This window comes from Camellia sinensis, chromosome 6, assembly GCF_055761805.1.
Source record: "Camellia sinensis isolate YWXY chromosome 6, ASM5576180v1, whole genome shotgun sequence".
In the NCBI taxonomy this organism is placed as follows: Eukaryota; Viridiplantae; Streptophyta; class Magnoliopsida; order Ericales; family Theaceae; genus Camellia; species Camellia sinensis.
This window is the reverse complement of record NC_138966.1, coordinates 105,657,833-105,729,921: the sequence shown is the minus strand read 5'-3', so window position 1 is coordinate 105,729,921 and position 72,089 is coordinate 105,657,833. Positions and strand designations below refer to the sequence as shown.

General features: G+C 40.5%; 2 protein-coding genes across 3 annotated transcripts; both read right to left on the bottom strand.

Moving 5' to 3' along the window:
* Positions 1-13,128: 13,128 nt before the first annotated feature.
* LOC145793469 (uncharacterized) lies at positions 13,129-13,659 on the bottom strand. The gene has a single exon (XM_082876301.1). The coding sequence runs from the start codon at positions 13,657-13,659 to the stop codon at positions 13,129-13,131; it is 531 nt and encodes a 176-aa protein (XP_082732427.1).
* Positions 13,660-38,908: 25,249 nt separating this feature from the next.
* Positions 38,909-46,072, bottom strand: LOC114291672 (laccase-21-like). Of its 2 annotated transcripts, XM_082874370.1 has the most exons (5): positions 45,521-46,072; positions 44,122-44,247; positions 41,154-41,739; positions 40,346-40,704; positions 38,909-39,369 (listed from the first exon to the last, which is right to left on the bottom strand). In XM_082874370.1, exons 1-5 carry the CDS (start codon positions 45,735-45,737, stop codon positions 39,170-39,172), a joined length of 1,488 nt encoding a protein of 495 aa, XP_082730496.1. In that variant the 5' UTR covers positions 45,738-46,072; the 3' UTR covers positions 38,909-39,169. The 2 variants fall into 2 exon arrangements, with proteins under 2 accessions (XP_082730496.1, XP_082730497.1); XM_082874371.1 differs by lacking the exon at positions 44,122-44,247 and having other exon boundaries at positions 45,521-46,005.
* Positions 46,073-72,089: the final 26,017 nt, after the last annotated feature.

Genomic DNA, 72,089 nt, shown 5'->3' with positions numbered 1-72,089 from the left:
ATCTCATATATATGTCTACTATGGAAGTCATTAAATTGGAAACAAGATCTTGTTGTTGAAAAATGTTGAGTTTTCTTATGTTAATTACTTTGGGGCATTACAATCATTATTAATAAAATATGCAGTGATACATTGATATTCTAAACTATTATTTGATCACAGATCAGATGTTAAACAAACTCTTCCATTCAAAATTTTAAAAATATCAAATAATTCACTTTTAATATTCTCAAATTTCTTTAAAATCCTGTTTCTAATAGTATTTTATAAAAAAATCTTGATATTGCAGTGCAAAACCTCTATAAATCATTTCTAAAAAATCAGGACATTCACTAGTAGTAAAAGGCTGTTCATTTTTTTTATAATATAATCAACTATAGAATTCTGTGCACGTATAAAATCATATGAAAATGTTTACAAATTACCAGTTGATGAATCCCTTAATTGCATTTGAGTTCTAATATCTGGTGGTTAATTTTGTAAATGTTTGTTGGCATGTCTTTTTAGATGACTATTATCTCCTGCAGATGCAATATTAAATAAATGTGCACAATATTTACATTTTGTTTTAATTATAGTTGTACCATCAAGATTATTTATACTCTTTTAAAATGTTCCCAAACACTACTAGTCGTACCCCTAAATGATGATGTTGCTTTTGGAAGAGGGGTATTAGGTACATTAGAAGGAGAATCAACAAATTCATGTTGTGCAGATGCATCAATATTGACATAAATATTAGAAATATTAAGATCCATATTAATGTTAGTGAAATAATATATATGAACTAACAATTAATTAAAAATAATGTGTAAACAATAATGAGTAAACAATAACAAATAATATATGTTAAGAAATAATAAACGTAAAAAAAATGAGTAGCTAATAAATATTAATTCAAATAATTAATGTTATCAACTGGCGAATGCGATACAAAAATTAATTTCTTCTACTAAAAGTTTCTTCTTACACAATTGCGATTGCCACCTAGGGATGAGATTGAGTAAATTACAAATATAACCCCTGAGGTTTGATTAAAATACAAGTCGTCCCTTATGATTCTGAAAATTACATTCCACCCTCTGAGATTTCTAATTTCATAACAAATCGCCATTTTTATTAATAAATCATAAAGTCAATTAATAGTTTTTAATGATATTATAAACATGTTTCAATTAATAATTTAGGTAATTTTATTATTGTATAGGAGAGCAATTATGAATTTCTTTTTTTTAGTTAATTCTGTTAAATAAAAAAATTTAACAAGGAGGTGTTTATAATTTTTTAAATTACGGGGGGTAATCTGTACTTTAAGAAAACCTCAGGGGGTGTATTTGTAATTTATCCAGATTTGAAAATTAATTGAGAGAATTGAAAGTTGGGAGAGAATGAGAGTTTAATACAGAAATTTGTTTGTGAAAAATAAAATGAGAGGTGATGGTATTTATAAGAGTTGAGAGAAGGGGTCAAATAATAATAATAATAATAATATGAAGGAGAAGAAGAAGAAGAAGAAGAAGAAGAAGAAGAAGAAGAAGAAGAAGAAGAAGAAGAAGAAGGAGGAGGCTGTTGGGTATTTAATGGTCAAATGACCCCTTTTTTTGTTCAAATTTCAAAATGTGATTATGGAGGTGGGGGGTGGGGGTGGGGTAAAATCAGGATCATCTCCTTGACTTTTTTCCTTAACTTCCTACTTGTTGGGCTATTGGGCCCACTTTTAGGCCCAATTTTGATGTGTCGAACCATTCACATTTTAAGATTTGTTAAGTATATCATACTTGTAAAAAATCAAATTGATTGAATATCAGAAACTACGTGTTTGAATCATCGAACTAAAAATTATTTTTTTTTTAAATTTAATAAACAGTTTTCCGAACATATGCTTTTTGATATCCGATCAACTTGATTTTTTACAGGTATGATATACTTAACAAATATTAAAATGTGAACGATTCGGATCATCGAAATTGGGCTTAAAAGTAGGCCCAATGGCCCAGCAAGTAGGAAGTCAATGAGAGAAGTCAATGAGAAGATCCTGATTCGGGTAGGATGGGGCGAGGCGGGGCGGGGCGGGCCCACGAAAGGCGAAATTTTCATGCTGGATCAAGCCACATGCATGGGTTGGGTTGGGCCAGACTGGATTGCAAAAAATACAACTCAAGTCTAGGGTCTTGGACTAGGCTTAGACCCGAGCCTGACCGGGTCTAATTGGGTTGAGCCTACCTAGGTTGCGGCCAGATTTCAGGTGGATCACAAGCTCATGGGCCAATTTTACACCCTACCATAGGCAATGAATAATGACCGACAATACTTGCTCGAATCCAATCACTATGAGGAGCCCAACATTGGGTTGGACAAATTTTTAGTGGGGTTTAAGAAGATATATATTATTTTAAGTTGAGTTTGACTTAGCATTGAGCTTAATCTAATCATTTCATGTTTGTTTTTAAAGAAAAATTCCAATATCAAGCCTCTTCATTTAACCAATAGATATGAATTATTAATTTTTTATTTTTTTATCTTAAATGGATATTAAATTATTTAGATTTTTTATTTATTATTTGAATTTAAAACGTTAACAAAATTTAATGGCAAAACAAACATATTTTTAAGAAATATTTTAATTTAAGCTTTAGAAAGAAATATATATTTGACTAAAAAAAAACAAAACAAGAACTATATGTACATTTTTTTTATCTTCTATATTTTTTCTATTTTAGTTTATGACTAAAATAATATAAAATTATAATTAATACTTTGTAAATAGGCTAGGCTAGGTTAGAACTCTTCATGCCAAGCCTAACTCAAATATTAAATGGTTACAAAATCTCAACCTATCTTAACTATCAAACTCTAAAAATATCATATTAGGCGGGCATCAGGCTGATGGCAACCCCCATGCCAACACTAGGTTAGTGTATGCATGGCGTAATTTGATTTGATTTCAAAATAATAATTAAAAATCAAATCGCTGTCTATGGTTTTATAAAAGGCAAATTATATGTCCACACATTTTATATGTTTTATCATTTTCATCTATACAATTTTAATAGATTTAATGTTAACTCTTAATTTTAAATTGTATGTAAATAGTTTAATTGATAATGTCATTAGTAATTTTGATGAAAAATTATTACTAAATTGATTGAAGTTAACTCATTTAGTAGAGTAAGTTTATAATTGTAGTTTTAAAAATATAACACATGTCAGTTATATGCATATTTTCCATTAAAAAAAAATTAAGAGCTTCAATTGGATCAAATTAAGATAAAATTATAAAATTAAGATAAAAATTGAGTCAAATTAAGACACAATAAACAAAGTATAGTGATTACCACTATAATTTATCCTTTTACAAAATTAAAATCCAAACCAAATCATTGAAACACTGTTCATTTTGATTTGAAACCATGGTTTTTAAGAATATGTAAACATTCGCAATTTTCTCATAAAAATATTGTTCAACACATCAAACATTAAGCAAAATACACATCATTTTTCAAAAAAAGGTTGATAAGATTTTTTTGGTCCAAAGTATAAGCTTTGTCTCGTTTTCGTATCTAATTTTAAATTATGTCAATTTAATCCCTAATGTATAAATAAAAAATATTTAGGTAGCATTTGGTTGTGTTTTGCAATTGTGATTCCAATCAAAAAATTTCAAAACTTATAACTAAACAAATTTTCTTAAAACTCAAAACTCAATTCAAAAATTATTTTCAAAACTCATAACCAAGCACACAACTCAAAATTCTTCTCAAAACTCTATTTAAAAAAATAATAATAAAAATATATTTTTTTATTTTGTTTTTTAAAATTATTTTTTAGAATCGTGATTTGAGTATGGAGTCGTGTTTTAAGTTATGAGTTCTGAGTTGAGTTTTAAAAAGAGAAAATTTATTTGGTTAAGAGTTTTGAAAAGAGTTTTAAGTTGTATTTTGAATTTTTTTGAATTTATTTATTTTAAATATTTAAATAATTTCTTGATTTTATTTTTTTGGGGTAAATATTCTATATTTTAAATATTTTTTATTTATTTTAATGTGCACTATATTTCATACATTTGTGTGCTGTATTTTTTAAAAAATATATATATTTTTTAAATATAAAATTTTTATTTGAAATATTTTTATGTTTTTTTCTTTTAAATATTTTATATTATTTTATAAATATATTTATAAATATTTTAATTTTTTGTTTTGTGTTTGATTACAATTTGAGTGTGAAGTTTTGAAAGCAGTGTGGAGTTTTGAGTTATGTGTTTGGTTATGAGTTTTGAAAATAATTTTTTAATTGAGTTTTAAGTTATGTGTTTGGTTACGATTTGAGTGTGAAATTGTGTTTTAAGTTTAAAATATTAAAATACTTACAAAATAAAATAAAATATTAAAATAAAAAAATAAAATATTCTTAAACATTTTTTAATTTAAAAAAAAATAAATTCAAAAAATTTCAAAATACAATTCCAAATTCAAAAACTCTAAACTCAAAATACAACTCAAAACTTTTTTTAAAATTCAAAATTGAGATTTCAAAAACTTTTTTCAAAACACTTTCATAATTCTTTTTAAACTCATAACCAAACAAATTTTCCCTTTTCAAAACTCAACTCACCATTCCACACTTAAACCATAAATTCACACTCAAACTATAATTTCAAAACTAAACCAAGAAGAGCGTTAAATTTGATTCGCCATAATTAAATTGTGTCAATTTAATCTTCAATATATACAAATGTATTTCAATTAACCGGTTCTCGAATAAAATTTTGTCAATAAATGTTATTAAAATCAAGGGTAATTCTTGTAATTTGGGATTAGATTTTGAGTTTTGAGTCTCAATTTTAAATAAAATATTATTGTGTCATGTGCCTTCCAACATGGCATTTTTGTCTAAAATTGGACATTATTTTTAGAGTAAATTTAAGGGATATGGTGTCAGATACTGGTCAGGGTAAGGGCTCAGGGGGCGTGTCTGTGCCAACTGACAAGGTTGCAGGGTGAACAAAAGTTTATCCCACCTGAGGGCAATGGACAATATTTTGTTGTATACCGAGGCCTCTAAGGCTACTCCACCGGGTAAGGTTGTTTTATCCTCAGCCCAATTGTCTGGTGGGCTTGGGCCAAGATATTTTGTTACTGAGCCCACAGATAATAACCTTGATGATGCTTTTAGCTCTTGATAGAACGGGTCGGGTTGATCTACGCCTCCCAAGCCGTTGTCCGATTGCTGGGCTTACGGAGAAACTTGCACAAGAGTTCAACGGGAAACGGGAGTCCCTCATCGAACCCTCCGACGAGCAAGTTAGAGGAGAGAGTGATGAAATGTAGAGATAGGATAGTGATCAAGAACTTAAGCTTTTTTTTGTTTTAGAAGCCTGCTTATATCATTTGCTCATCATTTCCTTGTCCACTCTCACCTGTCATGTTGGCCGAAAGCCTACGTTTTAGCTTGCCTTGTTCATGGTAAAGCCGTTTTGCCTCAACGTGAAGGGGTTATCGTATTAAATGCTGCAGGAGAGCTCAATAATAGCTGATGCATGGTGCAATAACTCTGTAGGATCTTTGTCTACCTACGTGGCGGGTTCTTCTGTTGGTAAGGGTTTAAGTATCATTGGTCTTTGGTGCAACGTTGGGTTCCAGCAATGTTGGCTGTAGTGTTTGAGTTATGCATTGGGCTCTAAGTGGTGGGCCAAAAGCTCCTATGGGCCCACCTATGTCAATAGTCCCCCATTCCTAAGTGCAACTTTAGTCTAACGAATGGAATAAGAAAGAATATGGGGGTTGCGAGGGATCGATGGAGAGAAAAGCGACTGTGAGGTGGGCCGACGGCGAAGGCCAACTAGAATAAGGGTCGATTGAGAGGTGGGCCGATTGCGAAGATGGCCGACCGTGAATGGTGACCGAGTGGGAAGACCGACTGCGAGGAGGCCCGACCATGAAGGGTGGCCGAGTGAAAGGGTCAACTGAGGGCCGACCGCGAAGGGTGACCGGATGGAAAGACCGACTGCGATGAGGGCTGACCGTGAAGGGTGGCCGAGTGAAAGGGTCGACTGAGAGGTAGGCCGACCGCGGAGGGTGACCAGGTAGAAAGACTGACTGTGAGGAGGGCCGATCGTAAAGGGTGGCCGAGTGAAAGGGTCGAGTGAGAGGTGGGCTGACCGCGAAGGGTGACCGAGTGGGAAGACCGATTGCGAGGAAGGCCGATCTTGAAGGGTGGCCGAGTGGGAAGACCGTCTGCGATGAGGGCCAACCGTGAAGGGTGACCGAGTGAAAAGGGGAATGGCGGCGCACGGGGCTCGAGGCACGGTGTGGCACGTGATGATATGAAGTGGAATAGACAAGGAAGGGGAAAAGAGTAGTGGATTGTGGTCGTACACGTGGCACAATCTCGTAATAAGGGAAGTGATGCGTTAGCAGGAAATGAAGGGGTAGGCTAATATAGGGTGTTGAAGAGGCGGGGCAAAAATTTTCAAAAAATTTTAAGCTGGCGAAATTTAATCTTGACACCTTGGAATATAGGCAAACCGTGGGCATTTGGAGTTATTCCCTTTACCTACCTTATTGCAAAAAACCAACACATCCTTGAAGTGAACTCATTTGTCTCGTGTGACACATCTCTACAACACTTTACGAATTTTATTGTGCCTCCGAAACAATACGTAGACATGTAGGAGGGATGACTCGAGATGAAATGCCAGCCGCAAGGCTTGACTCGTTGGGAGACGACGACACGGTGGAATTGGTGAAACAATATCAAGTGGAGCGAAGGGAGGAGAGGGGAGCTGGTCAAGCAGCGCGGGGTCGTCCGATGACGATGTTTGTAGTTGTTAAGCCAAGTAGCCAAGTGGAGCCGAACCACTGGCATACCAAGGCCGATAAGTCTACATTTACACGGAGGAGTTGGAGGAGGTACAAATGAAGTACCAAATCTTCGCGGAGATAGAGCTGATGATGCCCACATTGAATGAGAGGGCATTGGATGCACGACCGACGGGGTTCACGCTATGAGGAGGCGCTGCGTGCGGGGAGGGGAGGGGGGCAGAGGCTACCACTCCCCTAAGTAGTGGTGGACGTTCTTAACAAGTTAGAGGTGGCGCCACGGCAGTTGATGCCGAACGCTTGGAAAATACTAATGGCCTGTGCGAGAGCCTGGCTGCAAGCTACCGAAAGACAAAAATGACGGTGGAGGAATTCTTCTCCTACTACAAGGCCTCGGGTCAACAGGAGACGTGGGTGATCTTGCAGGCAGTGGCGGGCCGGGGTCTAGTGGCAAGCTTGCCGTCTTCAGTGAAAGGGTGGAGACCGAGATGGTTTTTTGTATTAGCAAACGATGGGAGGGAAGTTCGCACAAAATGGAAAGTTCCTACAAAATCGATGGAGCCAAAGTTAGATGTGGCAGCCAAAAACAAGGTGAAGGAGTGGAGGGAGGAGAAGGGGGTGAAGTGGGTTGTGCTGATCCTTCCTTCAACCTTGTTTGCCCTGAGACTGGGGCCACAGCTGACGGAGGAGGATCCGGCGAGAGAGGAATTGGAGGCGCGGAGGAAGGCGGAGGAGGCAGAGGACAGGAGATTGTTCGCCAGAGCGGACAAGTATAAGGAGACACAATTGGGGCCAGCCCCTAAACTGGTGATGAGGGAGCGAGTCTGACCACATCCCAAACTGCTGGGCGACAGAGACTTAACTGGCTTTGCCCCACTGCCGCCCCCAATAGACCCGCTGAAGAAGAAGGGTAAACAGGAGGTGGAGGCAGTGTTGAAGAAGTCAAGGAAGAAGAGGGCGGTTGGTGAGGGGGGAAAAGACGCCCCTGCCTTGAAAAAGATGAAGGTTAGGGAGGAGGATGCCTCTATGGTGGGGAATATGAAGGAGGTAAGGGTGGAGGCAGCTCCAGAAGAGGCGAAGGAGACCACCAAAGTGGCGAAAGAAAACAAGGGTTCAAGGGCCCAAGTACTGAAAGAGCCCTTGGGCCTAAGTGCCCTTATGGTGCCAATGGTGATACCTATACCAAAAGTAACCTCAAGTCCCAGCGAAGAGAAGACTGGGATCAGCAAGCCAGAAACGAGTGTTGCGCTGGCAACCGCATTATACCACGCGCGCCCTGGCAGGTTGCTCGGCAGAAAGGGGGAAGCTAGGGTCGTAGCCGACCGCCTTGTTGGGGTGGTGGAGGATGCGGTTGTGCTGTTGATGGCATAGTTGACGGAGGCCGACCTCGTGAGAGGGTTCTGCTCCACCCAGATAGAAGCAGCGACCCTGGCAACTGCCTTGATGAATAAGGCCGCGTGCACTAAGGTGAAAGTAGGGCCGTTGAGGACCCAGTTGGAAGAGGCAAAATTGCAGGTACAGAACCTAAAGGTTGAGGCAACGGGGTAGAGGAAGGCTGCTTGGAGTGCATGCGCCAAAGGGTTGGAGTATACGCAAAGGGAAAAAAACATGGAGGTATTGGCACTGGTGCAGAGCTACTCAGTGGAGCGAGCTATTGCCGAGCTCCTCGCAACCAAATCAAAGCTGGAAGTGAAGCGTCACAAGGCGATATCGCTAGAGTTTGAGTTGGTGGGTGAGAAGAGGAAACTAGAGGAGGTCCAACAAGCCTGGCCAAAGAGAGATGGAAGGAGGCCATGACTAGCAATGAAGATCTGCGGGACCAGGCGGTCAAGGACAAAGAAGAGGCCGATGGTCGGATCGCAACATTAGAGAAGGCCCTGGCGGAGGAGAGGGAGAAATTGGCATCTGAGAGGGCGGCGTACCCCGACCTGTGTATGGCGGCCGTAGAACAATTCATGGGATCAGCCGACTTCCAGATGGCCATAGATGCCGCTGTCGCCAGCAGCTTGGGAAATGAGGAGAATAGGGGGGTTGGGCCGTCACGAGCGGCCGCTGGAGGTAGGAGTGAAAAGGAAGTGATCTAGAGCTTCCAGCAGTCTGACTTCTACAAACATGAAATGAGCGAGTTTTAGGACAGCAACTGGATGACCTTCAAGCATAAGGTGTAGGAGCTATTCCCAAACGTAGACTTCAGCCTCGTGAAGGTAGGCGAAGACGACATCACCCAGACCCCTTTAGACAAGGGCATTGAAAAGGAAGATCTTGCCTCCAGTGAGGAAGAGTGATCTGTGTTAGTGTAAAAAATTTACTTTGGTTATTTTGTTTGTTTGTTTTTTTGTTTTTTTTTTATGTAACTTCTGTAGCGAATTGTATGAAAGCATAAGTTTGTGAATAAAACAATGAGTTTTCTTTTGTATTATTGTTGTCGTTATTTCTTTTGAGTTGTAAATTTGAAATAATGAAAATAGCTGAGCAGAATTCAATGAAAAATGGGTGTGAAAGTAAGACTTGTGCGTGAATTGTGAAACTTGCTAGTAAATTGTGATGTAAAAAGTTTAAAAATGGGCAACCAAGCTAACTTGTGAGAAAAGCGTGATGTAAGAATTGTTAAATTATGAACTTGGATTTTAACTAAGTATGACAACCATGCCGTAATATTAAATAATGAAAATGGACCAGCCGAATTCTTCATTCGAGTTCTGACTAAGACTGGGAAGGCTCTACCATGTTAAAGCTTTAATCGACTTGGTCTGGCCGAGCTGTTCGTGCTCAGTCTGGCTAAGGCTCGAGTTAACCCAGTCTGGCTGAGCTCTTCATACTCAGTCTAGCTGAGGCTTCAATTAACTCAGTCTGGCTGAGGCTTGAGTTAACAAGTCGTTATTGAAACACAACGCAGATAATGGGAATATATGGTCATTTGCATTTAAGGCGTAGCCTATTGATCACAAGTTTACACCACGTATATAAAGGACCAAAACGAACAAGCGTGTAGATCCTCAAAAAGAACATACAACAATTGATCAGTACAAAAATAGGAGACGCCGTTTTACTGGAAATAACGCTTCAAGTGCTCGGCATTCTACGGATGGGGGAGGTCTCCGCCTTCTACGTCTTAGAGTCGGTAAGTACATAGGTGAGGTCTGGCTTTAACGACGTAAGGCCCTTCCTATTTGGCTGCTGGCTTGCCCTCAGCGGGATTTTTGGTAGCAAGAGTTGCCTCGCGCAAGACTAGGTCCCCAACTGCGAACTCCCTAGGTCGAACTTTGAGGTTGTAGTGTGTTTTTATTTTTTGTTGATATGAGGCCTGTCTGACAGCAGTGGTCTCTCGGAGCTCTTCAATCAAGTCTAAGTCAGCTCGACGCAAGTCTTCGGTTAGTTCTGGATCCAGGTGCAAAACCCTTAGGGTCGGCAGGCCTATTTCCACTGGGATGACCGCCTCAGCGCCGTATGTTAAGCGAAAGGGGGTCTCCCCAGTAAGGGTTCGGGTAGTAGTGTGATAGGCCCAGAGTACATTTGGTAATTACTCAACCCAGAGTCCCTTAGCGACTTTTAACTTGGTTTTGATGATCTTGAGGAGAGAGCGGTTGGTGACCTCGACTTGCCCATTGGCTTAGGGATGACCTGGGAAAAAGAAACATGGCTGAATGTGGAGCTCTGCACAAAATTTCCTGAACTTGGCATTGTCGAATTGCTTGCCGTTGTCTGAGACGATGGCTTGAGGGATCCCAAATCGGCATATGATCGACTGCCAGATAAATCTGACCGTGTTCCGTTCAGCGATTGTGGAAAAGGGTTCTACTTCCACCCATTTAGTGAAGTAATCAATGGCGACCACAACAAACTTGGTTTGGCCCCTACCAGTGGGCAATGGACCAACTAGGTCGATGCCCCACTTGGTGAATGGATAGGGATTGCTGAGTGTAATCAGTTCTGTAGGTGGAGCATAGGGGATGTTGGCAAAGCGCTGGTATTTATCACACTAAAGCACAAATTTCGTGGCATCTTGGTTGAGAGTAGGCCAAAAGTAGCCGGTGCGAAGGATTTTATGTGCCAGCGACTTGGCACCCGAATGATTGCTATATACACCCTCGTGGACTTCCCTCGTCACATAAATCGCTTCAGCGGGACTGAGGCACCTGAGGTATGGGCGTGAAAACCCACGTTTGTACAGTAGGCCGCTGACGAGGATGTAATTGGATAACAGGGCTCTGACTTTGGCAGCCTGCTGTTTGTCGTCTGGCAACTCCCCACTTGTCAAGAACAAAAGGATGTCGGTCGCCCATGGGATAGGTTCGTTTTGGAGGAAGTTGACCTCCTGCTGGGTTGGCGAAGTAGCGGGGTGGGCCAGGTATTCAAGACGGACGCCATGGCTGAGGTCTGACTAGTCAACTGAGGCTAATTGGGCCATGTCATCTGCCTTGGAGTTTTCTGACTGAGGGATGTGTTTGATGTGGAAGGTGTTGAAAATGCGAATGAGGATGAGTTCAATATCCCTGTAGGCTCGCATTGTGTCTTCCTTTGCGTCGAATTCCCCTGTAATCTGTCCGACAATCAGTTGGAAATCACTTAACATTTGGATATGGCTTATGCTAATGTCTCTGGCTAGGCGCAGACCTGCTATCAAGGCCTCATATTCAGCCTTTTTATTGCTGGCGTCGAACAAGAAGCGGAGAGCACACTTGAAATAACAGCCCTCGGGGGCGGTGAGGATGAGACCAGCCCCACTACCTTCTTTGCGGGATGATCCATTGACATTGAGGGTCCAGGAGTGGGGATCTTCTGCCTCAGTATTGAATTGCCTGGGTGGAGGGAGCGTGGTTGGGGTGGGATTGGTGAATTCCAAGATAACATTGGCGACAGCCTATCCTTGATCGCTATTCGAGGCCGGTAAGAGATATCAAATTGGCTGAGCTTGACAGACCAATGCATAAGTCTGCCGGATAACTCTGGTTGTTGCATTACCTTCTTCAAAGGTTGGTCAGTGAGGACTACTATGGAGTGAGCTTGGAAATAACGTCGTCTTGAGGCTATGACTAAGGCAAGGGCCATTTTTTCTAGTAGAGGGTAGTTTTGTTCTGCCCCCTTGAGAGCTCGGCTAATGTAATAAACCGGATATTGTACTGAGTCGTCCTCCCTGATGAGGGCCGCACTGACTGCAGTGCTCGACACGGCTAAGTAGAGAAAAAGGGTCTCACCTAAGAGCGCCTGGGAGAGTAATAGGGGGTTAGCCATGCACTGCTTCAATTGTTGAATGGCCTCTTCGGATTCGGTGGTCCACTCAAAGGCCTATCAAAGGACTTTGAAAAAGGAGAGGCACTTGTTTGTTGCATGGGAAATAAAACGGTTGAGGGCGGCAACTCTGCCGGTAAGCCGTTAAACCTCTTTGACAGTTCTGGGAGACTGCACTTCTATCAGGGCCCTGATTTTTTCAGGGTTGGCCTCGATACCCCGCTGACTAACCATACAACCTAAAAATTTCCCAGATCCTACACCGAAGGTGCATTTCTCTGAATTCAGCTTCATTTGATACTTGCGTAGGGTGTCAAAAGTCTCCCATAGGTCTGTCAGATGATCAGAGGAGAGTTTGCTCTTGACAAGCATATTATCGGCATACACTTCCATGTTCCGACCTAGCTGGTGATGAAATACGGCATTAACTAACCGTTGGTAAGTTGCTCTGGCATTTTTTAACCCAAATGGCATAACACGATAATGGTAAGTTCCCCGGTCAGTGATAAAGGAGATGTATTCCTGGTCAGCTGGGTGCATTAGAATTTGATTGTAGCCAAAGAAGGCGTCCATGAAACTAAGCATCTGATGGCCGGTAGTGACGTCGACAAGCAGATCTATGCGCGGAGAAGATAACTATCTTTGGAGCAAGCTCGGTTAAGGTCGGAGTAGTCGACGCAGAGTCGCCATTTTCTGTTGTTTTTACGGACTAGGACCACATTTGACAGCCATCTGGGGTAGCCCACGTTCTTGACAAATCGTGCCTTCAATAGTTGGTTGACCTTAAAGGCGATAAGGGCGTTGCGTTCTGGGTGAAAGACACGCTGCTTCTGGCAGAAAGGTCGGAAGCAGGGCTCAATACTGAGACGATGCATGATGAAGAGGGATCGATACTCGGCATGTCAGAATGGGTCTAGGAAAATACATCATTGTGCTCGGTTAGGAGGGCTGTGAGGCCGGCCTTGGCTTGGGAGGATAGTTGGCTGCCGATCTTGGCTGTTTTTGTTGGGTTGGTGTGGTCGATGAGGACTTTAACAAGTTCTTTCACTGGTTCCCCTCTGACTAATTCATCTTCGTCTTAGACGTCAAGTCCTTCGATGATCATAGCCTCCTTCAGCTTGACCTCTTTGAGTGAAGCGACATAGCATTCTCTAGCCACAATCTGCTCTCCCCTCACAATGCCAATCCCGAGGTCGGTAGAAAACTTCATGGCCAGATGATATGTGGACATAACAGCTTGAAAAGCGTTAAGGGCTGTGCAGCCGAAGATGATGTTATAAGCGGAAGGACAGTCGATGACAACGAAAATGAGTAACTTGGTGGTCTGCCGTGGATACTCTCTGATGGTAATGTGAAGATCGATGGAACCTATGGAGGTCACCCGATCCCCCGTGAAGCCGACCAACGGGGTTTGGAGAGGGGATAATCTTTCCTCTCCGACCTTGAGTTGGCGATAGACGTTCAGGAAGATGATATCTGAAGAGCTACCATTGTCGACAAGCGCTCGTCTAACTTTGTAATTAGACAAGAGAGCAGAGATGACGAGGGGGTCATCATGAGGGTAGCGGATGCCTGTGCAATCGGCCTCCGTAAAGGTGATGGGTTCCATCCACTGTTTGGGTGAAAGGGCGGTCTAATGTTGCGACTTCTTTATCGGAGCCCTGCCTAATTTTTCTAAGTTCTGCTCGTTGGGCCGAATGGGATGGTCCTCTGCATGCGAGCCCGCTGGAAATGACTCTGATCTCTCCAACCGGAGAGACAGGGTTGCCTTGTGCTCGGGGTTATGGTGGGGGTCGATCATTGCCTTGGCTAGGTTGTGCGGGTTGTCGGGAAGGGGTGTGTCGGTGGTTACCTCTGGTATGTTCGGTCCTTGGCCGTTGTTGGGGATGGGCTGCCGTGAACCGACTAAGACGCCCTTGGCATATCAAGCTCTCGACCTGGTCTTTAAGGTTAATACACTCCTCGATATTGTGGCCATGGTCTTGATGGAAACGGCAGTATTTGGACTGGTCTCGCCGGTTAGAAGGAGACATCGATGGTTGTGGCCATTTCAGGGGATAATCTCGTTGGATCTGGTTAAAGACTTGTTCGATGGGGGAATTGAGGGGAGTGTACCATTCAAACCGGCCAGGCGGTCAGGTAAGTGTCGACCGGTCGGCTCGAGCAGGTCGGTTGGTATACTAAGGTGTTTGCTGTGTGTACTGGGTGGTTCTAGTTTCAGATTCCTTTCTCTTTTCTCTGAGGGTTGGGTTTTTGGTTGTAGAATCATGTCGGGCGGCTAGAGAATTTTCGGCATTCATATATTTTTGGGCTTTAGAGAGGAGGGTTGCCATGGAGGTTGGAGGGTTTTTGGAGAGGGAGAAAAGGAAGCCGGATGATCGTAGACTAGCCATGAAAGCCGTGAGAATGACCTTGCCATCATTTTCCGCCACCTGCAAGGCCTCGGTGTCGAAACGAGTGACAAAGCTACGCAACGATTCCCTTTCCGTCTGACAGACGGTGAGGAGCTAAGTGATCAGGTGTCGTTAGCGCTGGGCACCAATGAAATGGCTAAGAAAAGAATCACTTAGGTGTTGGAAAGTAGAGACGGAGTCCATCAGCAGCTGACTGAACCAGAGTTGAGCCGACTCCTTGCGCGTTACGAGAAAAGCCCAACACATAATCTTATCAAGAAAAGCATGGAGGATCATTAAGGTCCTGTAAGTCTCCGAGTGGTCGACGGGGTCCGTTGTACCGTTGAAAGAGTCGATTGAGGGCATTTTGAACTTTGGAGGTAAGGGTTTGTCTCTAATGGAGGCGACAAATGGTGAGTTGGCTGTTGTGGAGGGTTTATTCTGTATGTTCTGCATGACTCCTTAAAGCTGGAGTTTCATGGCTCAGAGCTCCGCATCCCAGACAAGGACGTTGTCATCCCTAAAATGCAATGAGGGTTGGATACTATTGGCCTCTCCCTCAAGAGCAGGTGCTTGGACCAGCGGACGTAGACCCCGAAGTGGTGGATTCATATCTTGGGGTAGGGGTCGCAAACCCTCCAAGTTTGAGGGGTGGGCCTGTTGGGAGAGATGGCTCAGAGTTCATTCTCAGTTATGTGGGATATCTTGTGGTGGTGGAGGAGGCACAGGGAGGTCTGTTGAAGCAAAACGTTGATCAGGGCTTGGTTTTGTTCGACTAGGTGGTTGATGCTGTTGGTGAGTTCTGTGAAATACTCGGGGGGTTGTTTGGGTTAGGAGGGTCGGCTTGGGGGTCGGCAACGTTGTGTTGAGAAGCCATGGATCTTATTGTGACCATCTACCCCGGTGAGTGGCAAGGACGAATTATCAAGAGTAGGTCTCCGGCAACAATGCACGATTGTCACACGGAGTAGAAGCTTCCCACAGACGGTGCCAACTAATAATGCTTTTAGCTCTTGATAGAATGGGTTGGGTTGATCCAAGCCTCCTAAACCATTGTCCGATTGCTGGGCCCACAGAGAAATCTGCACAAGAGTTCAGCGAACCCTCCGATGAGCAAGTTAGAGGAGAGAGTGATGGAATGCAAAGATAGGATGGTGATCAAGAACTTAACGTTCTTTTTGTCTTAGAAGCTTGCTTATATCCATTGCTCATCATTTCCTTGTCCACTCTGACCTGTCATATTGGCCAAAAGCCTACGTTTTAGCTTGCCTTGTTCATGGTGAAGCCATTTTGCCTCGACATGAAGGGGTTATCACATTAAATGCTACAGAGGAGCTCATTAATAGCTGATGCGTGGTGTAATAAATCTGCAGGATCTTTGTCTACCTACGTGACTGGTTCTTCTGTTGGCTAGTGTTTAAGTATCATTGGTCCTTGGTGCAACATTGGGTTCCAACAATGTTGGGCTGTAGTGTTTGAGTTATGCATTAGGCTCTAAGTGGTGGGCCAAAAGCCCCTATGGGCCCACCTATGTCAAACCTCATTGTAAGACATTCACATAGTTGTGGAAGTGGTACTAGTCCAATCCCTGAGATAAGTATTGAGGAAATTAGCCCAAGCTCTAGCCCCACTAGCCTTTCTTTTATGGATCAAGCTCTTGACAAGAGCATGGCCTCCTTTTTCCAAGACTTATCCATTAAAAGAAAGGCCCATGATCAGCTATGAGAAGAAGGACCACCCAAAAGGATCAAAACGACTACCATATGTGATGAACGTGAGCTTCTCGTAGTGGTTTCAGACAAAAAAGGGAAAATGTCTCGGACTGATAGGGGACGGAAATACTCCAAGCTTAGAAAATTTGGATGAGGCCTGTAACAAGAGTTGGATGCTAGTCTTGGGGCCAATTTGGAGAGGGAGATTACTGATGGAGCTCTAGTGCAGGTTCCTATTTCTTAGAGCCAAGAACACAGGGAAACTTGGTGTTCTCAAGTCCCCAGCAGCTTTTTGACTGAAACTCAGAATGCTACGGCAAGGGTTCTGGTGGCTGACCCTCAACAGCCACGAACTCTATGTTGATGCTCAACTAGAACTGTCAGGGGATAGGGCGACCTCTGACAGTCCAGATCCTCAAAGGGTTGTTCGCAACCCATCGCTTATCTATGGTATTCTTGATGGAAACAAAGAATAAAACCTCCAAACTGGAGAAGATTCGTCGAAGGCTTCAATTTCTGAACAGTTGTTATGTTAATCCTGATGGGGTATCTGGTAGACTTGCTCTCTGGTGGGTAGATGATATTAATCTGGATGTTCGTTTTAAGTCCAAACATCTCATGCGGTGCATTGTTGGGAATGGCTTTCCAAATAGGGCGTAAGTGATCTCTTTTGTCTATGCTCCCCAAATAGGTTGCAACGTAAGGAGTTTTAGAACCTCTTGATTAATCAAGCCAAAAGCAATAGTTATCCATGATTGTGTATGGGCGATTTCAACCAAGTTGGCTCTATGTGGGAAAAACTAGGTGGTATGGAGTGTAGTAGATCTCAAATTGACATGTTTCAATTTATGCTCTCGGAATGTGCACTAATGGATTTGGGTTTCAAAGGTACTGCTTACAACTAGACAAATAACCAAATTGGGGATGCCAATATTCGCGAGAGGTTAGACAAAGCTTTTGCCTCGGTGGCATAGAGGGATCGTTTTCCTTATGCACAAGTGTTCCATGAGAGCATCATTGGCTTCGATCATTGTCCGCTTGTTGTTAAATGTTGTGTCCCACCAAAAAGAGTTCCTTGAGTGTTTAAATTGGAATCAATGTGGGTGTCCAATCCAGATTGTGGGGAAGTCATCAAGCGTGCTTGGGCATCACCAAATTTTGATTCCCCTATGTTCCGATAGGTCCACCGTTTGGAGTCATGTCACAAGGAATTATTATCTTAGAGCCGGCACAAATTTGGCAATAACAAGAAGTAGATTGCAAAGTGTAAAATTCAACTGGCTTATCTCCAGACTTGCTCCCACACCTCAGAATTGTCAGGACCAAATTTCTATCCCGTCCCAACTGCAGGATTACCTGTTAAGAGAGGAGATGTTTATCTATCAATGGTCTCAGGTTAATTGGCTATCTTACAGGGATAAGAACACGACATTTTTTCATGCAACGCTCAACTAGTGCAGATAAAGAAACCAATTAGTTCGCCTCAAGGATGCCCATGGGGTATGGTTAGACTCAGATGAGCAAATTAACATCCATTTGTATGACCATTTTACCAACTTGTTTTCTTCTACGGCAAATCGTGACATGGAGGAAGCTTTAAGTGTGGTGGACCGTGTTATCACTACCGAAATGAATTTGTAGTTAACCAAGGCAGTGACGGACAATGACATTAAATCTGTAGTGTTTCAATTGGGTTCTGTTAAAGCACCTGGACCAGATGGGTACCCTGGTTTCTTTTACCATTAGTATTGGGGTGTGATTGGGAAGGATGTGTGTACAGCAGTTCGGAATTTTTTTGAGACTGGGTTGCTGTTGAACGAGTTAAACCAAACTAACTTGGTTTTAATCCCAAAGGTTACGGCACCTGAGATGTTTTTCATTCCCGACCAATCAGTTTATGCAACTTTACACTCAAAATCATTACCAAAGTTCTAGTGATTCACTTGAAGAAAGTTTTGGGGATGATTGTTTCTCCAACCTAGTAGGCGTTTGTTCCTAGATGCATGATCAAAGACAACATTTTGGTGGCCCATGAAGCTTTTCATTATCTTAAATTGCACAAAAGGGGCACACAGTCGGACATGACTGCCAAGCTTGATTTCAACAAAGCCTATAATAGGGTCCAATGAGATTTTTTGGAAGAGGTTTTGCACAAGATGGGATTTCATGAAATGTGGAATAATTGGGTGATGCAATGTGTATCCACGGTTACTTTTTCCATGATTGTTAATGGGGTTGAGCGAACAACCTTTACACTTTCTAGAGGCATCCAGCAAGGGGACCTTTTTTCTCCTTACCTATTTCTCCTTGTGGCAGAGGTTTTATCCAAACTCCTCCAACAGAGCTTGGAAGAAAAAAGATTCTCTGGCATTAAAATTAGTAGAGGTTACCCAATGCTATCACATCTTTTCTTTGCCGACGATGTTCTCTTGTTTCTCAAAGTGGATGCGGTTTAATGTCAAGAAATTCTCAGAATTTTAGATGTTTACGGTTGCGCTTCGAGCCAACAAATTAACTTTGAAAAGTCAGGAATCCAGTTCTCAGCTAACACTAGTGCAGAGCTTCAAAGAGAAGTCTGTGATGTCATGCGCATTGCCCCTGTTAAACTAGATTCAAGATATTTGGGTTTACCAGCTTGTTGGGAAAGATCCAAACGTGAGACCTACAATTTCATTATAGAGAAGGTGCGTGACAAGCTTCAAGGCTGGAAGCTTAAATTATTATCATCAGCGGGTCGGGAAATTCTTCTCAAATCGGTTGCCCAAGCTATTCCCTCCTACGCAATGGCTTGCTTCCTTTTTCCAAAACAGATATGTGCTGAATTAAATTCACTATTGAGCAACTTCTGGTGGAAAAGTGACCCCAAGAGCAAAGGCATTCATTGGGCCGTGTGGGAGAAGATGACCATGCCCAAGCTCCAAGGAGGAATGGGATTCTGGGATTTTCGATCTTTCAATAAAGTCTTGTTGGCCCGTTAAGGTTGGCGGTTGTGCAAATATCCCAATTCCTTTTGTGCAAAATTTTTTAAAGGCAGGTATTATCCTAATTCATATTTTTGGAATGCCAAAAAAGGTCCTCGAGCATCGTGGGCTTGGACTAGTATTTTGGAAGGTCATAAGGTACTAAACCGGGGGGTTAGATGGCAGGTCTACAGTGGGAAATCCATCAAGTTCTGGGACGACGAATGGGTCAGAGCATCTTAAGACTTCCGCGTGAAATCTCGAAAACCCACGGGATGCCCTTTAGTTACTGTTAGCGATGCTATCAACCCCAATTCCAAATGTTGGCAGAAAGATGTGCTGTAATAGGTGGTCTCACCGGAGGAGGTTAGTCAAACCTGTATCATCCCCATTGCGATTGAAGAACAAGTTGATCGTTTGATTTGGCATCATGATCCGAAAGGTATCTATTTAGTTAAGTCCAGGTACCGTACGGAAATTACATATCAACAGAGTCTAAGTGAGGACAGGCCATCTCTTTGTTTCAAATACCAGATTTGTTTTGGAAATTCTTATGGACTTTACCGATTCCTTCTAAACTTTGACATTTTTGGTGGCTGGTATGCAATAATCTGCTGGCCTCCAAAGCTAACATATTCCGACGTCATTGTGCAAAGGATGAGGTATGTCCCATATGCCATTTGGAATCTGAAACAATGGAGCATTTGTTGTGCGGCTGTGATTGGACGAGGGCTGTGTGGTTTAGGAGCAATTTAAACATCAATCTCAGCTCTGGGCCCATTGTTTCAATCCAACATTGGACCTGCGATTTGTTCCACGATATTCAGAACAAGTCTAATAGACGGGAGTATTTTTGTAAGCTGTTGTGGCTGGCTTGGCATATTTGGAAATGTCGGAATGACTCTGTCTTCAACCACCATCCCATTGACCTTTGCTCTGTGACCTTTAAAGCTGAAAAGAACTTTTGCGAACATGCGACGGTGCTACAACCCAATCAGCCTAATTCCAATCGTTGGAGAACTCCGCAAACTATTGCAAGAACGTAGACTCCCCTTCAGTAGGGAAAGTTGAAAGCTAACTGTGACATGGCCCTCAGACCTGGTTCATCAAGAGCCTCAATGGCTGTGATTATCTGAGATAGCAGAGGCTCACTTGTGGACGGAGCTGTTCGCTTTGAGGAAGTGGGTTCAATCATGTAGGGTGAAGCTATAGCAATTTGTTGGGCGTGTCTAATGGCCCGGTCCCTCAATTTATCTCAGGTGGAAATTGCAGGAATAACAAAGTTGTGATCTGTTTGTGTGTCTCAAAGGATGATGCTCCTTAGGACTGTGCTCCTATCATTGAAGATACTCACAGTGTAAGATAAATTGATAGAGGGAGAATTACAGAGAGAATAAATTGTATGTATTATGATTGATATATGTTGTGTCTTTAACAATGTTAGAAGCTCCTTATATAGGAGAGGATTACAAACCTGAATAGGAAAGTGGCCGAAAGTAGCCGAACACTAACTTAAAGTAATGTTTAATAAAGACAAGTACTAACCTACTAACATCATTACAAGCACTAATATACACTAACAGCCCCCCTCAAACTCAAGGAGGATTAACCAACTTGAGTTTGGAGAGAGTAACAAAACAAGAAAACAAACTAAAAAATAAAATAGGATAGGAGACAATGTATGGTCGTGTCAGAACCGTTGGTGAAGACACTGTATGGTTGTGTCAGACCGTTGTAGGAGCTAACCGGAATCAATGTTGGGACAGTTTACGGGGTCATGCCAGACCGTTGTAGAAGCTAAACGGAATCAATGTCAGGACAGTTTATGGGGTCATGCCGAACCGTTGTAGAAGCTAACCGGAATCAATGTCGGGACAGTTTACAGGGTCATGTCGGACCGTTGTAGAAGATTGTGGTGGTGCACCAAGGGGGCGACATAGGGAGTGCGCCATGGGGTGGCTTGGGTGGTTCCCATGGTATATAACCATGCTCATTAGCTTGGGTGGTTTGCATGGTGTGTAACCATGCTCACCATGATATATGTATAACCCCCCCTCAAACTCAAATAGGTGTGAAGATAGAAACCTATTTGAGGTTGAAATAAAGGGATTGATAAAGTGGAGCAAAACAGCTCAACACAAAGTGAAGATGTTAAAAAAAAAAAAAATGAGAGAAAGGTTTTTTTGTTTTTGTTTTTGTTTTTGTTTTTGTTTGTTTGTTTGTTTGTTTTTTTTTTTATTACGAAAAAAGTAAGATAAAATAAAATAAATAAAAGGAAAGTGGAGGTAATGTGAATCAGCAAGAGTTTTTGAAAAAAAAAAAGGATGGTGAAAAATGAGACAGCTCATGGTATTAAAGTATAGAATAAATTAAGTAATGAAAAAAAAAGTGTTGTTGGTTGCTGGAATATATATATATATATATATATGAAAAAGGAAAAGGATAAATACGAGAATAAGAGGAAGGAAAAGAAAAATAGTTTGTCAAAAGCAAAGGGACATGCCCATGTGGGTGTCATGATAAGAAAAGCAAAAAGAAAGAAAGAGAAGAGAATGCAGAAAGTATCCATGTCTTTAAAACTTGTAAGGATTTTGTTTTTTTTTTTTTTTTGTTATGTTACGTTTATTCTTTGATTGGTAGCTTTGTCTTCGGGAAAAGGGTATGCGTGAAGGAGAGATTAAAGGACCCACATATGATAAAGAAAGAAATAAAATAAAATAAAAAAGAAGAAGAATGGGTTTGTGGAGGAGCTGAAAAATGGTGGAAGATGAGACACACCCAGAGAGAGAGAGAGAGAGAGCTTCGTGAAGATTCTGCGCTCATCATGCTTTAGCTTGGACGGTGGTTCATCTGGAAACTGAGAGAGAGAGAGAGAGCTGGTGGTGGCTCGGTGCAGAGGTGGTTCCCATGGCTGTTGCTACTGCGATGTGGTGACTGGAACAGAAGAAACACGGGCGTTGCTGCTGCTGCAGCTGCAGCTGCAGATACTTGGCCACCCCACCACTGATATATGCGATTAACACCACCAAGATTTGTAGAGATAGAACGGTTTGAGTGTGGGGAGAAGTTGTGTTGCTGTGTTGTGTAGCTCCGTTCCTTTTTTCTACATCAACAACCACCAACCCAGTCTTGAACCCCGAAAAAGAGGGAGAGATCAGGTTGAGAGAGAGTGCAGTATCGAGTGGGTGTGTTCTGTGTGTGTGTATCTCTCTTGCTCAGATCTGAAAGAGAACGACTGTGCTTCCATTTCTACCGGGCATTGATAGTATGCGGAGCTGTTGAACGACTGTGTGTGTGTTCCATGCTAGAGAAAGAGAAAGGTGGAGCTTGTGTGTGTGGCTGTTAGCGGCGATGAGTCCAACGCCTTGGTTGTTTTGTAAACCGATGAAAGCAAGGAAGAGTCCGATTCCAGCGATGGAGGAGATTCGGACTGGTTTTGAAATAAGTTGAGCAAGTGTTGTGCGCAACCCAAATGATGAAATGAAGAGGAAGATCAACCCTTCAGTGAACACAACCCTTCGGTGAACACGGCTGCAAGAGCTCCATTATAGGAGAGATGGCCGGAGCCATGGACACCCACTAGAGTGTAAGCAAAGTAAACATTGCTCCCCCTGAAATTTTGATGCAAATGAAGGGCCCTGATTTGCTGCAGGCCTTCTTGAAGAAATCCACATCGGGCATACGAAAGACTATCGAGACAGCAGGCGGTATCAGCCATCGGATCAACGACAAGAGAGAGCAAGGGGCTCTAGCAGATTGCCTGGAGTTGATGGAACTGTCAATGGATAGAGTGATGGACTCTGTGGTGGCAATTGAGAAAAGGATAGCCGAGTATGCCCATTCATGGCTCAATAGTGTTCTCACCAACCATGTTACTTGCCTAGACGGGTTAACCGGATCGGCCCGGTCCATGATGGAGCCTGAGCTCGAAGACATGGTGGTAAGATCTAGAGCTTGTCTGGCCTGTGTTGGGCTTAACCCTGAAACCATAGAAGGTGGACTATGAGCAGAATTTGTGGCAGCGGAGTGAAGGTATGTGTAGAGGTCCGGCGGGCGGCCAAGGCGAGGATGCCGTCCGCCGGTGAAGCGGAATTACTAAGTTGTTAACCTAGCTCTGATACCATGTAAGATAAATTGATAGAGAGAGAATTACAGAGAGAATAAATTGTATCTATTATGATTGATATATGTTGTGTCTTTAGCAATGTTAGAAGCTCCTTATATAGGAGAGGATTACAAACCTGAATAGGAAAGTGGTCGAAAGTAGCCAAACACTAACTTAAAGTAATGTTTAATAAAGACAAGTACTAACCTACTAACATCATTACAAGCACTAATATACACTAACACGCAGTATGGCTATCCAATGTAATTTTTCCTTTTTATGGACTTCTTGCGAGGCTAATTATGCTGCCCATTGGACAGCGAGGGCCTTTCTTAACGGAGTTCTCCCCCCCAATTGGGTTTGTAAGCCCCCTGTTGGGTTTTGTTAGGCTTTTAGCCTTGATCTAGTTATACAACTTTCGTCGTTCAAAAAAAAAAAAGTATAATTTCCCACTACAACTACTTTTTTATGTATTTTATTTCTCTTTTTTTTTTTTCTTCTGTATTTTTCTTTGTTGATGATGAATATTTTAAAGTAGGATCACATTGAACCCACTTTTGCAAAATAGATTTTGAATACTCATAATCACTTGCAAATCATCTACAAATTACATATATTAATTAAAATTGAACTAAAAGATTTACTATTCATCTTAAAAATAAGGATTGTTTTGAGAGAATTGGCTATTTTAATTATTTTTTATTTTTTATAAAAAGAAATGAAAAAAAAATAAAAGAATAAATTAATTTTTTTTATAATTTTTTGGATAAATTACAAATATATCTCTTGAAGTTTGCTTAAAATACAGATTGCGCCCTTGTGGTTTGTAAAATTACAAATACCTCTTTGTTAGTATTTTTTTATTAACAGAATTAACTAAAAAAATGAAATTCATAATTGCTCTCCTATACAATAATAAAATTACCTAAATTATTAATCGAAACATATTTCTAACATCATTAAAAACTGTTAATTGACTTGATAATTTATTAATAAAATGAGCAATTTGTTATGAAATTAGAAATCTTAGGAGTGAATTGTAATTTTTAAAACTACTGAGAGTAATTTGTATTTTAATCAAACTTTAAAAGGTATGTTTGTAATTTATCCTAATTTTAAAAAATCTTTTGAATTATTTAACCCATTATAAAACAAGCCCAAGCCCTATTGATAAATGAGGTAGTTGGCAAGTCAAGTAATTCATACAATTGAAGAATTGCACAGTTTTTGCAAATCATAGAAGAGTTATGCTAGGGACCCAAACAAATTATCAAATTTTTTACCAAATTTCTCACATGGGTGTGGGACCCACACACATTTGATTTGTGTGGATCTCACACCCATGTGAGAGGTTTGGTAGAAAATTTGGTAATTTGTTTGGGATCCATAGCATTTTCCATCATAGAAATCAATCGTATGAAAACAATAATGGGACCCGTGCATGTAATCAACAACTTTATTATTAGATAATGTTAGGAATGTCAATTTTTTTATCAAATAAATGACCAAATGTCTCTTATGAGTATGGGTTCGCAATTTTGTAAACTGTAATTTTGTAAACCTTACATCTATGTCAGACATTTAATCATTTATTTGATAAAAAATTTAGAATTTATAACATTTTCTTTATTATTAATCTAGGAAAACACTTAAAAAGGTGTGTGGCATAATTAAATGCGTATATCATAAGGGGGTATGCATTATAAAATTCTTCTATGTATATAAATGTATAAATATATTCAAATTGCATGCAACATTTGGTAGTACCATATGGTCAATGCAGTGAATCAAATATGGTCTGAATGTCAAACCCTTACCATAAGTTCATAAGTACAGGTCCATTTGACTGTCGAGTTAATTAACAATATCACATTCATGCATGCTCCATATGTTGATAATCTATGCAATATTATTATAATATTGTGTGGGTGAAATCTGACCACACTGCCCGTTTAACGATCAGCTGGAGAGCACAGGCTGAATAGATGGCTTTAGCAACCTGTAACAGAAGGAAAAAGCTCCGGCGGTGGTTCTTCCACCCGGGGGCACTCCGACGATCAAGTCAGTATATCTCTCAAAGATAAATCAAGTGCTAAACTGAATACTCAAAACATAAATTGCATATCTTAGACCCATGGGGGTGCCTCTCTTTTATAATATACTCAATCCAAGTCCGACTTGAAGTATGACTTCTATGAACTTCATATCAATGTTTACTTTGGATTCTTTAAGAGATAAAGATAAACTCCCTGAGAGCTTTATCCTTATCTAGGTTAAGTCCCCTCTTCGTCTTAGGACTCTTGTCTCTCATCTCGGATTCCGATATCTTCGGAGATAACCTCGGCTTCTACGAGATTATCTCGGCTTAACTACCAGGACACGTGGCACCTCGGCTGACACGTCGGCGTCACCATGCCACGTGTTGGTATTCAGAAAATACATCCCCACAACTGCCCCCTAGGTTCTATTACCTCGACATTCTGAGGTGATGGAACCTATTCCGATATTTTGTCACTTCTTTTCTGAGTAATGGCTCAAAAACTGATTAGCCAAGATTATCCACTTTTAGCCGATATGTTCTCTTCGGAGAACAAGGCTTCGATCGTACTCTCCCACGCGCATGAGCTGTCATGCATATCTAATCGTTCCTTTCACGTGTTTTGTCTTCATTGGAGCGTGTCGGTGACGCGCCTGAAAGCTGTCTGTTCATTCGTCTGCGCCGTCTGACGCGTGCGTTGCTCTAGGCGTAATAATTGCCCTATTTTTGCCGCCGTTTCACGTTTTTGACAAAACTTTTCCTTTGCCTCTATTTTTTCTTTCACTTTTTCATTCTGTCTTCTTGCTCTTTCTCTCTCTGAAAGTTATTTCCTCTTCAGTTCTGCCATTGCTTCGATCTCTCTTCTGGAACTGCTCTTAATCCCTCATTCTTGCGAAGCCTTCTTCGCTGTTGCAACCGGTTTCTGAGCTCGGCAAACATTGCCCCAGCTTCATTTGTTCTGGTAAGACCCTTTCTTTTAATTCTTCTATTCTCTTTATGTGTATTTACCATTACTGCTTTGTTGCTCAATTTCTCCCATACTCTGAACACTTGTACTGTTTCAATACTTTTCTTGCCATAATTCTTGACCTTTATCCCTTTGTATTCTTCGTTGTTTCTGATAGTCCATCTTTGTTCTTGAATCTGAAACTTCGTCTTTGTTTTCTCTTTTTTGTATCTGTCCCAGATCTGTGCCTTCAATCTTGATCTTTATAGTGCTTTGGTTTGAGATTTGTGCGTAGAACCTTCAAATTTAGGGAAAACTGAAATAAGCCTTATCAGCCATTTCTTAGATCTTTACCGAGGTTCTTGTAACCCTTCCTAAAAACGCCCATATTCTAAAACATATTTAAAATTGACATAATGGGTATGTGGAGGCATAGGGTAAATACCCCAACAAAACTTGAATACTTTAGGCATGAATTCTCTATCCCAGCCGATGTTCACCTTAAGCTGGCTGGGGATAATGATACCATCATGCCCACAGATCATACAATGCCTTTTCCTATAGTAGCTTTTACCGAATGTGGACTTCGGCTTCCACTTCATCCCCTCTTTCGTGAAGTTCTTTATTTCTACAGGCTGAACCCTATGCAACTTACTATCAACTCATATAGGGTGATTAACGGTATTATAGCTTTAGCTAGGCAGGAAAATCTTAGAATCACTCTGGCCGACCTTCAATATTGTTATACCATGTGCCCTCTCGACCTGAAGGATAGGGGTTTTGTCTATTACCTTAAGCCGAGATCTACTCAGTACAAAATTGTAGCCGACCTCCCAGACTCCAACAAGGGGGCTGGAGATGATTTTCTCATTGCTTCTGGAAATTGGGAATTTGGCCCAGATGAAGATGTCCACCTCTACCCTCTTCCTCGAACAATTACAGAGGGCAAGAGTAAGAGCCCTGAGTCAACACTTAGTTGTTTTTATTTAAGTCTTTAATACTTTTTGTTTCTAACGTCTGTTTCTTTGTCCTGCAGATCTTCATCAGCCACCGAAAAATTTTCGTCAATCCTTCTTCCCAGGAACAGATCTGAAAACACTTCTTAACCTTCCAATCCATAAACGAAAAGCCCCACTGTTACTAAACTTTATCCCTACATACAAATCCACTTTACCCGACGTCCCAAGAAAAAGGAAGAAGAGCCTTTCTCCACCCACGGCCACAACTTTAACTGCTTCTACATCCCGAACAGATCAAGAGTCTACATCTGACCCAGCCGATCTTCCATCAACTTCGGCCCCCTACTTAATACCAATTCCTGAACGTAAACGTCGACGAAGGCTTGTAAAGACTGCCGAGATGGTTCGTCCAAGGCCTGTTGTTCAAGACCTTCTCGCCGATCTTCCAACTGACGCCGAAGCTGCACCAACGCAATCAATGCTCCCACCAAAACCAAAGAGAAAAAAGGCTCAGCCTAAGGCCAAGGCTACAGATGCCGAAGCTGAGGATGCTGTGCCTATTTCAAAGCTGGCAGAAAGCAGAAAATCAACCTCTGCTTCAACCAAGAGGTCAGCTGAGGGTCAACCCTCAGGGTCTACATAATCAAAGAGGCCAAGGTCATCGTCTGCGACGACCTCAGCGTCAAAGAAGCCCGATGTTCCATGGGCTCCTGAACTAACTCTGGAGGATAGGCCTATCATGGCCAGTGAAAGTGCCGACGATATTAACGTTGGTGTCGCCCTTAGCACTGCTTTTCTGCTTCCAAATGATTTAGAGCGGAATGCTAAGCTTAATGAGTATGAGAATTATGCTCTCATGCTCCAACATTCTGTTCAGGTAAGCATTTCTATTTGCATTTGTGATTTTTCCTTCTGTTTTCTACTGAAAATATTTTCTAACACTTCTGTTTTTCCTTAGGCCATTCAGCACGCCCATTCATTCTCAATGCAATCTTTTGAAAACCGGCAAAGATTGGTTGATATGAAGAGGGAAGCATCTTCCATGAAGAAGGAGATCAGATCTCTTGAATCAAGGATGAAGAAATTGGAAGATCAGGCCGAGGCGGCTACTAAGGCCCAAACTTTAGCTCTTGAGAAGGCCGAATCTGCCGAGGCCGTGAAAAAAGTTGCTGAGGCCGAGAAAAGAGATGTTGAGGCTAAGAAGGCCCAGGCGGAGAAAGAACTTCAGCAAGCTCTGGCCACCAAAGAGGCCGAAGTCAAAGAGGCCGACAAAAAGGCCTATGCCCAGGGCATGGCTGACGTCGCAGAGGACTACAAACTTCAAGTCAGGCAGGCATGCAACAGGGGATTTTCTCTTGGTTGGATGTCCCTGATAAATAAGCTTGATCTTCCTGCTGACTCGCCATTGCGCCAGGCAGACACTATTCCTTTACCATTTCCTCCACCTCCACCTGAAGGCGAATCAAAGTCTGAGGCTGATGCCGAGGATGAAGATAAGGAAACCAATGAAGAAGCCTTGGTGAGAAAACCCAAGGATGCCGTCGAAGCCAAGTCCCCTCCTCCTACTGAGCAGGTTATGGACTTAACCTTGGATGAGGAGGGTGATGAGGTTGAGGGGGCAACCAAGGAAATTGTCACTGGGCAGCTGTCGTCCGATCTTCTCTTGATAGAAAGAAGCGTTGAGTCAACAATCGCAGAGATTGATGCCGAGATACAAGCGGAAAAAGTGGCCGACGAGGTACCATCAGAGTCGTCCGAGGTCCCAGTCCCTGCAGTGGCTAACACTGAAGAATCTTGAAAAAAATGCCTTTTGTACCTTTTTCCTTCTTTTTCTGTTTTTTGCATTTTGTACTCTTTTACTTTCTGGATAATGCAAAACTCCTTCTTTTGGCCGACGTGGTTTTTTCAATATGTAACTGCAACTGTTCTTCCTTTGGATGTTTTAATCTTGTGATGTTCTGTTGACTGCTTCTGCATAGTCTTGTACTTAGAAATTTTTCGCATGCTTCTGCATGTTGCTTCCTTTGTGCAATCTTCTCGGGGTTACATACCTCGGGTATAACTACAAAACTTTTACTTCGGCAAGATACTGACCTGCAAACTTTTCATAAATTTTAACAAGTATAAAACATATATTTCTGAGTGTAAACTTTGCAAGTTTCTTCCCAAATAAGTATCAAACAGTGATCTCGATCTATCCTACTTGTAAATTGCTACAAATTTCAACAAGTAGTAAACAATATACTTAGCCTTTATTTTAACCTGTAAATTTCTGTATACCTCAGCGGGTGATCATATGTCGGCTTAACATAAACTTGTGAATTGCTACAAATTTCAACAAGTGTTAAGTTTTTTCCTTAGGGTTAAGTAACCCACATATTGCTATGAGAACTTAAGCAATAATATCGGTTTAACTTCAACTTGTAAATTGTTACAAATTTCAACAAGTGAATTAAGGAATAATCTCGGCTTAACTTCAACTTGTAAATTGCTACAAATTTCAACAAGTGAAGATAAGGAATCAGCTTAATTCCAACTTGTAAATTGCTACAAATTTCAACAAGTGAATTAAGGAACAATCTCGGCTTAACTTCAACTTGTAAATTGCTACAAATTTCAACAAGTGAAGATAAGGAATCAGCTTAATTCCAACTTGTAAATTGCTACAAATTTCAACAAGTGAATTAAGAAATAATCTCGGCTTAACTTCAACTTGTAAATTGCTACAAATTTCAACAAGTGAAGATAAGGAATCAGCTTAATTCCAACTTGTAAATTGCTACAAATTTCAACAAGTGAATTAAGAAATAATCTCGGTTTAACTTTGACTTGTAAATTGCTACAAATTTCAACAAGTGAAGATAAGGAATCAGCTTAATTCCAACTTGTAAATTGCTACAAATTTCAACAAGTGAATTAAGAAATAATGTCGGCTTAACTTCAACTTGTAAATTGCTACAAATTTCAACAAGTGAAGATAAGGAATCAACTTAATTCAAACTTGTAAATTGCTACAAATTTCAACAAGTGAATTAAGGAACAATCTCGGCTTAGCTTCAACTTGTAAATTGCTACAAATTTCAACAAGTGAATTAGGAATCATCTCGGTTTATTCTTTGCCCCCAATGTGAACTTGAGTTTGACTTGGGTTCACATTAATTACGTTTTCAATAAACAACAATGTATAACTTTATCAATCATATGTGTTGAAAGAATTCTGAAGAGACTTTATTAATGATATCGGCCAAACAATGATGTATATCTAATGATAGAAAAATTTCAAATTACAAGTATTCCAAGGTCTGGGCAATGCTTTGCCCTCGTTGTCCTCAAGCTGATAAGCTCCATTGCCTAATACTTAAGTAATTCTGTAGGGTCCTTCCCAGTTTGGGCCAAGCTTGCCTTCCCTGGGATCCTTCTTGTTCCCAACGACTTTTCTTAGGACTAGGTCGCCGACTTGAAAACCTCTTGGATTAACCTTTTTGTTGTAAGCTCTGGCAAGCTGTTGCTGGTATACTGCAAGCTGAATTGCAGCTTTCTCTCTTCGTTCTTCCAACAAATCCAGATCTCGGGCTAAGAGTATGTCATTGGTGCCATTTTCTACTCCCTGGGTTCGGATCCCTGGGATGCCGATTTCTAATGGGATGACTGCTTCTATACCATAAGCCATGGCAAAGGGGGATTCTCCCGTTGATCTTCTCGGCGTAGTCCGATATGCCCAAAGTACGTTGGGCAATTCGTCTACCCACTTTCCTTTTGCTGCCTGCAGCCTCTTCTTTATTCCGTCCAGGATTACTTTGTTGGATGCCTCTGCTTGCCCATTGCTTTGAGGAAAACTAGGTGTCGAGAAATAATTCTTGATCTTGAATTTTGCACAAAAGTTTTTGATAAGTTTGCTGTCGAACTGTGTTCCGTTGTCGGCGACTATTGCTCTTGGAATCCCAAATCTGGTGATAATGTTTCTCCATATAAAATTCTTGACGTCCACATCTCGGATTTTGGCAAGAGGTTCTGCCTCTATCCATTTTGTAAAGTAGTCTGTTGCTACCAGCAAGTATTTTCTCTGCCCAGTTGCCTGGGGAAGTTGTCCAACCAGATCCATGCCCCATTGGGCAAACGGCCAAGGGCTGGATACTGGATTCAGGTCGGCAGCTGGCTGATGTATCAAAGGTGCAAACCTTTGACATTGTTCACACTTCTTTACGTAGGCTTCGGCATCCTTTTGCATGTAGGGCCACCAATACCCCTGGGTAATGGCCCTGTGGACTAACGATCTGCCCCCAGCATGGCTTCCACAAATTCCTTCATGAATCTCGTAAAGAAAATCTTCAACCTGCAAAGGGTGTACGCACCTTAAAAGTGGTCCAGTGAAGGACCTCCTGTAGAGATGGCCTTCTGCTGTTAGGCTGAATCTGGCCGATTTCAGTCTAATTTTATGTGCTTCTTTATGGTCTTCTGGCAGCTTCCCCTCTTTTAGGAATGCAATGATTGCATCCATCCAGCTTGGTCCCAAGCCCACGCACATTGCTTCTTGTTCGGTGCTCTGTTTATCTATGCTCGGGGCCGACATGTAGTCGATCATAATTGTCCTTGGTTTTCCAGTTTGAATTGAACTGGCCAGGTTAGCTAACGCGTCGGCGTGGGTGTTGTCATCTCGGCTAACTTGGAGTAATCTATAGTTCTGGAATAGGGCTGCCAATCTGATGACTTCCTTTGCATATGCCGACATTCTTTCGTCCCTGGCTCTAAATTCTCCTGTTGACTGGTTAACAATGAGTTATGAATCACAAAAAACAATTACCTCATCTGCTTCTGCTGCTGCTGCCAGTTTTAGTCCTGCAATTAATGCTTCGTATTCTGCTTCATTGTTGGAGGCTTTGAACCCCAAACGGATGGACTGTTCTACTATTTCTCCATCTGGAGATATCAGCAGTACTCCTGCCCCTGCTCCCTGGCGGTTTGAACTGCCGTCGATGAATAGTCTGAATGAATCCCCGATGTAGATGCTGCAGGGTCGGAGCTTCTCCTTCTCTTGCTTTTTTGGCTGGGATTTCTTTTGCTTATTGGGACAATGCTCATCTTGGCTCAGCGGAGCCCGATGTGCGATGGCTTCAGGTGTGAGTTCTACGACGAAGTCGGCCAAAACTTGGCCCTTTATGGCTGTTCTCAGCCTAAACTCCAGGTCAAATTGGCCCAGAGTTACTGCCCATTTTGCTATCCTTCCTGTTAAGTCTCCTTGTTGCAACAAGGACTTTAGTGGGTGCTCTGTTAGAACCACAATCTTGTGTGCCTGAAAGTAATGGCTCAACTTTTTTGAAGCCATTACTAAGGCCAGCATTAATTTTTCCAGTGGTAGGTATCTTGTTTCTGCGTCAGCCAAAGTCTTACTTACATAATAGACAGCCTTCTGCTCCCCTTTTTCCTCTCGGATTAGTACTGCACTGACTGCGTGTTCAGAGACTGCTAAGTGCAAAAACAATTTCTCCCCTGGAACTGGGTTGGAAAGGACCGGGGTTGTGGTCAAGTACTTTTTTAGGTCGGCTAAGGCAGCTTCACATTCTTCTGTCCATAGGAAGTCTGTGGCTTTTTTCACCAGGTTAAAGAAGGGTCTGCCCTTGTCTGAGCTTCTGCTGATGAATCTGTTTAGGGCTGCGGCCCTTCCAGTAAGCACTTGAACTTGCTTTGCCGATGTCGGGCTCTGCAGTTCCAGGATGGCCTTGATTTGGTCTGGGCTGGCCTCAATGCCCTTTCTTGTTACCAGATATCCTAGAAATTTACCTGACCCAACTCCAAAGGCACACTTCGAGGCGTTGAGTCGGAGCCGATATCTTTTGAGTATGTCAAAGATCTCTTTTAGGTCGGCAAGATGACCTTTTGATTCCTTGGTCTTTACGACCATGTCATCGATGTAAACTTCTACTGTTTTGCCAATCAGGTGTTTAAACATCTTTGTCACTAACCTCTGATAGGTTGCTCTTGCGTTTTTCAGCCCAAAAGGCATTACCTTGTAACAGTACAGGCCTTTCGGGGTGATGAACGCGGTTTTCTCCTCATCTGGAGGGTACATAGCAATCTGGTGGTACCCTCTGTATGCATCCAAAAAACTCATCCTTTCATGTCCCGAGGTGGCGTCTACCAGTTGGTCGATTTTGGGTAGAGGAAAGCTGTCTTTGGGGCAAGCTTTGTTGAGGTTGGTAAAGTCTACACAAACCCTCCACTTACCATTCTTCTTTTTTACTACTACTGTGTTGGACAGCCATGTTGGGTACTGAACTTCTCAGATGGCCCTGGCTTCAAGGAGTCTGTCTACCTCTTCCTCTACTGCTTCGACGTGCATCAACGTCGGTCTTCTGGCTCGTTGAATCACAGGTTTTGCCGATCTGTCGACATTCAGATTGTGGCAAGTGACCTCGGGGTCAATGCCAGGCATTTCATAAGGTGTCCAGGCGAACGCCTCTATGTTTGCCCTTAAAAAATCTTCCAGTTCTTTTTCCTCTTCTCTAGCTAAGCTTGAGCCGAGAAGAAAAAATCGTTCTTTGTCGCCCTCCTGGACGAGGATTTTCTTTAGCGCCTCTTCGCTTTTCTCGGCTGGTTCTTTGCCGACATCTTCCAAGACTTCTATGGCTTCATCTTCGATTTCGACTTTCCCTGGTTCTCGTATGCTGCAGGTGGACTTCATTACTGCCATGGAGCAATTTTTTGCCTGCAGTTGATCTCCTCTGATCTCTTCAATCCCATGCTCTATTGGGAACCGAAGTAGTTGATGCAACGTTGAGGGAACTGCCCCCATTGCATGCAACCATGGCCTTCCCAAGATGATGTTGTATGGTGAGGGTGTGTCAATTACCAGAAATTCCGTCTTGACCTTCTTAGTGCCGGCTTGTACTTCCAAGCTTGTTGCGCCCAGTGGCCATGTCGGCGTTCCATTAAAGCCGACCATCGGGCCGTTGGATTGTTCTAAGTCATCAGGGTGAAGGCCCAGCTCCTTGTAACATCTGACATACATGATGTCACAAGAGCTGCCTTGATCTATTAAGATGCGTTTCACTTGGTATTCCCCAACCTGGAGGGATACTACCAAGGCATCATTATGCGGATGTTGGACCAATTCCAGGTCGGCTTCAGTAAAGGCTATGATTGGCCCTTGGCATTCTTCTGGCCGATGTCTTTTTTCCCCAACTTGGTAGACATGCTGTAAATGTCTTACCCTCTGGGTCTCCCCTCTGACTTCGTTTTCGTTGACCCTTGAGTGGATTACATTAACCACCCTTGGTCCTCCTGCTTGTGGTAGTTGTGCTGGGGGTGGGGGTGCTGCTGGTGCTTGTGGCAACCTTGCCTGTTCTTCCCTTGTCCTGGCTTCATCGACCAGGTCCCTCAGAAGGCCTTGTCTTACCAGGTCCTCCAAGTGTGCTTTCAGGGCTCTGCATCCTTGAGTTGGGTGCCCTTCTTCATTGTGGTAGGCACAACGCCTACCAACGTTCCTTTCCATTAATTCCCCTGGTGCTCTTGCCGGAGCCCTGAAATATGGTTGGTTTCGAATCTGATCTAAGACTTTATGGATTGGGATTCGGAATACCGTTGTTACCGCCTGTTTATTCCTCAACTCTGTTTCTTGTTTGGTCGGTCCATTGTTGCCTCGGCCTCGCTTCGGCGAGCCGTTTCCCTTTTCTTGCTTTACCTCTTTGTTTCCCGATGTGTCCTCTTCGGCCCTGGCGTATTTCTCAATTCTTGCCATGAGTTCTTCCATGCTTTTTGGCAATGTTTTTGCCAGAGACTTCCGTAATGGGCAGTCATCTTTCAGGCCGTTCTTGAAAGACACGACTGCTACCTCCTGGTTGCATTCGGGTATTCGGTTGAACACCTCGTAGTACCTCTTCGCATAGGCCCTAAGGCCTTCTTCCTTGGTGATTCTTAGAGCCATCAAAGCATCAGCCCTCAGGGGTTGTAGCTTGTTGGTGACGAACCTGGCTACAAACATCTCGGCCAGGCCCTCCCATGTCTTTATGCTTCCTTTTGGTAATTTATGGAACCAATCGGATGCAATTTCCCCAAAGGATGAGGGGAATACTTTGCAGAGCAACGGCTCATTTTCGCTATATAATGCCATTGAATTCGGGTATAACCCAACATGAAAGTTTGGATCTGACTTACCATCATAGATTTGAAACCTCGGCATACTGAATCTCTTGGGTGGTTCGAATTTGTCCAGTTCCACCGAGAAGGCTGTCTTCGGTTTTGCTGGGGAGTTTACCTCGGCTTCTGCATTCTGCTGCCTCCTCTTGAGGTAGTCCCTTAGGTCTTCTTTGCTCCTCCCTAGAGCTCGGCTGTCTTTGGATTTTAGTCTTTTTGGTACACTGCTTTCGGCCTCGTGGTGGGTCCGTTTGGATCTTTCTTCATGGGTTGTGTCAAAGTGGAGTACTTGCCCCTGAACATGTCGATGTTCTTTGGGGTCTGGATTCTTCATGTGGTGCGTCCTTCGGGACTCTTCTTGCCTCGGCTTTTCCCGTCCGACTTCCCTGGAAGGCTGGTGAGAATGCCTTCCTCTCCTGGTATGCTGAGGGACCTCGGGGATTGTTTTTCTTCCACCCTTCTGGGTGTTGGTCGCTGGTATCGGCGTATCTTGCAGCGGGTATGGTGGCTACATAACATTATTCTGCATCATGAAGTTGACGACTGACTGAAGGTCCGCCAACTTGTTCGCCAGTTCTTTCACTTCCTCATCCCTCCGTAGGCACCTGTCCCTCCATTCCTGGAGGTTATCTTCATTGTAGTACTTTCCTTGGTCTGTCTTTTTTGACGTGTCGCCTTCTGGGATGACGTCGTTCTCTCTGTGACCCTGGTCACGGGCTTCTGTATTGTGGTTGTCTCCTTCAATGTCAAGATCAATTGGTTTGCCACTCCCAGTGGGAGCGTCATCCCCAGTTTTTTCCTGTTGTCCGCTACTGGCCATCTATTCTTCCTTCGTTCCCACAGACGGCGCCAAATTGTGTGGGTGAAAATCTGACCACATTGCCCGTTTAACGATCAGCTGGAGAGCACAGGCTGAATAGATGGCTTTAGCAACCTGTAACAGAAGGAAAAAGCTCCGGCGGTGGTTCTTCCACCCGGGGGCACTCCGACGATCAAGTCAGTATATCTCTCAAAGATAAATCAAGTGCTAAACTGAATACTCAAAACATAAATTGCATACCTTAGACCCATGGGGGTGCCTCTCTTTTATAATATACTCAATCCAAGTCCCACTTGAAGTATGACTTCTATGAACTTCATATCAATGTTTACTTTGGATTCTTTAAGAGATAAAGATAAACTCCCTAAGAGTTTTATCCTTATCTAGGTTAAGTCCCCTCTTCGTCTTAGGACTCTTGTCTCTCATCTCGGATTCCGATATCTTCGGAGATAACCTCGGCTTCTCCGAGATTATCTCGGCTTAACTACCAGGACACGTGGCACCTCGGCTGACACGTCGGCGTCACCATGCCACGTGTTGGTATTCAGAAAATACATCCCCACAAATATCAATAAGCCTATGGATATAGAACCGATCACAGAATTAACACATAAAATATAGGTGAAACAATCTGAGTGAAATTGTATATTTTATGATGGATTCCACCATCTTACATGTATGGTCAAGACTGTTTTATATGATTGGTTGTGTAATTAGTTTTGTGTATATAGTCTTATTATTATTATTATTATTATTATTATTATTATGTAAACATAGAAATGGGTGTCAATGTCTATTTGATGCTATGACACCTATTTTTTTCTTGTTCAAATTATTCTTTGCGGTTGTCCTATTATTATTATTTTTTTAAAAAAATAAATTGATTTATTTATTTTTTTTTCCCCTTCATTTAGATTCAACTTATTAAATTTTAAAAAATGAACAATTAAAGGTTTGATGTCTTAAATCTTCATCATAGCACACCAAATGAGGTGTACACACCTTATTTTCATATATCTAACTATACATGTACACCCTTAATTATGGCATGCCATGTCAAGAAATGTTGGGTTTTTTTATTAAAATAAATAAAAGAACAAAATGTTTTTATTGTAATTTTCTGGCTATGTTATAAAGTCCTGAATTTATGCAAGAAATGATGTTGTTATAATTCAAATGTATACAAATATTTAAATTGTCAAGTAAGTGATGATACGAATGTCATTTATATTTATTTATTTAATTTTTTTTGGATAACCTGAAAGTTATAAAACTCATTATGATTTATAATTGCAAAAATTTCATTACCGCATATTATTATGTATCAATGTATTTATTTATTTACGTTTAACATTTTTCATAACAAACTATTAATTATTAGCTGATAAAAAATTTAAGTTATTAAAAAAATTATTTTATTATTTATATTCTCAAAAAAATGAGATTGTTAGATTCTTCCTAATGATGAGTAAAAAACAGATAAAACAACTCTCACCCCCTTTATAACTAACAACTATTCATACACAGAGGCCAGCACCAATCAGTGATGCAGCATTGCTATCAATACAAGTGGAAATACAGTCGAATATGTGAGACAAGTTGTAACTTACAACCACTAATCAAAAGATATCACACCTTACTCTTATGTTTGTGTACATCATTCAATACTATTACAATAATCATATTTATATAACATAATTGATATATCATGTGTGATGTAGAACAAGTAGTCGAAAATTTTTTGGAACAATTAGACCGCTAAAAGGCAAGAAAGAAACCAAATTCAGAACAATAGCGGCACTTTCGGGACGAGCTCGGAATTGTCTCAAATTTGATAGTTTGATTGGAAACGGCGTATTAAATCGAAGTCATTGTCGTTCTTGGTGATGACGAACGGTGGATTTTAGCCAAATTCCTTCATTTAGGCCTTTAAATTAGTGATTTTGCCGTATTAGGAAAGTTTCATTTTGGGAATAATTTTATTTTGGAAAGTTTGTTTTTAGCGCCGTCTATATTAGCGCGTTTCTATTGTTTCCTAGTATGCAAATTTGGGCTTAACTCATATTTTCTATTTTTTGTAATTTTCTATTTATTTTCGTAGCTAGTAAGGAATTATCCTAATTCCTTATTTCCTTCTTTAATTAGGGTTCAGTTTATTATAAATACGCATGTATGCCTTAGGGCATATCATCTTTGATGCAATATAATTTAGTTCTTGAATTTTTTTTTTCTTCCTTGTAGATTCAATGATTTTGTTTGTCTGCTAGAACGATATTTAACCTTGTGTGATTTATTCTGTTGCGTCAATGTGAATCGTCACCTATCACACCTTACCCTATGTCTATTGTTTTTACTGCAATGATATCAACTTACAAGACAAACCAAGTATGGTATTCCTTCAGTTCCAAATTGTTAGTGTATTTTCAGTATTCATAACCTTTAATTAGGTCAATATATAATGTATTTTTGTAAAAGATCTCAATTAATTCTTGTAAATAGTCTTTAAAATTGTTGAAAAAATAGTAAACTAAAAAATATAAATTATTTTTTAAGATGTTTGAAATAGTGAAAAATGACTAACAATTTGAGACATGGAGTATAAAAATATGATCATTGTAACATCATTGCTGCTTTCAATGAGGTCAGATTCAACCTCATTCTTTACTTGTCATATATTACCTCATTTGGGAGCACAAGCTTTTAAGCCACCTTTGGTTAGCATTAGTGAAATGTCCAATGACTTGAAGAAAAGATATGATATCATACCATACACACAATAATTTATGACCACCTCATTGATTCCAAAGAAATACAAAAATAGATGTATAACAACTTTCTAGTGCATAACAACTTCAATGTCACCAAGTACAAATGCTTTAAAATTCAGATGTATAACAACTTTCTAGTGCATAACAACTTCAATGTCACCAAGTACAAATGCTTTAAAATTCAATACAAGTTCACAAATCCGTCAAAGATTTGTTTATATCAAATCCAGCAACTAATAAAATCAAGTTGAAGTCTTTTTCTTCTAATCTGAACCAACCCCAAGTCAATTACTCATCTGGCAATGGGAGCTCTTTTTCCGAGTTTTGGAACTCATGGATATAATTACGAAATGGACTTCCACAAGAAGGCATGGAAGGGGGGGGATCGAGCATACTTGTCTCAGGAGTGCCACCATCTCTCACGATAAAAGCGGTTACCATACCCCAGGTAAGATGACGAATCACGTGACAATGCCGCATCCATACACCTGCCAAAATCATCCATGTTCAATTTCGTCCTTGACATTTGAAACTTTTTTGATGCATACGACACACACCAAAAGTTCAGTTAAAATTTCGAATGTGATACTAGGCAGGCAATACTTGATCCTTGTTGTTCACAGCCCAAACAAGCTCAAGAACAACTAGAAGTAGCCAACCAAATTGCTTTTCGTTTCTTTCTTTATGATGGATCTTTTATTTTTAAGTCGTAAGACAAGTTTTCCACATCGTCCAGACTTCAAAATTCATATATTGCAAAGGGTATAGAAGGAGATAGAATATAATAGTATTTTAGCATATAGTATCCAATCCGTGCTCATAGGAATAAGGAGAGATTCATTGGGTTCATAGGAAAATATTAAAAGGTTATGAGGTGCACAGGCAGGGTAAAGGATCTGTTATCTCCAAAATTCCTTTGTTCCCTTGTCCCGAAACACTCAAGTCATTAGATCATTATCCAACTGTTGTGATTGTTTTGAGACAAAAGGACATGGATTTGGGATAGAGGATCCTGTGCCCACCAGGACGAGAAAAGTTAAGGGTCATCAACAAAATGCTCAATTAGGTCAATAATATCTTAGATTCAGATCATTGTGCAATAAAGATAAAATGGGAACAGAGCTACTTTGAAAATATGAGCACTTAGGCACCCAAATTATTTTGATAATAACTTATAATTAGTTAAATAAGTGACCTTGTGCTCAAGCACTATGGGTTACCTAAAACTTCAGGGGTGGGCGGTAACACTTTTGTAGTTAAAACCTATTTTGGTGGTTACTTAGTTTTAAAGCAATAGGTATCAATGTAGTATTACTCTATTGTTCTAAAGGTTTCAAGAGCAAATTTACAAGGAATGGCTGACTTTAAGGCCAATTGTACTCATGTAAGTACTGCGAGACTTTGATATAGTGGTTGGTTTCCAAATCCGTAAAATAAATGCAACCTTTTAAATCAAGGATGTACCTGGATTATTTGCTTGAAACCTGATAGCAACCCATCCATTTTTGGGAACACGAAAGGTATTCACTTGCGGTGGATCAACCAAGTTAAATGTATTCGGGTCGCTCACATTGTCATAACTCCCAGGCCCTGACCCAACCACATAAAAGCTGTATCCATGCATGTGCATTGGATGGTTCTCTGCTCCGCGCAGGACATTGCTTTCTTGGAACACTACTTGCACTGTTTCATTGTAGTTCAACATCTTCACCATGGTTGCTATGGTTGGTATAGCAGTGCTATTCGGCAAATTATCACCCGTAAAGTTATAATAGTTCAATGGGAAGTCGGGAAAATCAGCACTGTAAACCCCAGATATGTTTCTGCATAGAGGCATAAAAAAAAAATAGTTTTTAGTGGTGACAGAACAGAAGAACTGTGAAGTTGCTATTGGTAGAGTTAGACTAAAAGATCTAAACCCAAGTTGAGCTTGTGTTGTCCATGAGCTCAAGTTGTCCCTTTAAATAAACAAATAATATATACATATATATATATATATATATTTAATGCTGTAGAGAAAGAAAAGCTGTGTCAAAATAAAAGAAGACTACACATGCAGCCAAAAGATGGTCAAGCCACAAATCACAAGCCACACAAATGAGACAAGTAAAAATATTACCTCACGTAAAAATTAGCATTTTCAAATTATGTTGAATTAATTTAAGATTCCTTTTCATTGCCCCATGCTTGTTGTAGTAATGTAACAGTAAAATATAGATATATATGGGAGAGAAAAAAAGAAAGTACAAGGCAAAAGAACAATGGAGCATACCGGTAGTAGGCGAGCAGTACATCAGTACTTGGGTTTAGAAAGGTCATGTTGTTCGTGGCCGAACCCATCTGCATTCCAATTTCGCATTGACTCTTGTTGCAAAGGATCCCTGCCACGGAAACAACTATATACATAGGGTGAGTTATGTTTATTGGCACTGATACAGGGTGTTCTTTGCCGGCTAAGCTCCTTAGACGGGCCAAACACGCATTTGCTTGAGTGATGTTTATGTAAGAAGGAAGCTTGGAGAGAAAGACAGGGGAAGATGGGGGAGTATAGTTGCCTCTGTACTCTACAATCGCTGTATTAGGAGGATAAACATCGGGATAACCGTTGGTAACATATTGTCTAATTGCCATATAGTAGTAACCAAGAGGTTGATTTGCTGTGAGTAGTGCATTCACAGTTTGTCCAGGGGATATCACCAAATATGACGTAGATATAGGTTCGAGATAGTTCCCATCCATTCCTACAACTGTGACATTGTGATCAGCAATTGCAAAGAACAATTCCGAGCTCACAGCTGCATTGATTAGACGGAGAAGATAGGTCTTGCCATAATCGACATACAATCGATACTGAGTTTCTGCAGCACAAAAATAAACGTCAGCAAATGATATTATTATGCATCTGCCACATACTTTTTGGCCTTTATTAAAAGGGATTGAATTTTTAAAAGTGCAATGATATATTATTACACTTTGTGAATACTTTAAGCCAGTTTACAACTTCAGAGGCAAAATTATGTTGCCTAAGATAAAGAATGAAGTGCCGAGAAAAAAGAAAAGACAAAGATACCAATATAAATTCAAATTTAAACAGTGTAAAAATTTTGACAATTCAAAATACAACAGTTCTCCTAAAGTATAGCGTTTTCTCATAAAATACAGTAAAACACTTCCCACTTTGAGGAGTCTCCATCACTTGATATACCAAATTCATGGTAAGATCATGTATAATCATCTCAGCACATGACTACTGTATATGCAAGGGTTTCACAAGAGTGACAACTAGGATATGGACACAGTGGGAATATGGAAAAAAAATTAAAAATTAGTTATATATTTTTTTAATATACTTTTATTTACTATGTATATATGAATATAAATTTAGCATACATAGATATGAGAGACATCGATGTATATGTGGATATGTCTTTAATTTTTCCTACTTTTCCCTCTTTATTTTCTTATATTTTATTTTAACCCCAAATCAACTTTCTAAAAGTTTAAAAAAAAAAAAAAAAAAAAAAAAAAAAAAAAAAAAAAAAAAAACTGTAAATGTGTCCGTAAGAATGTCCAATTTCCAAACAATGGTTTCCTATCATTTTAAAACAAAGGAGCACCAGTGGGCATTTTAACTCTAGAATTGCTGTTGGCATGAATTCCCAACAAAGTTATGGCGCAAATATTTTTCTAGTGAAGAAATATCCAACAATGTCAAAGTATGTGGGGATGGGTAACTTCAATACCACACCCCCTTTTTTTTGTTTTTTTTTTTTTTGTTTTCTGAATAAAGATACCATTTGGAGTTGGTCACCCTCAAGCAAAGTTCTAAAAAGCGGTTGCAGTCGCCGTAACGCTAACAGTGGTGCGGTTGCAATTACTGGATGTAAAAGTCGTAGCGTAACAGTTGCAGTAATCGGAACCGTGAATTTTTTTTATTTTTCGGACAATTTAAAAAAAACTTACCGATATGCAGATTTTGTTTTCCCCATAATCATATTTATTGGGTTTTAAAATAAATCAATTTTTGTAAATTTTTACGTATGATCCAATATATTTCATATTTTTAAATCACTATAAACTAAGTTTTTTACATTTTATTTTAATAATTTATGGCTTTATATGTCATAAATCTATATTACACTTGTGGCAAAAAAAAAATTTATTAGATGTATAAAATTATTTTTTTAATTATTATACTTGTGGAAGCATATGCAAATTTTAACTTGAATAGTTTTAAAAAATAAATTAAACATGCTAATTTAATCATATAAAAATTTAAAAAATAAGCTATAAAGAATTTTTTTTTTGGATCACTTGAATATTCATTCTCTTTTTGGATAACCTGTAAATAAAAATAAAATAAAATAATCAAAAAAAATTGACATGTATATTTTATAAAAAAATCAATCACTAACTATTATATATAAGATAAACAATGACAAAAGTATGAGAATAAATAAGAGTCTAAATATATATATATATTTTTTTTAATCAAGCCAAATAGATAATGACCACACTTATTATTATTATTTTCAAACAATATATAGATAGACACACAAAAAAAATGGTTGAGTGATAGCAGCCAAATAGAATAGCATAGGTCTTACAGGTTCAACAAATCAATAACATAATCTTCCCTCTTCTCTCTTTTACTCCTCTATTTTCCCTCTTCATCTTCCCTCTTCTCTCTTTATACTCTTCCCCTATTTTTAGCCTTTTTTTTGTTTTTTTTTCTTCGAAAGAAACAGTTCGGAACCATTACGTAATGGTGTGTAACAGGCCGTTATAGCATCGTTACGACTGCTACGGCAGCCGCTATGGCCGACACACATGTGAATCTCAATCACAATGCAAAAGCGGAGGTAACGCGTGGTGCATACCGCCACAACCGTTACGTAATGCTACATTTGAAACGGTGTCTAATGGGCCATTACGGTACCGCTACAGCCGTTACGTAACACTGAAATGGCTGTTACGCATATGAATTTTCGTCATACTGCTATAGCAGCCATAATAGGTGGCAGTAACCACGTTACGTAATGGTTGCGGCTGTTTTTTAAAACCTTGCTTTCAAGACTACTATTGCTTACTATCAATAGGTCAGTCTTTCAGATTAGACTCCACAGCACAGACCATTATTTTGTAACGGAATCAATGGTTAATCGTGATTAGACTCTTCTAGTTTTGTCAATGCAGTATTTATTCTAGTGAAACTCCCACAGAAACACTAAAGAAAATACCGCTAGAACAATTAAAGATTCCTCCTGGTTGGCCGTTGATAACAAAAGAACTTGGCCGTGGTAAGTCTGCACCCACAAAGAGATCATAATGGAGCTGTTTGTTCACATCAAAAGTATACCAAGTTCCTGCAAGTACAAAAGCAAAATAAGTAAAGGAATTGCACAAGGAAGATTGACTGAGTTAAGGAAACGGAAGAAAGAAATCGATCACAATAATGGAGCTGATGGGAAAACACAAAGGATTGCTCAACTCACTTGGTTCGAGGGTTCCATTTGATTGTGCATCATTATTCATATATGTTTAGCAGTCATTTTGTTCAGCCTTATAAAATAGAAAAGAGTAATTTACTCTTACCTCTCTTGAGGTTTGGAGAAAATACAGTAAGCTTCATAAGTTTTGCATAATTACACTGAATTTCCATAAGGTTGTAATTCACATAACAATTAACCCCTTTTCATCAATAATTCATCAATCATATGGCTGAAAAAAATTATGTTTTCTTCACTTCTTCACTAACATGTATATACTATGCTTATCTTTGTCTCTTCACACCATATGCATTAGTTCCATTCCATCTAGGCTTATTAAAAGGGAGGTCTATGTCAAAATTGTGGGTTTTATTATATTTTCTTCAAAACTCATGAGAGGTTTACTCAATAGAAAAATGCTAATGACTACCCAAAAGGGCTGTCATTAGTTTTGGTGGACGTGCAAAATACGCATTAAAATGTGTGAAAAATTTATTGAATTATGTAAAAAAACTTTTGAAATGCTTAAAAACTACCTTGAAATAGAGCGATATGGCCATAGTATGAAGAAAATTAATAATTAATACAAATGTAGTAACAGAATTTTTTAAACATTAAAAAGAAACGTTATACTTGCATTTCTATTAGTAGATTCAAAACTTCAAAAAAAAAATGTTAATGATCATTGGGGAAAAAAAATTAAATGAAAAAAATATAAGAAAAACAAAAGTGAGGAGTGATTAGAGAATTAATTCGTTAGTTCTATGTGAGATTTGGAGCCTTGATTATTGTTAAAAAAGAAAAAGTATCATCTCACGATGTTTAGAAATATCTATAGACAGACGAGAGACAAAATGGTAAACGTACCTATAAGGTCAACACTAAAGCCACTCAAGGGAGGTAAATGTAATTTCAGAAACCAGAGGGGAGGTTTCTATAATTGTCATAAACCAAAGGGGAGGTCAGTGTAATAAGAAACAGTTGTTCATTGAGGCATTTTATCAAACAGTTGAGAGACGTATACTTCAACAAAAATCCCAACTAAAAATCTAACACAAGTGAATAATTTATGCACATACATGTGTATGGTGTGTGAAAATTTTAAAAACCCAGTACGAGTTTGATGAAGAAAGAGCACATGAATGCGTACCGAGTACAATAACTTGTTCTGCGTCTGGTTGGGGAAATGGGTAAGTGGTGCCTTGTGCAGGCATGATGATAATGGCACCATGGACACTGCTCTGAGTCCAGTCGCTGTGGGCATGCCACCAAAGGGTTCCTTCCTCGTCAGAGAAATGACTTTGTATGTGAAGTTTGTTCCTGGTTGAATAGCGCACTGTGTGACGTATTCTGGTCCATCTGACCATGGATTTCTGGGCTGTTTTACTCCATGGCTGTTAATTGTTATTACATATTACACTTGGCAATCTAACTCCATCATGACATATAAAAATACAAAAATTGGTCATAAAACTAAATACAATCCTTTTAGCTAGACTGATTTTCAATTTACAAAACAAAACATATAAAAACCTTATATATCATTTTTTTTTTCACTACCTTGTTGGTTAATATCTTAACAGTTAAATTATAATACAAGTTAACGTCCCTCTATAAATTTAAATTTAAAACTTCACTTGTCTTGGCACTCAAGTTTTCTCTCTATAATTATTTGAACAATTGTCCGATATCAACCTTTCACACCGTGATTTAGAGTAAAAAAAACATTTTGATTATATAATTGGTAGTATTTATTATTTTTAACATAAATAAATGTATTAAAATGTTCTCTATACCTTCATATCTTGATGTGAGGTTGATCTAAGTATTTTTCATATGTTTTCTAAATAACAATTAATGAAATGGACTATATTAGATTAGTCTATGAAGTTTAGAGATTTAATCGAAATAAATTAAAAATTAGGAATTAAAATGAAATTAGTGGCATATTTCAGAGATTATTTGCATAATTTTGTTGAAAAATTTATAGGTTGTCGGATTCCTTACATAATTTCCTTAACACTAGAGATAAAAATAGTAATATTCACATTAATAAATACAAATGAGACTTATAATTTTGTCAATAATACTTTGTAGCTCGAGAAATGTGGCTCGATAGTGGCTCGAATAGCTAAAACGACATCGTTTTGGCTTCTTTTTTTTTCTTTCTTTCTTTCTTTTTCTTTTTCTTGCTTCAATTTTTTTGGGTGGATAATTTTCTTGCTTCAGTTGCTTTCACATACAGAGGAGAGAAGAGGCGAGAGCGAAGAGAAGAGAGAAGAGAGAAGAGAGGAGGAAGAGAAGGAAGAGAGGATAAAGAGAATGTGGCGTCTCTCTCTCTACCGGTGGCGGCGCCGGTGGGTATCGCCTCTTTCAAACTCTACTTTTTTTTTCTTTTTTTTTGTTTTCTAGTTGATCTGGATCTGAAGATGAGGGGGGAAAAAATGTTGTTGATGATGATGATGTTGATGTTGATGTTGATGAAGATGTTGATGATGTGTTGATGAAGATGCTGTTGATGATGTGTTGATGAAAATACTCTGTTTTCTCTACATTTTTTTTTTTAGTTGATCTGGATTTGATCTGGATCTGAAGATTAGTTCATCAAAAAAAAAACAAAAATTTGTTGATGACGATGATGTTGATGTTGATAAAGATGTTGTTGATGATGTGTTGATGAAGATACTCTGTTTTCTCTGCATTTTTTTTTCTTCCTTTTCTTCTTTTTCTTCATCAGAAAAATTTGCAGAAAATGCAGAGAAAAAAAAAATCAAAACGACATCGTTTTGATGTCAGGCCATTCGAGCCACGCTAATTTCGAGCTACGAATCAGAACTGTAATTTTGTTTTCAGTAATAAAAAATTTGAATAAAAAATTTGTTCATCATGACTAGAAGTAATTTCTCATTACTGAGGCAGAAAGAGAGAGACCAGTGAATAGTAACACCATAATATCCTTGATTGTGAACGTTCACAAATACTGTATCTCCTTTTCGAACATGAATCTCTAGTCCTGGAAAACTTTCATTCACTACCAACATACTTTTTGTGTTGCACAGCCTTGTAAAATTCTTCTCCCTCAACTGTAATATTGGATAATTGAAAAAAACATATCAATAAAATTATAAACAATAAAAAAAAGAATTAAAGATCAAAAACTTAAAAATAGCCGATATGCATGCGATTTTGATTTTCACCAGTATATATAAATGTATGGATATTGAACGGATAAAAACTTGATACATATCAATTTATATTTAGGTCTTGTTTCAAAAATTGATTTTTACGCTCGAAAAAAAAAAAAAAAGGAGCCAAAAATCCAACACAAAGCCTTTGTTTGGAACTGGGTTGGCTTTTTGGCTTTTTGATTATTTTAGCATGGGACTAAAAAGTCTCATTTGAGATGAACTTTTTAACATTTTTGACTTTTATGAGAGAAAAATGAAATAATTATGATTTGAATGTGACATTTTATCTTATTAATTTTTTAGTCTATTTTATCTTTTTGTGGGCATAATAACCAAAAAAAAATTGTGCCAAACACAGCCTTTTGGCATGTAGCCAATGTTGGAAAAATGGTTTAATATAGGCATATTTTGGGCTAACTTTGAGTCCAAAATTGAGTGGGCCCCAAACGTCCTTTGGGGTGGGTCCGAAGAGGTGAAGTGTTCCTTGCCTCGTGGCAAGTCACACGGTGAAGACGGAATGTCAAAACCATTTATGAGTGAATGGGAAGTTAATGTTGTTTTCGGGTCTAACATTAATTTTTTAGATAAAATTCATTTGAATTTTTTTTTTCAATAAAAATTATTGTGGGAATTTAATTTAATTCTAAATTCAAATTTTGGATTCCTGAGTAGTTTCCTAAAGTTTGTACCTCTTCCTTTATTTATTAAACTATTCAAATAGTTTAATATATATATATATATATATGTTTCAAATGGTTTAAATAATAAAGGTCAAATGGTTTAAATGATAAAGGTCTAACAGTTTAGAAACTGTTCACCAACAGATCCTTATTCAAAATTGTTTGAAAGTTGGTTCTTAGCAACGGTCAAAGAAATGTTTGAATAGTGGTAGCACCTTTTCATTTTGTTTTGGAACCTATTCGGGCTGAGATTTTTGCCTATATATATAGCCTTTATTCCAGTAGTCAAGGAACCCCAAGATTTAGTCTGCATTATTTATATTGCTGTCCAACTTTTATTTAGGGGATTTTCCTTCATTCTAGTTTTAGGAAAATTACAAAGAGAGTATAGAACACAGGTTTTAATTCGTCGAACAAATTTATTTGAAGTGCTTCTATAAATTTGTGAAGATCATTGTATCTTGGGAGATAGACGCCACTCAGCCGTAAGCACCGTAGCGGGGCGAATCTGTCTTAAGAACAGAGTGTCACACACTCGACTTGGTCTTAATTTTAATTCGGTTCGATAAATAAATCCAGTATATTATTTATTTATTTTGTTTGAATTTATTTCAAGTTATTTTATTTACATAGAAGATTGTTCCAACAATCTTAAGACATATTCGAATTATTCTGTTTACAGAATTTTTCGTTTGTTTCCTTTTCTCTTTCTTCTTTTAAGAAAATTATTTTCTGTGGATTTACAAAATAATATTCTGGTTGGAAAAACAAATAGTGATTATATGCTATTTGACAAATAGTAGTAATATACCGTCTCTTTTCTTTGACAACAACTACTAGTACGATACCGGTGTCATTAACAATTCAGAATATATTTTTGTGGAATTTTTTCAGAAATTAATTTTGGGTTTTAAAAATTATTTTATGAGTTTTCATTACTTAAATTCTGTTTTAGTATTTTAATTTTTGAAGTGCTACAGAAATTAATTTTCTGTGTGGAATTAATTTGGTTGAATAAAATTTTATTTTATTTCCAAATTAATTGAAAAAATAAAAGTTATATTCTTATTTCTTTTATTTTACAGAATTTAATTTCCTGTGTGGAATTAATTTGGTTGAATAAAATTTTATTTTATTTCCAAATTAATTGAAAAATAAAAGTTATATTCTTATTTCTTTTATTTTACAGAATTTAATTTCTTGTGTGGAATTAATTTGGTTGAATAAAATTTTATTTTATTTCCAAATTAATTGGAAAATAAAAGTTACTTCTTGTTTCTTTTATTTTTACAGAATTTAATTCTGTGAATTTGGTTTAATTTTCTGTGTAGTGTAAATTCTAATTATAATTTTGTTTTATATATTAGAATTGATGGCTACTGAAACTAATGCCCAAACAAGTACTACTGTGGTGGCTGCGATTGCACCAACCCCCTCTCCTGTGATGACAATACCAATAAATCATGGAGAGAAGCCAGAGAAGTTCTCAGGAACTGACTTTAAAAGATGGCAACAGAAAATGTTGTTCTATCTTACAACTCTGAACCTGGCTCGTTTTCTCCGTGAAGATGCTCCTACCCTGAAAGAGGATGAAACCGACAGGCAAGTGGTTGCTGCGATTGATGCTTGGAAGCATGCCGATTTCCTTTGCCAGAACTACATCTTGAACGGACTTGACAACACATTATACAACGTCTACAGTCCAATCAAGACAGCAAAGGAACTTTGGGAATCGTTGGAGAAAAAGTACAAAACGGAAGATGCCGGCTCAAAGAAATTTGTGGTTGGCAGATTCTTGGATTTTGTAATGGTTGATTCAAAAACTGTGATCAGCCAAGCTCAAGATTTCCAACTGATTCTGCATGACATTCACGCAGAAGGCATGTCTCTCAGTGAATCCTTCCAAGTTGCAGCCTTAATTGAAAAATTACCAAAAGGCTGGAAGGAATTCAAGAACTACCTCAAACACAAGCGCAAAGAAATTTCTATGGACGATTTAATTGTGCGTTTAAGGATTGAGGAGGACAACCGCAATTTTGAAAAGCAGGCTGGTAAGCATCCTATGGAGTCTAAGGCAAATGTGGTGGAACATGTTTCAAAAACCAAGAAACGAAAGTCTTCTGGAGAAAGTTCATCACAAGGCTCTAAAGGGGAGGAAAATAAAAAGTACAAGTTTAATGGCAAATGTTACATCTGTGACAAAGAGGGACATTGGGCCAAAGATTGTCGTAGCAAAGGCAAAGGCAAAGGCAAAAGCAAAAGGAGAACAAGCAAGAAGGCTGCTCAAGCCCATATGACCAAAGTGGACAATATTTTCAATGGTGTCGATGACATCAATCTTTCTGCAGTTATTTTCGAGGCAAATCTTGTCGGAAATTCTAAAGAATGGTGGGTGGACACTGGTGCTACTCGTCATATTTGTGACGAAAAAAAGATGTTCACATCTTATTCTTCAGTGGACAATGGTGAACAACTTTTTATGGACAACTCCTCAACTTCCAAAGTTGAAGGACAAGGAAAGATTGTACTCAAGATGACATCTAGAAAGGAACTCACTCTTAACAATGTGCTGGATGTACCGGACATTCGCAAGAATCTTGTTTCCAGATCTTTGTTGAGTAAGAATGGGTTTAGGCTAGTATTTGAGAGTGATAAATTTGTACTTACTAAAAATGGGATGTATGTAGGAAAATGTTACATGTTTGATGGCCTTTTCAAGTTAAATGTAATGACCGTTGTACCCTCAGTTATTAATAATACTACATCTTCTTCTTACTTGCTTGAGTCTTCAAATTTATGGCATGGTAGACTAGGACATGTTAATTATGGATCTTTGCGTAGATTAATTAATATGGAATGTTTACCTAAATTTAACATTGATTCAAATCATAAATGTGAAATTTGCGTTGAAGCAAAATTATCTAAAACTCCTTTTCATTCAATTGAAAAAAGTACGGAACCACTTGAATTAATTCATAGTGAAATTTGTGATTTTAAATCAATTCAAACTAGAGGTGGGAAAAAGTATTTTATCACTTTTATAGATGACTATACTAGATATAGTTATGTTTATTTAATTCGAACCAATGATGAAGCTTTGGAAACTTTCATTCAATATAAGAATGAAGTTGAAAATCAACTTGGTAAGAAAATCAAGAAAGTTAGAAGTGATGGAGGTGGTGAATATGAATCACCTTTTGGTGAGTTTTGTAAAGAACATGGAATAATTCATCAAACAATCGCTCCTTACTCACCTCAGCAAAATGGAATTGCTGAAAGGAAAAATAGGACTTTAAAAGAAATGATGAATGCCATGTTAATCAGTTCTGGATTACCTCAGAACTTGTGGAGGGAAGCAATACATTCTGCTAATTATATTTTAAATAAAGTACCCCAAAAGAAAATGAATCAAACACCTTATGAAATGTGGCATAGTAGAGTACCATCCTACAAATACTTAAAAGTGTGGGGGTGTTTGGCTAAAGTGGCTATTCCTAGTCCTAAAAAGACTAAGATAGGTCCTAAGACCATTGATTGTATTTTCATTGGTTATGCTAAGAATAGTAGTGCATATCGGTTTTTGATTCATAAATCAGAACATACCGAAATGCATGTAAATACTATTATTGAGTCTTGGAATGCATCATTTTTTGAACATGTATTTCCAAAGAAGACTGGACAAGAGATTAGTAACAATAAAAGATCTCATGATGCCATTACTAGTCAGGATCAAGAACATGATCAAGAACAAGAGTTAGACCAAAATGAGGAAGAAGAACGTAGGCATAGTAAACGTGCTAGAACCTCAAAATCTTTTGGTCCAGATTTTCTAACATTTTTGTTAGAAAATGAGCCTTTAACTTTTAAAGAGGCTATGTCCAGTCCTGAAGCTCCTTTATGGAAAGAAGCTGTCAACAGTGAAGTTGAATCCATCTTGCAAAATCACACTTGGGAATTGGTGGATTTGCCACCAGGTTGTAAACCTCTTGGGTACAAATGGATTTTCAAAAGAAAATTGAAAGCGGATGGATCAATAGACAAATACAAGGCAAGACTTGTAGTCAAAGGTTTTAGACAAAAAGAAGGTCTAGATTACTTTGACACATACTCACCGGTTACTAGAATAACATCCATTAGAATGCTAATTGCCATTGCATCTCTATACAATCTAGAAATTCATCAAATGGATATTAAAACCGCTTTCTTAAATGGTGAGTTAAATGAAGAAATTTACATGGAACAACCAGAAGGGTTTTCTGTTCCAGGGAAAGAAAAGAAAGTGTGTAAATTCGTTAAATCATTATATGGTTTAAAACAAGCGCCAAAGCAATGGCATGAGAAATTTGACAAGGCAATGATGTCAAATGGATTTAAAATTAATGAGTGTGACAAATGTGTTTATATTAAAAACACAAATAAAGGTTATGTCATTGTATGTCTTTATGTAGATGATATGCTTATCATTGGTAGTAATAATGACATGATTAAAACTACCAAGAAAATGTTGAATAAACATTTTGACATGAAGGACATGGATGGGCATTGCTGATGTAATACTTGGTATGAAAATTATCAAAACATTAGAAGGATATGCTTTGTCACAATCTCATTACATTGAGAAAATACTTGACAAATTCAGCAAAGATGATGATCATCTTGCTAGAACTCCTGTAGATGTTAATTTGTATCTTTCTAAGAATGTACAGGAAAATATTTCTCAATTACAGTATGCCCAAATTATTGGAAGCTTAATGTACTTGATGAACTGCACTCGCCCAGATATAGCTTATGCAGTAAGTAAATTAAGTAGATATACGAGTAATCCGGGAGTAGAACACTGGAAAGCAATTATAAGGGTTCTTAGATATCTCCGATTTACTTATAACATTGGGCTTAATTATACTAGATATCCAGCAGTACTTGAAGGATACAGTGATGCAAATTGGATATCGGATACTAGAGACTCAAAGTCCACCAGTGGGTATGTCTTTACTCTTGGTGGGGCGGCTGTATCTTGGAAATCTTCCAAACAGACTTGTATTGCTAAGTCTACTATGGAATCAGAATTCATAGCTTTAGACAAAGCAAGGGAAGAAGTAGAATGGCTTCGCCACTTCCTTGAAGATATTCCAATTTGGCCAAAATCGATGCCTGCTATATGCATACATTGCGATAGTCAATCAGCTATAGGTAGAGCACAGAGTCATATGTATAATGGTAAGTCACGACATATTCGTCGTCGACATAACATCGTGAGACAACTACTCTCTAATGGAATTATTTCCATAGAATATGTTAAGTCTAAAGACAACATAGCGGATCCACTAACCAAAGGGTTAGCAAGAGAGTTAGTTGAGAATTCATCGAGGGGAATGGGACTTAAGCCTATTAAATAAGAGTTACCACAACGGCAACCCAACCTAGTTGACTGGAGATCCCAAGATCTAGGTTCAAAGGGACAACCGAGTTGTGAATGACTCAGAAGGATCACTGGGGAGTCTAACTCCTACCCATTTCTTTGATGAAATAGTGATGTCTGCAGCGTTTGAGGTTTAGTAAATTTTAATGATTCTTATATCTAGGTAAACCTCGTGGAGTATGGCAAGATACTCTTCATAAGAATCACCTATGTGAGTGTGAACTGGGCCGATTCTATAAGATTTGTGAAGGGCTACAATTCTCTAGAGCACTCATGAAGACCAGGTTGTTCAGGGCCAAAATGAACACAATAGTGAGAACTAAACTGTGTCTGGGAATATACTGTGTGAGTTCTATTGTCTTGGTTTACACAAACGGCTGAACAGTTCAAGACATCATGTTCACTGGTTAGCTAGTAAATCCGATAGTGTCTCACAAGGGAAGGTTCAAAGCCAAAAGCTGCCTATACTTTGCAGAATATTTTCAATTTCTGCACTCTCTGTAATAGGTCATGTTGTTGCATTTTCTCTTCGTCAAATTCCATTCATGTGGGGGATTGTTGGAAAAATGGTTTAATATAGGCATATCTTGGGCCAACTTTGAGTCCAAAATTGAGTGGGCCCCAAATGTCCTTTGGGGTGGGTCCGAAGAGGTGAAGTGTTCCTTGCCGCGTGGCAAGTCACACGGTGAAGACGGAACGTCAAAACCATTTGTGAGTGAATGGAAAGTTGACGTTGTTTTCGGGTCTCATATTAATTTTTTAGATAAAATTCATTTGAATTTTTTTTTTCAATAAAAATTATTGTGGGAATTTAATTTAATTCTAAATTCAAATTTTGGATTCCTGAGTGGTTTCCTAAAGTTTGCACCTCTTCCTTTATTTATTAAACTATTCAAATAGTTTTATATATATATATTCAAATAGTTTAATATATATATATATATATATGTTTCAAATGGTTTAAATAATAAAGGTCAAATGGTTTAAATGATAAAGGTCCAATAGTTTAGAAACTGTTCACCAACAAATCCTTATTCAAAATTGTTTGAAAGTTGGTTCATAGCAACGGTCAAAGAAATGTTTGAATAGTGGTAGCACCTTTTCATTTTGTTTTGAAACCTATTCGGGCTGAGATTTTTGCCTATATATTTAGCCTTTATTCCAGCAGTCAAGGAACCCCGAGATTTAGTCTGCATTATTTATATTGTTGTCCAACTTTTATTTAAGGGATTTTCCTTCATTCTAGTTTTAGGAAAATTACAAAGAGAGTATAGAATACAGGTTTTAATTCGTCGAACAAATTTATTTGAAGTGCTTCTATAAATTTGTGAAGATCATTGTATCTTGGGAGATAGACGCCACTCAACCGTAATCACCGTAGCGGGGCGAATCTGTCTTAAGGACAGAGTGTCACACACTCAACTTGGTCTTAATTTTAATTCGGTTCGATAAATAAATCCGGTATGTTATTTATTTATTTTGGTTGAATTTATTTCAAGTTATTTTATTTACACAGAAGATTGTTCCAACAGCCAAAAGTAGTATCAATGTAAAATTACAAACTGAGAACTTAAGATAAAAATAAGTTTTATATATATATATATATATTAGTCAATTACATTTTTTTCATACAATTTAAAAAGTCATTCCTAAACACAATCCCCACCTTAAAACCATGATGAAGTCCTTCGTAATGGAGTTTCAATAATTCTATTAATTCAGAAAATTTTCTCAAATTTATACCCAAAATGAGATTGTGTGGTGAAAAGTGAATTAGTATTGTGTAAACTGAACGAATTTGAACCAAAATTTAATTTTTATAAATAAAAATTCTGAATGTACAATAGTGTTGATGGAGTTTAGTGAGCAAATTTGAAAGAGAGTGTAAGCGCAATAGAGGGTACGTACCATGAAGTCATAGTAATGAGTTTCGGCATGAGCAATGAAGATAAATATACAACTCAGAAGCACAAACCCAACAAGAAGAAGCTCATAAAAGACTTGTTGTCTCATCTTCTTGGACAAGGCAAATCTTCAATTGTGCTTCGTCTTCTCAGCCTCTCTCTGTATATCTACTGGAAAAGTTCTTCTTAAGTACATCTTTTTTTTTCTTTTTTTTTTATTCTTCTTCCTTTTTCTCGTGTAGGTGAGGTGTTGCTTGAGCGCTTAAGCTTAAGCACGTGTTTTTAGCTTCCCAGTGTATGAAGAGACGACTGTGTAGTAAAAGCACAGATACTAACGCATGTATGTCATCGTTTCGTTGTTAGATAGGGTGGGGAAGTGAAGTGAAGTGAATTGTATTTGACTTCTTGTTGCCAGTTAGGTTATAGCGATCCCGGGTTTACCCTTGTTGTACAGTGATCCGGACATGTGTCCGTGGATGTTGGTAGTTGTTTATTTCCTAGTTTGCATCCTCTTTACTTTGTATTTTGAATTATGGGATGTGTTGGGCAGGTTTGTTACAGGTTGGTTGTGTTTGGGAGCCTAGTGTTGCTGCCCAGATTTTTGGTCCTTCGCTCGAGCGAGGAGTCTGTCGCTCGAGCGAGAGTAGTGTTGCCCCGGTTCTGGACCTGAGAGTTGTAGTTTCTGGCTCGAGCGAGATTTTCGTGGCTCGAGCGGTCTGGGTTTTTCTTCGCTCGATCGAGAACTTCTTGGCTCGAGCGAGAGTTTTCTGTGTCTGGTCGCTCGAGCGACCAATCCTTCGCTCGAGCGAGCGTGTTTTATATCAGCGGACAGCAGCGTCTAAAACATCACTTTTTCAGTCCTTTTCTTTGATTAAACCCTAAATCCGACACCCTCTCTCTCTAAACTTGCACTCTCTCTAAGATTTGATCTCCCTAGGGTGTGAATCTAGCCTAAGGCCTTTGTTAAAAAGATAGAGGGCGTTGAGAGCTTCGATTTAATCTGAAAAAGTTTAGATTTGGAGCAAGTTGATCTTGGAGTCTTCATCTCCTTTTGGGCTAAAACTTCGAGGTAGGGATATCCTACTCCTCTCTATGGGTTTTGTCTTTAAATTTTGGTATTTTGAGATGTTGGGCTTGGTTTGGTAATTTTGTGAAAGTTTGGGGCTTTTGTGTAATTTTACAAAAGTTGGGGTTTTATTCATAATAAACCTAGATGCATGTTTGGCATAGAAAAATAGAATGATTGTTGAATCATTGATGAAAATGGGACCTAAGGGCTGAAATGGTAATTATGGAAAATGGCCTAATTACATTGTTTAATTAATTGGGATAATTAATTGGTGAGAAATGAGGAAATGAAATGTTGATTGAATATCCATTTGTGCATTTATTTTCTGTTTTAGAAATAACTGCTTTGGGCTATCGGTGGAGGATAGTCGAGATTGTTGTAGACAATGCATGATGATTAGGTAAACGGAAACTAATCAATGGAATGTGTCATGGAACTTGACGGTTGATAGAATACATTAATTGTGTGTATTGTGTGATTGTATATAGAACCAATGTGTTTATATACGTTGTGTGTAGAGGAGGAGATAGGGGATGTACTCCGCGGTTTAGGGGAAGATAGGGGATGTACCTCTAAACCGGATAGGTATTGGGAGGAGATAGGGGATGAACTCCGTAGACAGAGCTCATATGCTTGTCTAGAGAAGTGAAGATAGAGCTCATATGCTTATCTTTGTGAAGTGAAGTGTGGATACAGCTTGTATGCTTATCTGTGGATATTATTGATATACATATCTGTTGTAGAATGTGGATACAGCTTGTATGCTTATCTGTGGATATTGTTGATATACATATCTGTTGAGAATGTGAGATATAGTTTTTATACATATCTGTGGAAATGATAATAGAGCTAGCATGCTTATCTATTGAAAAGGGAAAATGAAAAGTAATTGGGACTTGTAAGTCGTTGACATAAATATGTAATTTATGTGATTGTATCAGTGTTGACCAACTATCAATTGCTAATGTTTTAGCCATTGTCCATGGTTGGTTTAGTGTATTTCTACTGGGCTGTGGCTCACCCTATATGGGAATATCATTTTCAGGTACAGGAAGCATGCCACCTCCAAGGACATAGCTGGGAGGCTAGTGGCGGGCATAGTTTTGTCGTTTTACTTTTGATGTATTACATGTAATTTCAAGCCAAGGGCTTAATGTGTAAACGAGTTAGAACTCTTTGTTGTAACCAAGTGTTAACTTGGAAAGCTGTAAGCCCGTAGGGCATTTTGTTATGAGGTTAACATGTAATACTTATGTCTTGGAATTCTAATGAATGAAAGGAATGCGGTTAGTTTATATGTAAATGCATGTCTTATCTGATGGGTTTAATGTTATTATTTTGAGGGCGTTACAACTTGGTATCAGAGCGTACCGGGTTCGAATACTTTGGGTACGTGGGAAGTGATTAGGATCACAATGGGTTTGTCTCGCTTGGTAGAGACTTAGATGTAGTACCATATGCTATGTGCTTATTTGATAACATGCTTATGTGACTATGTGGGTATGGGATTTAATTTCTAGGATGTTGATTGGATCCTTGAGTTTCTGGGAGTCTTGTTGGAAAAGCACTTGATCAATGCTGTTTCTAACCGGAACTCTAGTAACGTCTTGGGACTATCATTATCCGGAAATGAAATTCGTAAGTGCTTATGTGTTTATGTGCTTATGTGGAGTGAATTACAGTTGTCCATGCATTAGGACGTGAGTGTTTAGTTTCGGCACACTTATGAATGTGCTAACGTTCTGTGTTGCCTTTATTAGGATGTCAGGACGAGGAAGAGGAGCTAGGCGTGGTAGACCTGCGAGGCAGGAAGTACCGTTACCGGGTGAGATTCCGGCAGTGCAGGAGGGAGTTGGGCAGGCCAATGTGGCCGAGCCAGTGGGTCAGCAGGCTATGGGTGCCTTGGCCAGAGAGATAGCAGGAGCTTTGGGTATTCTTAGAGCTGGGAATCAGGCAGCTGAGGCAGGGCCTTCTTTCTTGAAGAGGGAGTTCTTCCGGTGTAATCCGGACGAGTTTATCGGGGATCCTAAAGAGCCGCTTAAGGCAGATGAATGGCTCGAACAGACAACGAAGACGTTTGAGATGCTTGGCATCGAGGACGGAGCACTGAAAGTGACCTTGGCATCCTTCCAGCTGAAGGGAGATGCGGGTCAATGGTGGAAGTACGAGAAAGCTCGTGTTGGTGGTACTTGGGAGGCGTTTATAAATGCTTTTCAGGAGAGGTTTTTATCAGCAGCAGCTAGGGAGAAGCTGAGGGATCAGTTTAGCCGGCTTAATCAGCAGGGCTTGTCAGTGGCCGAGTTTGAGGCTACTTTTACCAGTCTGTCTAGGTTTGCACCTGAACTGGTGGCGTCTGAGGAACGCCGTTGCTATGAGTTTGAGCGGAAGTTGAGGCGGGGCCTCAAGTTGAGAATTGGTGGGTCTTATATTCGAGAGTATAGACACCTAGTGGACGCCGCAGCTCATATGGAGCTTATGATGCAGGAGGAGGATGAGGGTCAGAGAGGCTCCAAGAGGAGCCAAGATAGTCAGAGTGATGGCAGGAGACAGAAGGGTAATAACCCTCAGCAGTCTCAGGGTGCAGTCTCTAGATCGACCTTTCCAGTGCCGAGTGTAGGCTCGGGGAGAGGCAGTCAGGGGGAATTCACTTGTTACAAGTGTGGCCAGCTGGGTCACAAGGTTTCGGTTTGCCCGCAGAAGGGTGGGGGTCAGAAAGCTGCTTCTTCTTCAGCTAGACCGCAGAGTCAGAGTTTGGGCAGGGGGCAGCTCTTGACTTGTTATCAGTGTGGACAATCTGGGCACATGAAGAGGTTTTGCCCACAGTTGAGTGCCACTTCGGGAGCGTCTGGTTCTAGGCAGACGCAGGGTTTCCAGCCAGCTCAGTCTGTGCAGGCCTCGAGGGCCAATCCGGGAGCTTCGTCATCCCAGTCTGTGCAGCAGTCTTTTGCTCCGAGAGGTGAGCAGGTAGACCAGGGGCCTACGGGGCGCGTGTATGCTGTTACCGCGCAGGATTTAGTACCAGCTCCATCAGTAGTGAGAGGTACTTTTCTGTTTTGCAACTCGGTTGCTAATGTGTTGATAGACACGGGTGCATCTCATTCTTTTGTATCTGCTGCATTTGCATCTGTTTTGGAATTGGAGTTAGCACAGTTAGCATCTCCTATTTGTGTGGTATCGCCTTTGGGTGGTGAGTTGATCCTGAAACAGGGTGTTAGAGGATGTGATATAGAGGTCGCCGATTATAGGCTTCCTTTTCCGTTTGTTGTCATGCCCATGAAGGGTTTTGATGTTATTTTGGGTATGGACTGGTTATCGTCATACCGGGCTGTTATTGATTGCTACCGCCAGAGGGTTACATTGTGTACCTTGAGCGGGGAGTGGTTCCATTTCTTGGGAGACCGGGTTGGTAGTGTTTTGCCACTGGGGTATGATTCGCGAGGGCGAAGTGAGCTTAGTAGTCTACTTGCTAGCTTTGAGAGTGGTGAGAGTGGTGAGACCCAGCATGTATTGCCGATGGTGGTTTGTGAGTATCCGGATGTTTTTCCCGAAGATCTTGTTAGTTTGCCACCTCACCGAGAGATAGAGTTCTCTATTGATTTAGTGCCTGGTACGGCGCCGATTTCTATGGCACCTTACCGTTTTGCTCCAGCAGAGTTGGTTGAGTTGAAAGTTCAGCTTCAGGAATTGCTCGATAAGGGCTTTGTTCGCCCTAGTGTTTCACCGTGGGGAGCACCGGCCCTCTTTGTTAAAAAGAAAGATGGTGCCTTGAGATTGTGTATAGACTACCGGAAGTTGAATCGGGCTACGGTTAAGAATAAGTATCCTATGCCCCGTATAGATGATTTGTTTGACCAGTTGAAGGGTTCCCGTTGTTTCTCTAAGATAGACTTGAGATCGGGTTACCATCAGTTGAGGGTCAGGGAGGAAGATATTCCTAAGACGGCATTCCGTACGCGGTATGGCCATTACGAGTTTCTGGTGATGCCATTCGGGCTTACCAATGCACCGGCAGTCTTTATGGACTTGATGAACCGGATTTTCCGGGAGTTCTTAGACCGATTTGTGGTCGTCTTCGTGGACGACATTCTTATCTATTCGCCTTCTGAGGAGGAGCACGAGGCACACTTGAGAGTGGTGCTTGAGTTACTTAGAGCCCATAGGCTGTATGCCAAGTTTGGGAAGTGTGAGTTCTGGCTGAGGGAAGTCAAATTCTTAGGCCACGTGGTATCCGGGGAAGGAGTGTCTGTTGATACATCCAAGGTTGAGGCAGTGCAAGATTGGGCACAGCCTAAGAGTGTGTTTGAGATCCGCAGTTTTCTGGGATTGGCTGGGTATTACCGTCGGTTTGTGAAAGATTTCTCCAGGTTAGCGTCACCGTTGACTAGACTGACTCGGAAAGGAGTCAAGTTTGTGTGGAGTGAGACTTGTGAAAAGTCATTTCAAGAACTGAAAGTTAGATTGACCACCGCTCCGGTGTTGATTATTCCGGAGAGAGGGTTGGGTTATGCGGTTTATTGTGATGCCTCACGAGAGGGTTTGGGTTGTGTGTTGATGCAAGAGGGGAAAGTGGTAGCTTATGGCTCACGTCAGTTGAAAATACACGAGAAGAATTACCCCACACACGACCTAGAGTTAGCAGCTGTGATCTTTGCCTTGAAAATCTGGAGGCACTACCTTTATGGTGAGAGGTTCGAGGTATTCTCGGATCATAAGAGTTTGAAGTATCTGTTTACACAGAGAGACTTGAATTTGAGGCAGAGGAGATGGATGGAGTTCATCGAGGATTATGATTTTGAGTTGCATTATCATCCGGGAAAGGCCAATGTTGTGGCCGATGCCCTTAGTAGGAAAACCATTAGTGATGTAGCTTGTATAGCCATCCGGGAATGGGAGATGTTGGGAGCACTTGGCGAGTTTGATTTGCTACTGGGCGAATCTGTTGAGGCTGCGGCCTTGTTTTCTGTTGTTGCGCAGCCTACACTTGTGATTAGAGTGTTAGAGGCACAGAGAGGTGACCTTGAGGTAGAATCCCTCCGAGAGAAGATCTCCAGTGGGAAAGTTGAGAAGGGTTTGACGGTGTATCCCGACCTGAGTGTGAGATACCGAAACCGTTTGTTTGTACCGGAGTCTTGCCGAGAGGAGGTACTCCGAGAGTTTCACCATTCGCGCCTTGCGGTGCATCCGGGAGGTACTAAGATGTATCAGGATTTGGGTCGCCAGTTTTGGTGGCGGGGTATGAAAAGAGATGTGGCTGTTTTCGTATCGAAGTGCCTTACTTGCCAGCAAGTGAAGGCCGAGCATCAGAGGCCAGCGGGTTTGTTGCAACCCTTGCCTATTGCCGAGTGGAAGTGGGAGCATGTCACTATGGACTTCGTTGCAGGTCTTCCGAGGACTCAGCGGGGTAGTGATGCTATTTGGGTGGTTGTAGACCGGTTGACTAAGTCGGCGCACTTTATTCCTATGCGCGTGAGAGATTCGGTAGATCATCTTGCCGACTTGTATATTCGGGACGTAGTGAGATTGCACGGGGTCCCAGTGACGATTGTCTCAGATAGAGATCCTCGTTTTACTGCTAGGTTGTGGCAGAGTTTGCAGAGTGCACTGGGCACTAAGTTGACCTTTAGTACGGCTTATCATCCTCAGACTGACGGGCAGTCCGAGCGTACTATTCAGATCCTCGAGGATATGCTTCGGGGTTGTGTCCTGGACTTCAGTGGGACGTGGGAGAGGCACTTGCCATTGGTAGAGTTTGCCTACAACAATAGTTTTCAGTCTAGCATCGGTATGGCACCGTTTGAGGCCTTGTATGGCCGACCGTGTAGGTCTCCAGTTTGTTGGGCCGAGGTGGGTGATGCACCTTTGTTGGGTCCGGAGTTGGTTAGGGAGACGACGGAGAAAGTTGAGCTTATCCGTAGGAGGCTTGTTACAGCCCAGAGTCGACAAAAGAGTTATGCCGACCGTAGGAGGAGGCCTTTGGCGTTTGAGGTAGGTGATCATGTCTTTCTGAAGATATCACCTAGGCGAGGCTTGATGAGGTTTGGGAAGAGTGGGAAGTTATCCCCTCGGTTTATTGGTCCTTTTGAGATCCTTGAGAAGATAGGTGAGGTTGCTTATCGGTTAGCCTTACCGCCGCAGTTGTCCGGAGTACATGACGTGTTTCATGTGAGTATGCTTCGGAAGTATGAGCCAGATCCATCACATGTGCTGGATTGGACTGATTTAGAGGTAGATGAGGATGCCTCGTATGAGGAGAGACCGGTTCGGGTCTTGGATAGGCGGGATCAGGTCCTGCGTGGCAAGACCATTCCTTTGGTGAAAGTCTTGTGGAAACATCACGGAGTGGAGGAAGCCACTTGGGAACGTGAGTTGGAAGTCCGAGAGAAATATCCGGACTTGTTTATTGATATGTAATTTTGTATTTAAATTTTACATTTTGTTGAACTTAAGAGCTTTTATATATGTCTTAAGTTGTGAAACATTGAAAATGTTTTAGTTATTGGAAGTATGTTTTGGAACTTGCCTCATATGGAAGTTGAATGTAACATTATAGGTGTTAAGTATATTGTTGACATTGGAAAGTTAGTGCATAATGTTGATGCATGTTGATAATACATATGTTGTTTACATATTGTGATATGTCTCTTGTTAAAGGGATGGGATGACCGGTAATGGGTCGAATTGTTGAATGTTAAATTGTAACATTGTTTAAAATGGAGGAAAACCTGTTTTTGAAAACTTGTGCTTAATTTCGGGGGCGAAATTCTTTAAGGGGGGGAGGTTATAGCGATCCCGGGTTTACCCTTGTTGTACAGTGATCCGGACATGTGTCCGTGGATGTTGGTAGTTGTTTATTTCCTAGTTTGCATCCTCTTTACTTTGTATTTTGAATTATGGGATGTGTTGGGCAGGTTTGTTACAGGTTGGTTGTGTTTGGGAGCCTAGTGTTGCTGCCCAGATTTTTGGTCCTTCGCTCGAGCGAGGAGTCTGTCGCTCGAGCGAGAGTAGTGTTGCCCCGGTTCTGGACCTGAGAGTTGTAGTTTCTGGCTCGAGCGAGATTTTCGTGGCTCGAGCGGTCTGGGTTTTTCTTCGCTCGATCGAGAACTTCTTGGCTCGAGCGAGAGTTTTCTGTGTCTGGTCGCTCGAGCGACCAATCCTTCGCTCGAGCGAGCGTGTTTTATATCAGCGGACAGCAGCGTCTAAAACATCACTTTTTCAGTCCTTTTCTTTGATTAAACCCTAAATCCGACACCCTCTCTCTCTAAACTTGCACTCTCTCTAAGATTTGATCTCCCTAGGGTGTGAATCTAGCCTAAGGCCTTTGTTAAAAAGATAGAGGGCGTTGAGAGCTTCGATTTAATCTGAAAAAGTTTGGATTTGGAGCAAGTTGATCTTGGAGTCTTCATCTCCTTTTGGGCTAAAACTTCGAGGTAGGGATATCCTACTCCTCTCTATGGGTTTTGTCTTTAAATTTTGGTATTTTGAGATGTTGGGCTTGGTTTGGTAATTTTGTGAAAGTTTGGGGCTTTTGTGTAATTTTACAAAAGTTGGGGTTTTATTCATAATAAACCTAGATGCATGTTTGGCATAGAAAAATAGAATGATTGTTGAATCATTGATGAAAATGGGACCTAAGGGCTGAAATGGTAATTATGGAAAATGGCCTAATTACATTGTTTAATTAATTGGGATAATTAATTGGTGAGAAATGAGGAAATGAAATGTTGATTGAATATCCATTTGTGCATTTATTTTCTGTTTTAGAAATAACTGCTTTGGGCTATCGGTGGAGGATAGTCGAGATTGTTGTAGACAATGCATGATGATTAGGTAAACGGAAACTAATCAATGGAATGTGTCATGGAACTTGACGGTTGATAGAATACATTAATTGTGTGTATTGTGTGATTGTATATAGAACCAATGTGTTTATATACGTTGTGTGTAGAGGAGGAGATAGGGGATGTACTCCGCGGTTTAGGGGAAGATAGGGGATGTACCTCTAAACCGGATAGGTATTGGGAGGAGATAGGGGATGAACTCCGTAGACAGAGCTCATATGCTTGTCTAGAGAAGTGAAGATAGAGCTCATATGCTTATCTTTGTGAAGTGAAGTGTGGATACAGCTTGTATGCTTATCTGTGGATATTATTGATATACATATCTGTTGTAGAATGTGGATACAGCTTGTATGCTTATCTGTGGATATTGTTGATATACATATCTGTTGAGAATGTGAGATATAGTTTTTATACATATCTGTGGAAATGATAATAGAGCTAGCATGCTTATCTATTGAAAAGGGAAAATGAAAAGTAATTGGGACTTGTAAGTCGTTGACATAAATATGTAATTTATGTGATTGTATCAGTGTTGACCAACTATCAATTGCTAATGTTTTAGCCATTGTCCATGGTTGGTTTAGTGTATTTCTACTGGGCTGTGGCTCACCCTATATGGGAATATCATTTTCAGGTACAGGAAGCATGCCACCTCCAAGGACATAGCTGGGAGGCTAGTGGCGGGCATAGTTTTGTCGTTTTACTTTTGATGTATTACATGTAATTTCAAGCCAAGGGCTTAATGTGTAAACGAGTTAGAACTCTTTGTTGTAACCAAGTGTTAACTTGGAAAGCTGTAAGCCCGTAGGGCATTTTGTTATGAGGTTAACATGTAATACTTATGTCTTGGAATTCTAATGAATGAAAGGAATGCGGTTAGTTTATATGTAAATGCATGTCTTATCTGATGGGTTTAATGTTATTATTTTGAGGGCGTTACAACTTGGTATCAGAGCGTACCGGGTTCGAATACTTTGGGTACGTGGGAAGTGATTAGGATCACAATGGGTTTGTCTCGCTTGGTAGAGACTTAGATGTAGTACCATATGCTATGTGCTTATTTGATAACATGCTTATGTGACTATGTGGGTATGGGATTTAATTTCTAGGATGTTGATTGGATCCTTGAGTTTCTGGGAGTCTTGTTGGAAAAGCACTTGATCAATGCTGTTTCTAACCGGAACTCTAGTAACGTCTTGGGACTATCATTATCCGGAAATGAAATTCGTAAGTGCTTATGTGTTTATGTGCTTATGTGGAGTGAATTACAGTTGTCCATGCATTAGGACGTGAGTGTTTAGTTTCGGCACACTTATGAATGTGCTAACGTTCTGTGTTGCCTTTATTAGGATGTCAGGACGAGGAAGAGGAGCTAGGCGTGGTAGACCTGCGAGGCAGGAAGTACCGTTACCGGGTGAGATTCCGGCAGTGCAGGAGGGAGTTGGGCAGGCCAATGTGGCCGAGCCAGTGGGTCAGCAGGCTATGGGTGCCTTGGCCAGAGAGATAGCAGGAGCTTTGGGTATTCTTAGAGCTGGGAATCAGGCAGCTGAGGCAGGGCCTTCTTTCTTGAAGAGGGAGTTCTTCCGGTGTAATCCGGACGAGTTTATCGGGGATCCTAAAGAGCCGCTTAAGGCAGATGAATGGCTCGAACAGACAACGAAGACGTTTGAGATGCTTGGCATCGAGGACGGAGCACTGAAAGTGACCTTGGCATCCTTCCAGCTGAAGGGAGATGCGGGTCAATGGTGGAAGTACGAGAAAGCTCGTGTTGGTGGTACTTGGGAGGCGTTTATAAATGCTTTTCAGGAGAGGTTTTTATCAGCAGCAGCTAGGGAGAAGCTGAGGGATCAGTTTAGCCGGCTTAATCAGCAGGGCTTGTCAGTGGCCGAGTTTGAGGCTACTTTTACCAGTCTGTCTAGGTTTGCACCTGAACTGGTGGCGTCTGAGGAACGCCGTTGCTATGAGTTTGAGCGGAAGTTGAGGCGGGGCCTCAAGTTGAGAATTGGTGGGTCTTATATTCGAGAGTATAGACACCTAGTGGACGCCGCAGCTCATATGGAGCTTATGATGCAGGAGGAGGATGAGGGTCAGAGAGGCTCCAAGAGGAGCCAAGATAGTCAGAGTGATGGCAGGAGACAGAAGGGTAATAACCCTCAGCAGTCTCAGGGTGCAGTCTCTAGATCGACCTTTCCAGTGCCGAGTGTAGGCTCGGGGTGAGGCAGTCAGGGGGAATTCACTTGTTACAAGTGTGGCCAGCTGGGTCACAAGGTTTCGGTTTGCCCGCAGAAGGGTGGGGGTCAGAAAGCTGCTTCTTCTTCAGCTAGACCGCAGAGTCAGAGTTTGGGCAGGGGGCAGCTCTTGACTTGTTATCAGTGTGGACAATCTGGGCACATGAAGAGGTTTTGCCCACAGTTGAGTGCCACTTCGGGAGCGTCTGGTTCTAGGCAGACGCAGGGTTTCCAGCCAGCTCAGTCTGTGCAGGCCTCGAGGGCCAATCCGGGAGCTTCGTCATCCCAGTCTGTGCAGCAGTCTTTTGCTCCGAGAGGTGAGCAGGTAGACCAGGGGCCTACGGGGCGCGTGTATGCTGTTACCGCGCAGGATTTAGTACCAGCTCCATCAGTAGTGAGAGGTACTTTTCTGTTTTGCAACTCGGTTGCTAATGTGTTGATAGACACGGGTGCATCTCATTCTTTTGTATCTGCTGCATTTGCATCTGTTTTGGAATTGGAGTTAGCACAGTTAGCATCTCCTATTTGTGTGGTATCGCCTTTGGGTGGTGAGTTGATCCTGAAACAGGGTGTTAGAGGATGTGATATAGAGGTCGCCGATTATAGGCTTCCTTTTCCGTTTGTTGTCATGCCCATGAAGGGTTTTGATGTTATTTTGGGTATGGACTGGTTATCGTCATACCGGGCTGTTATTGATTGCTACCGCCAGAGGGTTACATTGTGTACCTTGAGCGGGGAGTGGTTCCATTTCTTGGGAGACCGGGTTGGTAGTGTTTTGCCACTGGGGTATGATTCGCGAGGGCGAAGTGAGCTTAGTAGTCTACTTGCTAGCTTTGAGAGTGGTGAGAGTGGTGAGACCCAGCATGTATTGCCGAGGGTGGTTTGTGAGTATCCGGATGTTTTTCCCGAAGATCTTGTTAGTTTGCCACCTCACCGAGAGATAGAGTTCTCTATTGATTTAGTGCCTGGTACGGCGCCGATTTCTATGGCACCTTACCGTTTTGCTCCAGCAGAGTTGGTTGAGTTGAAAGTTCAGCTTCAGGAATTGCTCGATAAGGGCTTTGTTCGCCCTAGTGTTTCACCGTGGGGAGCACCGGCCCTCTTTGTTAAAAAGAAAGATGGTGCCTTGAGATTGTGTATAGACTACCGGAAGTTGAATCGGGCTACGGTTAAGAATAAGTATCCTATGCCCCGTATAGATGATTTGTTTGACCAGTTGAAGGGTTCCCGTTGTTTCTCTAAGATAGACTTGAGATCGGGTTACCATCAGTTGAGGGTCAGGGAGGAAGATATTCCTAAGACGGCATTCCGTACGCGGTATGGCCATTACGAGTTTCTGGTGATGCCATTCGGGCTTACCAATGCACCGGCAGTCTTTATGGACTTGATGAACCGGATTTTCCGGGAGTTCTTAGACCGATTTGTGGTCGTCTTCGTGGACGACATTCTTATCTATTCGCCTTCTGAGGAGGAGCACGAGGCACACTTGAGAGTGGTGCTTGAGTTACTTAGAGCCCATAGGCTGTATGCCAAGTTTGGGAAGTGTGAGTTCTGGCTGAGGGAAGTCAAATTCTTAGGCCACGTGGTATCCGGGGAAGGAGTGTCTGTTGATACATCCAAGGTTGAGGCAGTGCAAGATTGGGCACAGCCTAAGAGTGTGTTTGAGATCCGCAGTTTTCTGGGATTGGCTGGGTATTATCGTCGGTTTGTGAAAGATTTCTCCAGGTTAGCGTCACCGTTGACTAGACTGACTCGGAAAGGAGTCAAGTTTGTGTGGAGTGAGACTTGTGAAAAGTCATTTCAAGAACTGAAAGTTAGATTGACCACCGCTCCGGTGTTGATTATTCCGGAGAGAGGGTTGGGTTATGCGGTTTATTGTGATGCCTCACGAGAGGGTTTGGGTTGTGTGTTGATGCAAGAGGGGAAAGTGGTAGCTTATGGCTCACGTCAGTTGAAAATACACGAGAAGAATTACCCCACACACGACCTAGAGTTAGCAGCTGTGATCTTTGCCTTGAAAATCTGGAGGCACTACCTTTATGGTGAGAGGTTCGAGGTATTCTCGGATCATAAGAGTTTGAAGTATCTGTTTACACAGAGAGACTTGAATTTGAGGCAGAGGAGATGGATGGAGTTCATCGAGGATTATGATTTTGAGTTGCATTATCATCCGGGAAAGGCCAATGTTGTGGCCGATGCCCTTAGTAGGAAAACCATTAGTGATGTAGCTTGTATAGCCATCCGGGAATGGGAGATGTTGGGAGCACTTGGCGAGTTTGATTTGCTACTGGGCGAATCTGTTGAGGCTGCGGCCTTGTTTTCTGTTGTTGCGCAGCCTACACTTGTGATTAGAGTGTTAGAGGCACAGAGAGGTGACCTTGAGGTAGAATCCCTCCGAGAGAAGATCTCCAGTGGGAAAGTTGAGAAGGGTTTGACGGTGTATCCCGACCTGAGTGTGAGATACCGAAACCGTTTGTTTGTACCGGAGTCTTGCCGAGAGGAGGTACTCCGAGAGTTTCACCATTCGCGCCTTGCGGTGCATCCGGGAGGTACTAAGATGTATCAGGATTTGGGTCGCCAGTTTTGGTGGCGGGGTATGAAAAGAGATGTGGCTGTTTTCGTATCGAAGTGCCTTACTTGCCAGCAAGTGAAGGCCGAGCATCAGAGGCCAGCGGGTTTGTTGCAACCCTTGCCTATTGCCGAGTGGAAGTGGGAGCATGTCACTATGGACTTCGTTGCAGGTCTTCCGAGGACTCAGCGGGGTAGTGATGCTATTTGGGTGGTTGTAGACCGGTTGACTAAGTCGGCGCACTTTATTCCTATGCGCGTGAGAGATTCGGTAGATCATCTTGCCGACTTGTATATTCGGGACGTAGTGAGATTGCACGGGGTCCCAGTGACGATTGTCTCAGATAGAGATCCTCGTTTTACTGCTAGGTTGTGGCAGAGTTTGCAGAGTGCACTGGGCACTAAGTTGACCTTTAGTACGGCTTATCATCCTCAGACTGACGGGCAGTCCGAGCGTACTATTCAGATCCTCGAGGATATGCTTCGGGGTTGTGTCCTGGACTTCAGTGGGACGTGGGAGAGGCACTTGCCATTGGTAGAGTTTGCCTACAACAATAGTTTTCAGTCTAGCATCGGTATGGCACCGTTTGAGGCCTTGTATGGCCGACCGTGTAGGTCTCCAGTTTGTTGGGCCGAGGTGGGTGATGCACCTTTGTTGGGTCCGGAGTTGGTTAGGGAGACGACGGAGAAAGTTGAGCTTATCCGTAGGAGGCTTGTTACAGCCCAGAGTCGACAAAAGAGTTATGCCGACCGTAGGAGGAGGCCTTTGGCGTTTGAGGTAGGTGATCATGTCTTTCTGAAGATATCACCTAGGCGAGGCTTGATGAGGTTTGGGAAGAGTGGGAAGTTATCCCCTCGGTTTATTGGTCCTTTTGAGATCCTTGAGAAGATAGGTGAGGTTGCTTATCGGTTAGCCTTACCGCCGCAGTTGTCCGGAGTACATGACGTGTTTCATGTGAGTATGCTTCGGAAGTATGAGCCAGATCCATCACATGTGCTGGATTGGACTGATTTAGAGGTAGATGAGGATGCCTCGTATGAGGAGAGACCGGTTCGGGTCTTGGATAGGCGGGATCAGGTCCTGCGTGGCAAGACCATTCCTTTGGTGAAAGTCTTGTGGAAACATCACGGAGTGGAGGAAGCCACTTGGGAACGTGAGTTGGAAGTCCGAGAGAAATATCCGGACTTGTTTATTGATATGTAATTTTGTATTTAAATTTTACATTTTGTTGAACTTAAGAGCTTTTATATATGTCTTAAGTTGTGAAACATTGAAAATGTTTTAGTTATTGGAAGTATGTTTTGGAACTTGCCTCATATGGAAGTTGAATGTAACATTATAGGTGTTAAGTATATTGTTGACATTGGAAAGTTAGTGCATAATGTTGATGCATGTTGATAATACATATGTTGTTTACATATTGTGATATGTCTCTTGTTAAAGGGATGGGATGACCGGTAATGGGTCGAATTGTTGAATGTTAAATTGTAACATTGTTTAAAATGGAGGAAAACCTGTTTTTGAAAACTTGTGCTTAATTTCGGGGGCGAAATTCTTTAAGGGGGGGAGGTTATAGCGATCCCGGGTTTACCCTTGTTGTACAGTGATCCGGACATGTGTCCGTGGATGTTGGTAGTTGTTTATTTCCTAGTTTGCATCCTCTTTACTTTGTATTTTGAATTATGGGATGTGTTGGGCAGGTTTGTTACAGGTTGGTTGTGTTTGGGAGCCTAGTGTTGCTGCCCAGATTTTTGGTCCTTCGCTCGAGCGAGGAGTCTGTCGCTCGAGCGAGAGTAGTGTTGCCCCGGTTCTGGACCTGAGAGTTGTAGTTTCTGGCTCGAGCGAGATTTTCGTGGCTCGAGCGGTCTGGGTTTTTCTTCGCTCGATCGAGAACTTCTTGGCTCGAGCGAGAGTTTTCTGTGTCTGGTCGCTCGAGCGACCAATCCTTCGCTCGAGCGAGCGTGTTTTATATCAGCGGACAACAGCGTCTAAAACATCACTTTTTCAGTCCTTTTCTTTGATTAAACCCTAAATCCAACACCCTCTCTCTCTAAACTTGCACTCTCTCTAAGATTTGATCTCCCTAGGGTGTGAATCTAGCCTAAGGCCTTTGTTAAAAAGATAGAGGGCGTTGAGAGCTTCGATTTAATCTGAAAAAGTTTGGATTTGGAGCAAGTTGATCTTGGAGTCTTCATCTCCTTTTGGGCTAAAACTTCGAGGTAGGGATATCCTACTCCTCTCTATGGGTTTTGTCTTTAAATTTTGGTATTTTGAGATGTTGGGCTTGGTTTGGTAATTTTGTGAAAGTTTGGGGCTTTTGTGTAATTTTACAAAAGTTGGGGTTTTATTCATAATAAACCTAGATGCATGTTTGGCATAGAAAAATAGAATGATTGTTGAATCATTGATGAAAATGGGACCTAAGGGCTGAAATGGTAATTATGGAAAATGGCCTAATTACATTGTTTAATTAATTGGGATAATTAATTGGTGAGAAATGAGGAAATGAAATGTTGATTGAATATCCATTTGTGCATTTATTTTCTGTTTTAGAAATAACTGCTTTGGGCTATCGGTGGAGGATAGTCGAGATTGTTGTAGACAATGCATGATGATTAGGTAAACGGAAACTAATCAATGGAATGTGTCATGGAACTTGACGGTTGATAGAATACATTAATTGTGTGTATTGTGTGATTGTATATAGAACCAATGTGTTTATATACGTTGTGTGTAGAGGAGGAGATAGGGGATGTACTCCGCGGTTTAGGGGAAGATAGGGGATGTACCTCTAAACCGGATAGGTATTGGGAGGAGATAGGGG

Coding starts and splice junctions, on each gene's coding strand:
- LOC114291672 (XM_082874370.1), bottom strand. CDS start 45,737: ATGGTCAGATGGACCAGAATACGTCACACAGTGCGCTATTCAACCAGG. Junction 44,248..45,520: donor AGAACAAGTTATTGTACTCG/GTACGCATTCAT, acceptor TTGTACTTGCAG/GAACTTGGTATACTTTTGAT. Junction 41,740..44,121: donor AATCTTTAATTGTTCTAGCG/GTATTTTCTTTA, acceptor TTTGTGCTGCAG/AAACTCAGTATCGATTGTAT.
- LOC145793469 (XM_082876301.1), bottom strand. CDS start 13,659: ATGGAACCCATCACCTTTACGGAGGCCGATTGCACAGGCATCCGCTAC.